Below are 72,089 nucleotides of genomic sequence, written 5' to 3'. Positions count from 1 at the left end.
TTAGCTGATAATAATATTTCATGCATAATACACACTGAGGAAAAAAAGACATATGATCAGAACAGCATCTGAGTTTTTCAGAGGATGAGAGAACTATTGATGTTGTAGTCGCAAACCTGTTCAAATACTTTCCTCAGGCCTTCCTCGAGATGAGAGGTGACAACCAGAGGCCAAGGTGAGCCAGAGCTCTCTATCCTGGCAGCTTTTGTCTGGGCGAACCCTTGCATATAGGGAATTTTTCAGGGGGAGTATCAATTTTGGCCTTGGGCACTTAGACTGATGGTTCTTTTCCATAGGAAGGAAAGCACAGAGCCTCAGTTCTTCAAGAACTGATGAGAATCAGCCCCCAGTATTTCAAGATCAGCTGGACCTGTCAGGTGGCCCCTGGGAGGCTAAACCGGCCAGATCTGTTCAATCTCCCCTTGCTTCCAGGTGGCCCTACAGTATCACAATGTTCTCCTTGTTTCTATTGCGTCACAATGACCTCATGCTTCCATGAGGCCCTGCAGGGTAAATATGGCCCTTTGGTTCCATGGGGCCACAGTGTCACAATGGTCTCCATGATTCCATGGGGCCTTGCAATTCCACAATGCTCTCCAAGGATCCACGGTGCCCTGCAGGATCACAACGGCCTGTTACCAGGCTTGCAAGGGTTCCTCACAGGTGAAGAGAGAGACGAGAATCTTGACTTCATGATCAGAAGGCTGGATTTATTAATTTATTATATATGTTACATTGAGATGATACTAAAAGGAATAGAGAGCAAAGTTCAGAAGCTGCTATGCTAAGGATAGAAAAAGGAATGAATCAACAACGAGGTCTCTCTGATCTGTCCCAGAGAGAGCTTGGCCCCTGATTGGCCCTTAATTGTAAACATGGAACATGGGTCAATCACAGGTGCACCTTTTACATTCCACAGCAGCAGATAACCATTGTTTACATTCTCTTTCTGGGGCCTCAGCTTTCCAGAAGAGGGAAAAATCCTAAAAAAAGGATTTTTCACAAAAGATATCTGTGACAATGGCCCTTTGGTTCCATGAGGCCCTGAAATGCAGCAATGGCCTCTTGGTTCTACAAAGCCCTGCTGCTTCACACTGGCCCCTTGGGACCATGCTGGCCAACAGAGCCACAGTGATGGCCTTGGTGCCACGAGGCCCCACATTGTCACAGTGGCACCTTCATTTCATATTTGAAATTTTGTATGTGGAATCCCAATTTCAGTCATTTTTGCCTGGAGAAGAAGGTCAGTTCTTTTCCACAGAAAGGAAAGCACAGAGCCCTTGTGTTTGGAAGGCAGGTGAGACCCGGCCCTCAGGAGGACAAGGGGTGCCAGACTCGTTGGTAATGGCAGCTTTTCTCTGGGAGCAATCCCCGGATATTGGGAATTTTGGAGAGGGACTCCTGTTTTGGCCGTAGATGCTTGAATGAGAAGGGCAGTTTTTTTCCATTTGAAAGTCAGCTCAGACCCCAGGGTTTCAGGGGTACATGAGAAGAGACGCTCAACATGCCGAGGGCAGTTGGACCAGTCAGGCTAAGCCAACCAGACCTGTTCCCTGTTCCTTTGGATTCATGGGGCCCTGCAGTGTCACAGCAGTGGTGTCATATTGCATCTGTGGTCCCATGAGGCCCAGATGTGTCACACTGGCCCCTGGTTTCCATGGGGCTCCACAGTGTCACAATGGTCCCTTGCTTCCATGAGGCCTTGCAGTGTCACAGGGGTCTCCTTGGTGCCGCAGTGTCACAATAGACTTCCATGGGGACTCACAATGTCAGAAGGGTCTCCTTGGTTCCATGAGGCCCTGCAGAGCCCCTTGATTCAACGACGCCTCCAAGTGTCATCATAGCCTCCAGGATTCCATGAGGCCTCTCAATGTCACAATGAACCATTGGTTCCATGGGGTCCTGCACTGTTCCATGGATCCTTAGTTCCATGGGGCCCTGGAGCATTACAATGGACTCCTTGGTTCCATAGTGCCACACAGTGTGACAACTGACCCTTGGCCTGCCAGACTCCAGAGTGTCACAATAATTCCTTGCTTCCATGAGGCCTTGCAGTGTCACAATGGTCTCCATGATTCCATAAGACCTTGCAGTGTCACCACAGACCATTGGTTTCATGGAGTCCCACAGTGTCACTATGGTCCCCTTGGCTCCACAAGGCCCTGAAGTGCCACAATGGCCCTTTGGTTCCACAAGGCCTCCAAGTGTAAAAATGGCCTCCATGGTTCCATGAGGCCCTGCTGTGTCACAATGGACCTTTGGTTCCATGATGCCCCAGAGTGTCACAATGGTAGACTTGGTCCCACGGTGTCAGAATGAACACTTCATCCCATGGACACCCACAGTGTTCCCTGCAGTCCCCTTGATTCCACCAGGCCCTGCCATGCTCTACAGGCCCCTTGGTTCCAGTGGATCCCAAAGTGTCAGAACAGTCTCTATTATTCCATAAGGCCCCACAATGTCCCTGTGCTCCCCTTGGTTCCACAGGGCCCTACAGTGGAACAATGGATTCTTGGTTCCATGAGGTTCCTCAGTCCCAATGGTCTCCTTGGATCCGCAGTGTCACAGTGGCCCCTTGGCTCCGTGTGGCCACGCTGTTTCACAATGGCTCATGGTTCCATGAGGCCACACAGTTTAACAAGGGACCCTTGGCTCCATGAGGCCTTGCTGTGTCATAATGGACTTCTGGTTCCATGAGCTCTCACACTGCCAGTAGCAGTCTCCTTGGTTCTGCAGTGTCACCATGGACCCTTTGTTCCATGAGGTTCCACAGTAGAACACGGTCACCTTGGTTCCATGAGGTTCTGCAATTTAACAACGGACCCATGGTTCCACCAGGCTGTGCTGTGTCAGAATGGCCCCTTCGTTCCAAAAGGTTTCTCGGGGTCAGAATGGTCTCCTTGGATCCGCACTATAACAACGGACCTTTGGTTCAATGTGGCCCCAATGTGCCAAAATGGATTTTGGTTCCATGGTGTTCTGCTGTGTCACAATGGACACTTTGTTCCATGAGTGTGCTCAGTGTAACAGTTGACTCCTTGTTCTGTGAGGCCTCCTCATCACCAAATCTCCAAAATACCAGAATAAGACCCATTAACACTAATTTGCTTTTTAAGAGGGGATCATTTATTCAGGCCTGAGGTCTAGTGAGGGATAACTTCTAACCTTATGTGGACATATTATTCTACCAGCATCAGTAAGTGTGTATTACAATTTACTCATTTCCATAAAACCCACCCCAAGTTCCCAGATTCAGTCCTTCAATTTTTTGTCGCTACATTTTTCAGCCAGATGTCTTTCTCTTCCAACCATCCTTGCTGGGAAAGCAGCCCCTGCATGCCTTGTTCCTGTGCTAAAAGTTCACAGGCACAGTAAAAATTAAATTAATCCTTTTGATATCAAGGCCAAGGCTTTGTGTGGCGAGGCAGAGGCAGGCAGAAGGCAGAGTTTGGTGCAAAGGAAGGGCCCCGCCAGGTGGGGCAGCCGGGGGATGCCGACAGCCTGCAGGGACAGAGGCGCAGGGCAGGGACACCGTGGGACAGCCTGGGCGGCACAGGGCACAGGGATGGGCAGCAGCTGCAAGACAGCCCTGCCAGAGCCAACCTGCGCAGCACTTTGGCCATGGCTGCTGGGCCTGGGCCTGAGGCCATGACGGGACAAGTGACCCTTGCAGGGCTGGGGCCTCATTGCCTCCTTGTCCCTGCTCAGCAGCCTGGCAGGGGCTGCCCCATGCTCCTGCCCTTGCCATTGCCCATCCCCACATGCCAGTGCCCATCCTGGGACGAGCCCTGAGCAAGGAGGGAGGGACAGGATCTGCCTGGCCAGGGCCTGGGGCTCAGGCCTTGGCCCTTTGCATTCCTCAAACACATCCAGGTGTGCTCAGCATCAGAGACACCTTTGCCTTGTTTGTCCCCAGCTATCATAACTGCTTCCAGTGTTCTGCTCTAACTGGAACCTGGGGACACTTTGTCAGTCTTGTGCCTCACAGGGATCTATTTAAAGTACAAGAATCTTCAGTGTTTCAATCTCACTTTGAGTTCTTGAAAACATTTTTGAGCCCTCTCTGAGGGACTGGGTCTGATGCAAAGAGCACCAAAGCCCCAGAGGGTCAATAAAGTCCCTGTGCTCTGTCTGTGCTGCTGAGCTGGGCCGGGCTCCTGGCCCAGAGGAAGCTCCTGGCAAGGGCAGCGCTGCAGAGAGACAGCTCTGGCCAGGAGCAGCTCCTGTGCACAGCCCAGCAGGGCTGGGGCACTGCCAGGGCCCCTCAGGGACACCAGCACGGCACAGACAGAGCTCACAGGGGCTCAGCCCTGGCAGGGGCTGTGGGATGGCCCAGAGGGGGCTGTGTCACAGCAGCATCTCTGTGGCTGTGTCATAGAGGCACAGAGCAGCTGGGATGTCAGCAAGGGGCTGTGTGACAGCACAGAGTAGGCTGTGAGATCATGGTATGACTGTGTGGCAATAAAGAGTGGGCTTTGAGGTCAAAGTGTGTGCTGTGACATTACAGAGTGGCAGTATCACATCACAGAGAGGCTTTTGTGGCATCACTGAGAGGATTATGACATGACAAAGTTGGCTGTGACATCATAGAGTAGGGTGTGAGGCCATAGAGCAGATCCTACCGTTATGGAGGGTGTATCTGTGATGTCAGAGAGTGGGTTGTGACATCACTGGGTAGCGGTGTAAAATCATAGAACAGGCTGTGACATCACAGAACAGACAGTGACATCACATTGTAATTTTTTGACATCAGCATCTTCTGTGTCATCACAGGATGCTGTGTGACATCACAGGGGCTGTGTGACATCACAGGGCCTGTGTGAGGTCACTGGGGAGGTCACTCTGCCCCGGCCCCCTCACCGCTCCCCCCAGAGCAGTCCAACCCTGCTCGTGCACAGCGGGGTCCCCTGTCCCTCCGGGTCCCCCTGCCCCCAGCCCCGCAGCCTCCCCCAGAGGATGTTCCACGAGATCGACCCCAGAGCCTGAATCGGGGATGGGGGGCCAGGCCCTGGGGGTGGGACAGGGGGACAGGGACCCCCCGGCAGTGTCTCTGTGTCCCCCAGGGCCAGAGCCTGGGCCAGGGCTCCTTCACCCTGTTATGAACGAGGGCTTGAGAGCGCTGAAAAAATCCCCAGCAAGGGAGCAGCAAAAACCAGATTTAATATTAAGGGACAGCAGCACAAAGTTCCTTGGCAAGAGTCACTCTGCTCCTGGCTGGACACTTCAGGCACATCAAGGAAACAAAGCAACAACAAAACCAAACAAAACCCAGGCAATCAAGCCAGAAATTAACCCAGAACTGTCCCTGTGTGTGTGTGTGTGTGAGACCACAAGGACAGTGAGGGCAAGGATAAATGGAATATGGCCTAATAGCTTAACAGGACTTAACTGATACCTTAGACTTCAGCATTAAGCAAAAGAACAGCACTTAACACTATTAAACCTAACTTACAATCAATGACTTAATGATGTAATAGTGGAATAACACTAAAAATTATTCAATTTCATTTATAATTTATATTAAATTTAACAACTTAGCAAAAGAACAACTCTTCGGAACATTTAACTTAGCTTGCCACTAATGACTTAACCTCACTTATAGCACTGACTGACTCAGCTATCCAAGGCCCTCCAACCCCTCCGAGAGCAGCATTTCTGCCACATTTCCCCAGCACAGGCACTCCTGTGTACACACAGACACAAAAAGCCAGTGCCAGGCACCTGTGAGAAATTCCCCTGAGGGCACGGAATGCTCCCTGAGGATCTTTGGTATCTCCCCAGCGGGCAAAGGGCTGAGCCTGGAGGAGTGGGGGGATCAGCCCAGGCTCCGTCGTTGTTGGGAATCCCCAAGTGCAGCAAATGGGAAAGTTCCCGGCTGGGAGAGGCCCCACTCAGAGGGAGTGGCTGTCCCAGGAGAGCTCCAAGGGCTCCTTTTGGAGCGCTGTTTGTAGGGCCCCAAGAGAGGGGCTTCAGTCCCAGCAATGGCTCATCCTGGCCGCACTTGGCACCAACAGCTTTCTTTGACACTGTGAGAACAGGGATGTTGTGCCATGGAGGGAACAAAAACAGTTCCCAGGGCTGCTCCTAAAGGAACCAGGAGCTGGTTGGGCAGCAGCAGTGCCTGGAGCAGACAGTGTTTGTGATGAGCTGCAGAGGGGCTGAGCCCAGGGGCTGCTGGCTAAGGCCGAGGGACAAGGAGCATTTCTCAGCTGGCAGGGCGGCCTGAGAAGGGGAGGGGGGAATGTAGAAGCACAGGGCCCATGGAACCAAGGGACCATTGTGACACTGTGGGGCCCTGTGAGACCAAGGGACCATTGTGACACTGTGGGGCCCTGTGAGACCAGGGGACCATTTTGACACTGTGGGGCCCTGTGAGACCACGGGACCTCTGTGACACTGTGGGACCTCATGGAATCATGGAGAGCATTGTGACATTGCTGAGCCTCATGGAACCACGGGGACTGTGCTGACACTGTGTGGCTCCATGAAATGTAGGATTCATTGTGACACTGAGAGGCGCCATCAAACCAAGGGTCCATTGTGGCACTGCAGGGAGTCCTCAAACTGTGGAGACCGTTATGACACTTTGGGGTGTCATGGAACCAAGGGACAATTGTGACACTGCAAGACTCCATGGAGCCAAGGGTCCAAACTGTGACATTGCAGGGCCTCATGGAACCGTGGAGATACCATTAGGACACTTCACAGCCTCATGGAATGAAGGAGACCATTGTGACACTGAGGGGCACCATGGAATCATGGAGACCATTGTGACACTTTGAGGCCCCATGGACTAACCAAAGCATTGTTTCACTGTGAGACCTGATGTCACAGCCTGTTCTATGATTTTACTGTGTGTCAGTGAGACCATTGTGACCCTGGAGGTCGCCACAGAACGAAGAGGACCATTTTGATACTGTGGGGCCTCATGAAACCAAGAGGTCTTTGTGACATTGCAGGGCTGCCTGGAACCAAAGGTCCAGTGTGACATTGCAGGCCCTCATATCATCAATGGTCCATTGTGACATTGCAGGCCTCGTGGAACAGAGGAGTCACGCGACATTGTGGGGTCTGGGGAACCATGGAGACCACTGTGACACTGCAAGTTCTCATGGAATCAGTGGAACCATTGTGAGACTTCAGGGCCTTGTGGAGCCCAGGGGACATTGTGACACTGCTGGACCCCATGGAAAAAAGACACCAATGTGTCATTGACATTTTTTCATAAAAATCCTTTCTTTGGGATTTTTCCTCTTCTGGGAAGCTGAGGCTCCAAAAGAAGAATGTAAACAATTGTTATCTGCTGCTGTGGAATGTAGCAGGTGCACCTATGATTGGCCCATGGTCCATGTTTACAATTAAGGGCCAATCAGGACAATTCACAGAGAGCTCTCTTGTTTATTGCTATTCCTATTCTTTTCTTAGCTTAGCAGCTTCTGAACTTTTCTCTCTATTCCTTTTAGTATAGTCATAATGTATTATATATCATGAATTAATAAATCCAGCCTTCTGATCATGAAGCCAAGATTCTCATCCATCTCTTCACCCCTGAGGAACACTTGCAAAGCCATGTAACAACATTGTCGCACTGCGGGGCCTCATGGATCCAAGGCACCATTGTGACACTATGGGGCCCCACAAAACCAAGGGATGATGGAACAGGTCTTGCTGGTTTGGCCTCCCAGGGGCCGCCTGACTGGTCCAGCTGACCTTGGAACATTAAGACTCTCTTGTCATCTGCTTCTGAAACACTGGTACTCCGTGCTTTCCTTCCCAATGGAAAAGAACTGTTCTTTTCCGCCAGGCACCCATGGCCTGAATTGGGATTTCACCTCCAAATTTCCCTATATCCAGAGATTGTTCCAATAGGAATATTGCCAGGACAAGTCTAGCTGCCAGTGGTTTCATGAGGGTCACTTCCCATCTGTCCCCAAAATACTGGGGAAGGCTCCATGCTTTCCTTCCTGTGGAAAGAACTGTCCTGCTTCTCCAGGTGCCCATGGCCAAGACTGGCCTTCCACCTCCAAAATTCCTTCAATTCAAAGAGTGCTCCCAGACAAAATCTGCCCTTATTGACAAGTCTGCCAGGCCTTGGCCTTGTGAGGCTCTCAGCTGCCTTCCAAACACTGGAGCCCTGTGTTTTCCTTCCTGTGGAATAGAACTGTCCTTCTCCTCCAGGCACCCAAGGACAGAATTGGGATTTCACCTCCAACATTCCCTGTTGTGAGAGACTGGAGGAGACTGTTGGCTCAAAACACTTTTGCACAGGGGAGGAAGGGGCAGGTCCAGCCTTGCCCTGCCCTGGAACTCCAATGCTGCTGTGCCCTGGAACCCCAATCCCCCCAGAGCCTCTATCCCAGCCCCGCAGTGGCTGCCAGTCCCTGGCACAGCACAGGCAATGCTCCACAGCCACCTCTGCAGCCCCAGCCCAGCTCCTGAGGGACCAAATGAGCCCAAGTCCCACCAGGGGGAAGGACGCAGGGAAACCAAGGGGTATTGAAGACTGACCACAAGGCAAGCACACATCTTGACCTTACCTCCTCTTGGAATTTCCATCTGAACACTCCTGGAATCCAGGAGTTGGTAGCAGTGTGGGTGCTTCTGTATATGTTTTTTGTTTTTCTCTTTCTGTGTATATTTCTTCTATTTCTGTTCTCTTGCAAATCTTGAGTAACTTAAAACTGCACAGGCTTAGAGTTTGTGAAGGTGAATGGTCCAATTTAAAGCTTTGATAAGTGGTTTTTTTTTTCATTGAATGTCATATTAAACCATTTGCCAAGTTTCCATAATTTTCTAATATAACTAGTAAAAGTTGTCTTGTTCTTTTGAGCTCCTGATGATCTCTTGTCAGAATTTCTGCACTGCGTCCAACTCAGAGGAAACAAACAATTGCAATTCCTTTTAAATCTCTCATTGAGAAAGTTTTTTAGTGGATGGAGTCAGGGCTTGTGTGTCCTGCTTGGCCCAGCCCAGGCAGGGCTTTCCCAGCCACATTCCACACTCCATTTCCCAGCTGGAGCCGCTGCTGCCTCTGAGTTGTGCTGCCCCAGCCCCAGGGACGCTCTCCTTGTCTGCCCATTCCCCCACGGTCTCTGGGCAGGGATGGCCTCAGTGGGGGCTGCTGACATCCTCAGCAACTTGGAGGCTGCTGCTGAATTTTCCTGCTGCAGAGGCTTGTTCAGCCTTCAGCTCTTCAGTTCAGGAATTCAGTGTCCCTGGGCTCATTGACATTCAGAACACCTTAACAACCAAAGCCTCTGGGAATAATTTGATTTCAGTTTCCAAATCTTGTGTGGTTAAAAAGAGAGCTTTCAGAAGTGTGTTCAACTAAATATGTTCTATTTAAAAATACTGTGAGAAAACATTTTGTAGGACCTGTTTAGTTTTGGGGTTTTTTTTCCCCTGTTAATAGCAATCTCCACTTGACATTGAAACCAAGTACCTCCTCATGCAGTTTGAAGATATAAAAAACAACACCACTCATGGCTGACAATCAATCAGACTCTGTCCCTATCCCCACCCCACCATTTCCCCCATCCAATCCCTGGCACTCAGAGCAGCCTTGTGCAAATCTGAGCTCCCTCCAGCCCAGGCTGCACCTGCAGCTTTCAGCTCCTTGGCTCCAACTCCCACCTGCTTTCCTTGGAGAAGGAGCTGCCCGAGACACAGAGGGATGTTCATTTCTTGCCAGCCAACAAAGCCAGGGGAAGGCACAGCTCCATCATATGCAGAAGTCATTCTTGTCCCTGGATCTATCCCACACCTGATCCCCACAGCCTCTCCTGTTTCCTTCATTCCTCCATTGCCAGGGACTTTCTGGTACTAGGGAGCTCTGCTCTGGCTATGGAGGAGGGTGGAAGTACCACCACTGGAGTGAGAAGCACAGCTCATCAGGTTTCTGTCCTTTGGGGGTCAGGAACTGATGAGACTCAGAGGCACAGAAAGTTTCTCTTCTTGGCCAACAGACCACAGTGGAACAGGACACAATTTAATAACAATCGCACTCTTCCGTGAGGTATGTGCAATGTCCCAGCAGCATCTGGTGAGTCCACCATTCGCACATGATTTCCATACTAAAATTAATTTCAGACAAACATGGTTCTGTGGTAGATATAAACACAATTAAATTCTTGTATCAGGATGCTTGTCCTGGAGTGGGTGCAGAGCAGCTCGAACAATTCCTGATTTGCAAAGCTGTCAGTGGTGGATGGAGAAGGGAAGTCAGGCTGCTCTTGGTGGTGAGGAAATGCTGAAACCAGCCTGACTCATTTCATCTCCTCCTGTCCTGGCTGATCTCCCCTCTTTCCCCTTCCACCCATTGGCTTTTGTCTACCACCAGACTCCCTGTCAAGAGCCTGGCTCTGTGTTCTCCATCCCCTCCTCGCTGGCACTGCCAGGCTGGCATGAGGAGCCCCTCAGCCTTCCCTGCTCCAGGCTGGACCAGCCCAGCTCCCTCAGCCTCTGCTCACAGCCCAAGGGCTCCAGCCCCACCTTGGAGGCCCTTCCCAGACCCTGCTCCAGCTGCCAGACATCTTTCCTGCCCTGGCCATCACAAACCAGGCCACAGTGACCTGGATAACCCACGTCCTTGATGTCCTGGTCACACAGCCTTGGCCCCTTGTCCCCATGTCAGGCTCTGGGGTGGATCCTGTGGAACATCCTTTGGTGGAGGCTGTGGCTCCTGGTGGGCCGGGGGGATCCTGGGGGACAGGGACCCTGCTGGGCATGGACAGAATTGGACTTGTTGGGAGAAACTGTGAGGGGGAGCTGGGGCAGAGTGACCAACCTAGTGAACTGACAGAGCACTGCTGGGATGTCACACAGCCCCTCTGGGATGTCACAGCCTGCTCTGAGATGTCACAGCCCAGTCTCTAATGTCACACCGCTGGTCACTGATGTCACAGCCAACTCTGTGATATCATAATCTGCTCTGTGATATTGGACCTCTGCCCTGTGTTTTCACAGCTGGCTCTGTGATGTCATAGAGGAAGTCTATGATGTCATAGCTTCTCCATGACCTCACCTACCCCACTCTGTGATGTAGTAGCCCACTCTGTGACCTCATGTAACCAGATGATAAATTGTCTCCGCCAGGTGAACTCACACCTGGAGCTTCTTCTCCACAACCCCAGGCCTATGGAAGCCACACAATGCCCATTGTGTGAGAAGGGGAACTGGAAGTTCAGCAGCCTCAGTGTCCTGCCAGCTCAGCCAGACCCACTGGAACATTGGGGTCCACGACCACCAGGGACCACCAGAGAGACCCCCAGTTTCTGGAAGAACACATGGATAAATGGGAGGGGAAATATGTTATTGGTTTTGGGGAAATTATTATCATACATATGTGTAGTCTAGGACAATCAATGAATATGTGTGCAAAATACAGAATATAAACAGAAACTTTCCTGCACTCAGCCTGCAGGGCTTTGGGAGGAGCTGCCCCCCATGCATCCAGCTGAATAAAGAATGCTGCTTCTTAATGCTACATTGGTGTTAAGGAGTTTTCTATTTTACTGAATTTTGGGTAACCCTCCCACTGGCAAGGAAAGCTCTGTCTGCTGCTGTTCACAAACAGAGAAGGGCTGGTGGCAGATGTGGGGCTCAGAGGCAGCCTGGGGCACAGTGATCATGAAATAATCAAGTGTTCAATGTTCTGTGAAAGAAGGAGGGACAGCAACAAAACTTCTGCACAGGAATTAGGAAGAGCAGACTTTGATCTATTTAGGATGCTGATGTGTGGAGTACTAAATTTGGTACTGATTTTTTTAGGGGACACAGGCCTTAAAAACCAAGGGATCCAGGAAGGATGGACACATTTCAAGAAAGTAATCTTAAGGGGGAAGGAGCAGCCTGTCCCAGTGTGGCAAAAGATGAGCTAGTGAGGAAAATTACTGGCCTGGCTGCCCATGGAGCTTTTGTGCAAACTCAGGGGGAAAAAGAGAGTGCATCAACTTTGGACAGAAGGTCAGGCAACTTAAGAAATGTTTAAGGATCTTGCTAGGTCATGCAGAAAGAAAAGCTGAGAGGTGAAAGATCAATTAGAGCTTAACCTGGCTACTTTTGTGCAAAATAGTAGTAAATGTTTCTACAAATAAATTTTTAGCAAAATATGGGATAAGGAGCACCTCTACTCTTTTTTTGACTCAGTGTAGAATATAGTAACTAAAGATAAGGAAAGGCTGAGATGTTTAATACCTTGTATGTCTCAATGTTCAATATTAGGGCAGGCTGTTCTCAGGACAAGTTCTCTCCTGAGCTGGTAGGTGGGCACAGGGAGCAGAACAGACCCTGTAATCCAGGAGGCAGCAGTTGGTGACCTGCTGAGCCACTCAGATTCTCACAGGTGTGTGGGATCAGATGGAATCCATCCTAGTGGGATGAGGGAGCTGGGGCATGAGCTCCCCAAGCTGCTCTCCATCATTTACCATCAGTGCTGGCTCAGCAGGGAGCTCCCAGAGGACTGGAGGTGCCAGTGTGAGCCCATCCCCAAGAAGGGCTGGAAGGAGGATCTGGGGAACTCCAGGCCTGTCAGCCTGACCTGGGTGCCCAGCAAGGTTATGGAACAGATCACCTTGAGTGCCATCACAGGGCACCCATGGGATGGCCAAGGGATCAGAGCCAGCCAGCGTGGATTTAGGGGTGGCAGGTCCTGCCTGGACAACCTGGTCTGCTTTTATGACCAGATGACCCACCTATGGATGCAGGAAATGCTGTGGATGTTGTGTGCCTGGACTTCAAAGCCTTTAAAACCATGAGCTACAGAATTCCCTGGAAAAGCTGCAGCCCATGGCTTGGACATGTTCACCCTTCCCAGGGTAAAGAGCTGGCTGGAGGCTGGGCCCAGAGAGTGGTGGGGATTGTGCTGCACCCAGCTGGTGTCCAGGCACTGGTGGTGTCCCCCAGGGATCTGTGCTGGGCCCAGTCCTGTTTAATATCTTCACTGATGATCTGGGTGAGGGGATCGAGTCCACCATTCACAAATTGCAGATGGCACCAAGCTGGGTGTGAGTGTGGATCTGCTGGAGGGCAGGACAAGAAGACACAGCCTTAAGCTGCACCAGGGGAGGTTCAGGCTGGGCAATAGGAAGAAGTTCTGCACAGAAAGGGTAAGTGGGAATTGGAATGGGCTGGCCAGGGGGGAGGTGGCAGAGTCACTGTCTCTCTCCAGTGGCACTTAGTGCCATGATCTGGGTGACAAGGGAGTATGAGGGTATTGGTTGGGCTTGATGATCCCAAAGGTCTTTTCCAGCCTATTTGATTCTGTCATTCTGTGATAATTGGGACGCTCTGGGGCCATTGTGACACTCAGGGCCTCATGGAACTAAGAGGACCATGGTGACACCGTGCAGGCCCACAGAACCAGGGGTCCACTGTGGTGCTCTGGGGCCAAATGGAGCCAGGGAGTGCGCCGTGACACTCGGGGTCCTCGTGGAACTACAGAGGCCATTGTGGCACTGCAGGGCCTTGTGTAACCAAGGGGTTTCACCATTTTGGCACTGCAAAATCAAGGAGACCATTGGGACACTCCACGGCCTTTCTGACACTGCGGGGGCCCAAGGAACCAAGGGGCTCCTGTGAAACTGCAGCACCAACGAGAACATTGTCACACTGTGTAGCCCCATGGAACCAAGGAGACCATTGCCATATTTGGGGCGCCATGGAACCAAGGACATCTTTGCAGATGTCACCAAACTGGGTGTGAGTGTTGATCTGCTAGAGGGTAGGAGGGCTCTGCACAGTGCCTGGGACAGGCTGGATCCAGGGCCCAAATCAAAAAGGTGGGGTTTAGGAAGACCAAGTGGTGTTTTCTGCACTTTGGCCACAACAACCCCTGCAGCGCTACAGGCTAGGGACAGAGTGACTGGAGAGCAGCCAGGCAGAAAGGGACATGCAGAGACTGATGGACAGCAGGCTGGGCATGAGGCAGCAGTGTGCCCAGGTGGGCAAGAAGGCCAATGGCTCCTGGCCTGGATGAGGAATGGTGTAGCCAGCAGGAGCAGGGCAGTGATTCTTCCCCTGTGCTCAGCACTGGTTGGGCAGTACCTCAAGTGCTGTGTCCAGTTGTGGGCCCCCTGGGGTTAGCAATTACAATAAATGTGAAGCAGAGGGTGCAAAGAAAGCAAATGTGAGGCAGAGGAAATGCTCAGGGCTGTTTGGGGGCAGCTGCCAGGCAACCCTGGCTCTGAGCAAAAGCGGCTGCAGTGGGATAGGAAACTCCCAGCTGATGGAAACAAACTTTCTGGCTGACTGCAGCGGCCAGCGCACTGGAGATAGATCAACCCCTGCTCTGCTGCTCCTTCCCGTTTGCCCGAGGGCCCTTGCAGAGCCCCAGCCATGCTGTTTGCCACCACCCGGCCCACGGCCAGCCTGGGGCTGCTCACGGAGCTTTTCTGTGCTGAGCATTGGCCTGGGTGTGTTCTTGAGAGAGCCTGGGCAAGGAGCCTGGAGCCCGCAGGCCCTGGGCTGAGGCGTCAGCGCTGCCCCAGCAGTGCCCCTGGCCTGTCCCTGCTGCAGCCCCGGCACTGCCACCCCCAGGGCTGTGCCCGGTCCCGAGAGCACTCAGGCCCTACAGCAACACCAGGGCCACCAGGGCAGCGGGGCAGGGCCACGACAGCAGCACTGGCAACACCAAGTGCTGCTGCTGCTGGGCACAGCTGCTGGGCCAGCACTGATCTGCCCCCAGCTATGCACACAGACATTGCTCCTGCAGCTCCAGAGAAGGCAACACAAAGGCATATCTGCAGAAAACTCTGCTGGGAGATCCTTTAGAGGCACCAGGGATACAGCCCCTCATTGACACAGTATGTGGCCACAGAGAAGGCAGAAAGAAACAAAATGAGAAATGGCAGAAGCCATGATATTTATCTGTGGACAATATGATGAAAGTAAAACAAAGTAAAAAACACCACAACCAAAGCCACAAAAAGTATCTAGGATGACTTTTATTACAAATTATTTGCAGAAAGGGGCCAGCATTTAAATGTTTTTAAAAGCATCCAGTCATCAGTGTCCACACTGCAGCCTTGAGCTCCTGGTTCCTCAGGCTGTAGATGAGGGGGTTCAGGGCTGGAGGCACCACTGAGTACAGAACTGACAGGGCCAGATCCAGGGATGGGGACGAGATGGAGAGGGGCTTCAGGTAGGCATATACTACTGTGCTGAGGAACAGGGAGAGCACAGCCAGGTGAGGGAGGCAGGTAGAAAAGGCTTTGTGCCGTCCCTGCTCAGAGGGGATCCTCAGCACAGCCCTGAAGATCTGCACATAGGAGAAAACAATGAACACAAAACAACCAAATACTAAGAAAATGGAAAACACAATGATTCCAAATTCCCTGATGTAGGAATTTGAGCAGGAGAGCTTGAGAATTGCGGGGATTTCACAGAAGAACTGGCCCAGGGCATTGCCATGGCACAGGGGCAAGGAAAATGTATTGGCTGTGTGCAGCAGTGAATAGAGAAAGCCACTGGCCCAGGCAGCTGCTGCCATGTGGGCACAAGCTCTTCTGCTCAAGAGGGTCCCGTAGTGCAGGGGTTTGCAGATGGACACGTAGCGGTCGTAGCACATGATGGTCAGGAGGGAAAATTCTGTTCCAAGGAAAAAGATAATCAGAAAGACCTGTGCAGCACATCCAGTGTAGGAGATGTTCCTGGTGTCCCAGAGGGAATTGTGCATGGCTTTGGGGACAATGGTGCAGATGGAGCCCAGGTCGCTGAGGGCCAGGTTGAGCAGGAAGAAGAACATGGGCGTGTGCAGGTGGTGGCCGCAGGCTACGGCGCTGATGATGAGGCTGTTGGCCAGGAGGGCAGCCAGGGAGATGCCCAGCAAGAGGCAGAAGTGCAGGAGCTGCAGCTGCCGCGTGTCTGCCAATGCCAGCAAGAGGAAGTGGCTGATGGAGCTGCTGTTGGACATTTGTGGTGTCATGGCATGGGGACCTGTTCATGGAGAAAAAGACAGGGAAGTGTTGGAGCAGATATTTGTAACCAAACTCAAAGCCATTTCCCATACACTCTTCTTTGGATCTCTCACAGACCCACTTATCTTTTTAAGAGTTTTGAGGTTTTCTTTTTAAGCTCTCTCTATGTTTCTGCAGGTATTCTAAGATATCAGAAACCCTCAACATTTCTGCTGTCCTCTGGTAGAACAGAGCTTCCCTGAGGCAGATAATGAGTAGAGAGGGGAGATGGTCTGTCATTCTGACCTGTTCAGAGTGTATCTGGGCTTCAAGCTCTCTCACATGGAAGTTGATCACCTTGTCATGCTCCCCCTTAAAATGTCACCAGGTACTGCTGAGAGCAGATGGATCCACCACAGCCCAGCTCCAGATTTGTAGCCAAGGACTCACGTTGCTCACTTCACCCATCCAACAGCATTTTCTGTGTCACAACACCTCTGCCTTTCCCCATCAATCTTAAAACTCAGAATTGCTCTAGGACAGGTTTGCACCCAGGATTGAAGGTCCCAGCTTGGACTGAAATCTCAGGGAGATTTCCAAGTGTCCTTATGATGGCACTGGATTGAGGGAGATGCAGCTCCTTCCCTGGCTGCACTGACAGCATTGCCCAGAGCCGGGCACTGGGGACAGCGGCACCCTGAGACAGCTGTGCCCCCTGCCAGAGCCCCCATGCCAGGCAGCTGCTCCCAGCCCTGTGCTCTGCAGAGGGAACTGGGCCCGGGGCTGCAGAGCTGCCCCACAGCTCTGCTGCAGCTCTGCCCGCACAGGAGGGGCTGCACGCCTTGGAGCCCCGGCCCTGAGGGCAGAGGCTGGGCTGGGGCACAGGAGGGAGGGGGCTTGTTCAGAGGGAAGGGCTGCACTGGAGGGGATCCTGTGGGCATCTCTAAACTCTCCCTGCCACAGCATTCCTGGGTTTTGTTTTGTCTCATTGCCTGATTTTCTCCTGCTTCCTGGAGATTTTCCTCCTGCAGGTGTTTCCCTGTTCCTGATCTCTCCCTGTCAGCACTCACAGACCCCAAATCTCTATGCTCTCTCCTTGGCCTGACAGAACCCTGCCTGTTTGCAGGGCACTGGCTGGGGCAGGTTCTGTCTGCAGCTTGGAGAAAGGACAGCTCAGACTGAGCCTGATGGGTCCAGCAAAGGTGATGCTGGTGCTGTCCATGGGCAGAGTGGCTGAAAGCACATTAGGGAACTCCTGTAACCTATTGATAACTAAAAGTAAGAGTTTCAGATGCCTCAGACACTTGTCAAAATTAATAATACAAATTATTAAGCAACCTTTAATATTTATCCCCCTCCCTGCCATTCTACCATAGTAGGAAACTGAATGCAAAATCTTTAGAAATTTCCTAATTTTTGTCGAAATCCTTGTCTCTGAAATATTCCATGACTGATCAGACCCCCTCAGTTTGACAGAGTTTCATGAGCATTTCATCTCCCCTGCACGAGAAATACTCAGAGTTGTACTCACAGAGTCTGTAAGCATTGGGATATTCCAGATTTAGGAGATCATTCCAGGACCTGCAGCTGCATTGTCCTGCAGCCAGAGGTTCCTGTGCCAAGGGCTGGCAGAGATTCTGCCCCAGGCACTTCTCAGGACCTTCCCAGCCCTGACTGATTGAAGCTCTCTGTGCCTCTGTGCTGTGCCCAGGGTGGCTGCAGGCAGTGTCCCAGCCCTGCTGGGCTGGCAGAAGAGCTGCTCATCAAGAGAAATGTGCTTTTGAAGCTCCTCTTGGTTACCAGGAGCTTCCTCTGTGCCAGCAGCCCAGCCCAGCTCATCAGCACAGACACAGCACAAGGACTTTAATGAGCCTCTGGGGTTTTGTGCTCAGTCCCTGAACATCAGTCCCTGAGAGGGAGCCGAAGAAACCTCTCCAGAGCTCCAAGGCAGAATCCAACTCCAAACTTTCTTGGATTTTTAATGGGTCCCACTGAGGGACACCACTGAGAAAGTGTCCCCAGGCCCCAGGCAGAGCCAAGAACTGGAGGCAGTGCTGACAGGTGGGGACAAAGAGAAGGCAAGTCTTGGTGCCCTGGGGCACAGCATCAGGGTCTGTGCCACCAAGGGCTGTGAGGAGACACCTTGTCCTGAGGCCCTGGGGCCTCCTGGCACAGCCCCAGCCAGGCTGGGCACTGTCAGCCCCTTGTCCTGCCCTCAGCATCCCCCCCTAGCCCACATCCCCGTGGCCTCAAGGATCTGCTGGAAGGAGTCGCTGGGGAGCCTTGGCCAGGAATGCCCCTGGGGCTCCTTAATGCTCCCTGCAGTGACTGCAGGTTTTTCAAAGGACTTTGGGTTTGGCTTTTGCCTTGGAGTCTCTGAGAGGTTTGTGGGATGATGGCCTCCAATTATCAGCTGTACTTTGTCCCTTGAGATTCTTAGTCACTAGCAACATTCAGTGGGGCTCATTAATGCTTCAAGGTACTTTAGTTATTTTAAGGTACTTGGTGATTTCCTTTTGATACAGACTCGGTGAGAGGTTTGTGCAATCATGGCCCAATTATCTGCTTTAACAAGTCCCTTGAGAGCTTTGTACTGACACTCAATGGGTCTCATTAATGCTTTGAGGTACTGAAGGTTTTTAAGGTACTTTGGATTTTCCTTTCTACACCTACTCTCTGAGAAAATTTTTCTGCAATCCTGGCCTCCAATTCTCTCTTCCAGGAGTCCATGAGGAGCCTGTGCTGCGATGGACCTCAGTGGGACCCATTCATGCCTTGAGACACTTTGGGGTTTTCTTCTGACTTTGACTCCTGGAAAGATTTGTGCAATCTCCTCTCAGACCCTGATGTTTAAGGGCTCATCTCCAAATGCACCATAGGGGTCATTAGGATCAAGCAAGTCCTGAAAAGCCATGACTCTGCCTTGATTTCCCTTTGGTCTTTTCCTATTCATCAGGAAGTTTTCCTTTTACAGTTATGGAGAAATATTTCAATGAGCTTCTAAGAAATGTGCAATCCTATTTTAAAGACTGTATTTTATTAATGTTCTCTTTTGAGAAGAGGTGATTGCAGCATGCTGTGCTTCATATTGATGTAGGGCCACTCCTAAGGAGGTCTGGCCAGGTCAGAGAAGTTGTACCTTTAAGCTGACCCAGTGTGGACAACCTTTCCTCACATTCCCTAACCCCTTGTGAGAAATCATTTTCACTTTCAAAAATTTAAATGGTTTATTAAGACCTTATCAAACTACAACCGAAGGGTCTTGATTTTCATATCCTTGATGTGAAATGAGTTCCCTGGTCTGAATTAATAATATTTGCCGTCCCATATTGGGGAATAATTGATTCCAGAAGTGTTTTACTCACAGCATTGGCACTGGCTTTCACACTGGGTACCAGCTCTACCCAATGAGTCATGTGATCTACTATCACTGGCAAAAACTTCCACCGTTGTACCTGGGGGAGCTCAGTAAAGTCTACTTGGATGTTTTGAAAGGGTCTTAAGGCTAGTTCTCAACCTCCTCTGGGTGTTTTCCTCATGATTTTCTTATTCATTTGTTGACATATCATACGCTGTTCAATTACTTGCTTAGCTATTCTGAAAATTCCTTTGCAGCCCTAATCCCTTAGAAATTGATCACTTAGCACTTGTGTACCCCAATGTGTTGTTCCATGTATGCCTTCTAGCATTTTCCTGGCAAGGTGTTTATTCAACATTTGCCTCCCATCTGCGAATCTCCACTTCCCTTCGTTATCTTTCTTGGCTCCTATTTTAAGGAGTTCTTCCTCTTCTGTCCCAGTGAATACAGGGATTTTTTGCATTTCTCTCATGGGTGCTTATACTGTTATTAGCTTTTCTGTCTCTGATTCAGTTGCATTTTAAGCTTCTAAATCAGCTAAATTGTTCCCTCATGCCCACTGAGTTGCTCCTTTTTATGTCCTTTAACATTTACCACTGCTACTTCCTCTGGTAATTGTAAGGTTTCTAACACTTTAATCAGTCCCTTTGCTTGGAATTTAATAGCCCCCTCTCTTCCCAAAATTTTCCAAAGATATGCAAACTATGCCAAAAGCATATTTTCAGTCTGTATCTATTGTTCCCTTTTCTGTGCTAATATTTCCAGAGCTCGTTTTAGGACATACAGCTCCCACGCTTGGGCTGACCAGTTGGAAGGTGACTTTCTCTTTTCTATGGCCACTAACCCTTCATGCACTATAGTGTACCCCGATATCCTGTGCCCCTTTATTACCCATGAAGATCCATCGAGGTACAATCATTTTCCACCTTGGAGTGGTTGATCGGTTAGGTTCTCTTCTACTCTAGTTTGATGGTTTATAACCTCTAGGCAATTATGTATTAGTTTCTCATCTATTTCTCCATACAAAAACTGGGCAGGGTTCAGTTGGTTACTCACAATTACCTCTAAACCATTTTGTATTAAGGTGTCTTCATACTTAAGCACTCGGGAGTCAGTGAGCGATTTCTCAGCCTTTTGGCTCAGGATACTCCTTACTGAGTTTGGGATATATATCTTCAATTTTCCCCCAAAAGTGTAATTTTTTGCTTTCTGCTATGAGTAGGGCAGTCACTGCCACAGCCTGAATGCAGCTCGGCCACCCCTGGCTGACAGGGTCTAGTAATTCTGATAAATTGGCCACTGGTTTCCTGGATCCTCCCCAGTCCTGGGCTAGTACTCCGTATGATACCCCTCCTTCTACATCTATAAACAGATAAAAAGGTTTGTCTATGCCAGGAAAACTCATTGCTGGTGCACTGACTAATTTTTACTTTAAAGCTTCAAACTTTTGTTCATCGTCTTTTCCCCACCTAATCTCTTCTTCAACTAACTTTTCATACAAGAACCAGATGGCCTGCATGTATTCTTCAATCCATAGCCTACAATATCCCAACAGGCCTAAAAACCTTCTGACTTCCCTCTTAGTTTTTGGCCATGGGAGTGAGACTACCCCCGTAATTCTCTCAGGGTTCAGCCCCCAGCTCCCTTGACAAATCACATGTCCTAGGAATTTTACTTCCTACTCTACAAGTTGGAGTTTACCTTTTGATACCCAAAGTCCTTGGTCCCTCAGAAAATTTAACAATACTATAGTGGATTCCCAAACTTCTTTTTCTTCCTGTCCTGAGAAAAGCAAATAATTTACACATTGGATGAGCTTTATCTCAGCTTTGATGGAGAAGGGTTGTATTACTTCTCCTAGGGTTTGACCAAAGAGGTTTGGGGATTCAGAAAACCCTTGGGATAACCCAGTCCACCGAAGCTGTTGCTTCCTCCCGGAATCAGGGTACTCCTATTCAAAGGTAAATATATCCCACTTTCCTCTGCCAACGGGTATGCCCAAAAAGCATCTTTTAGGTCTATCACACTGAACCACTGGTGTGCTGGGGGGGATATTACTCAGTAGTGTATAGGGGTTAGGCACTACTGGGTACCGATTACCAGTTCTTTTGTTCACTTCTCTCAAATCTTGGACGAGCCTGTAAGTCCCTTCTGACTTCTTTACTGGTAATATGGGTGTGTTATGGGGAGACATACATGGTTCTAAGGTCCTGTCTCAAGTAGGTCCTGGATCAGTGGTTGTAGTCCTTGTCTCTCCTCCAGGGAGAGTGGATATCGTCGTACCTGAACTGGATGGTTCTCATTAATTATTTTTATTACTATAGGTTTGATGTTTAATTTACCTCACTTTATTGGTTTTGCCCACACCATCTCATGAATTTTGTCCTCATCTTCTTCCCTTAATTGGAGAAGCTTAACCACCCTCTTTCCTTCCTCTGGGAGTACTCCAGTGTCAAACTGCACCTGTAAATCCCATCCTAAAAAAATTTCACTCTGCTTCTGGAACTAATAGAACATCCCCAATTCCTTTTTTGTTTTTATTTCTTCAAATAAAAAAAGATATCCTTTATAACTGTGGCTTTGAACCCTTTCCCTTCAGCATCTACTACTTGCACAGTATCTTGACCTTTTTTGCACCCCTTTGGGATTCTACCAACACAAATTCTTTCAGCCCCCATGTCTACTAGGAATTCAAATTCTTCCTCCTGGATATCTATTTTTAAAGTTATCAAGGGCTCCTGGTGGTATCCTGTCCCCAGGAGGTAGAGCCCCTGACACCCCTAGTCTTCCTCTTCTCCTTTTTGCTCAGTCTCATAGACCCTCAGCTCCTTTTCCCTCTGGGGGAAATTCTTTCTGATATGCCCACTCTCTTTACAGTAAAAGCAAACTGGTCGTAGGTTCCCCTGTTTCCCAAACTCTCCTTTTTTTGCCCAGTCCCAAGAGCTGCATCCCCCCTCCATCTATCTTCCTGTACTCAGAATCCTCCGGCCTTACCAGGGTTGTTCTTTACATGCTGGTTTCCTTCCCTAATGGCAGTTACCGTCATCTTGGCTTTTGCCTTGGCCTTCTCTGCATACCTTAAAAGATTCTCTAACCTCCTTTCTTGCCAACCATCTAACTTTTCTAACCTCTCCATATATCTGGCCAGGCATGAGTGACAAAATTTATCTCTAGTAAGATCAGTCCAGCCACTGTATCAGGGTCAACCCCTGAATATTGCCTCATATTTCTTCTCAATCATTCTAGCCACTCTGTCATGGTTTCTTCCTTCCTTTGCTGCTCATCAAAAGCTTTATGAGCATTTTAATTACATGGAGCTGCCTCTTTGCTACCTCTTATAATCAATGTTCTATATTCCTCCATGTCTTTCTTCCCCCCAGTGCTGTTGTAGTTCCAGGTGGGGTGCACTATGGGCATTTTCAGATCCCCAGGAGGTCCTTGCATATGCTCCCTTTCCCATATCCATATCTCAGCCACTCAGATCATGTTTGTGACGTCTTTCCTCTGATGTGAACTGTCTTTCCTCTGATGTGAACAACAAAATCATTATTGATTGCATCTCCTCCCATGTATAAATATTGGGCCCCAGAAACTGGTCCACTAATCAACTGTTCCACTAATTTAGTAATCCTTTCAATTATTTCTTGAACATTCTCACGTCAAAAGAACTGAGAGGCACAGTTACAAATCTAATTCCTCCCTGCACCTCACACAGTGGTACTTCCCTTAGAGGATACAATCCCACTGCTTGGTTCCCATACACTGATCTACTTTCCTCTCATTGTGCCACCCTGTTTGTGGTGTTTTGACTAGGTCCATCAGGGGGTAGGGGAAGTGCATCTGGGGCTATTGGAGGTGGAGGGGGTAAGTGTTCTAATGGGTTCCATTCTTTATTTTCTGATACCTTAAACATGTTCACCTTTGAGGGTGAACTCTCCCTCCCACAGCAGGCAGCGTAGTCACTCTCTTCCTGATTGAATGGTTTCTTAGTTCTTACATGGATGTTTAATGCCTGACACATCCATCCTTCATCTGACCCATACCTCAGCCAGTATACATGATTGCTCCTAATTTCCCTTCTGGTCCATTCTACCATGCACTAGTGAATCATTTTGAGCTCATCCTTATCTCTGGTATTTGGGTCATATTTCCACCGGGCTAGTTTCCTTCCCAGTGGGCCATCTGGGGGTATAACTATTGGTACCTCTTCAATTTCTACTCCTTCCCTTGGGGATTCTCTATTTGCCCACAGTCCCATCCTGACCGGCCAATCACAGGCCCTCCTCTGACAGAGCCCACCTTTCCAACCACAGGCCCTCCGGACAGAGCCTGCCTCTCTCAGAAGGGAAAAGGAAAGGGGGAGTGGGAAAAAAAGAAACAAGGAAAGAGAAGGAAAGGGAAGAGAGAGAAAAAAACCCAAAAACTGTACTTCTCTTCTGAAAAGTAAAAATAAAAAAACTCACGATCCAAGGGCTTCTGTATCACCGGATTGGTCCCTGCCCTTCCTCTCCTCCTTGGTTCAATGCTCTGGTCCCACGGTCGCACTCTGCTCCCTCTCCCGCCTGGCTCAGCTCGGCTATGACCTGCCCCTGGCCCAAATATCCTCGGCAGCTGCAGTCCCACCCCTGGCCCAACCTGGCTCAGCTTCGGCAGCTCCGCAGGCCCCAATTCAACTCAGCGGCTTCCATCCCTCTTCTGACCCAACTTGGTTTGGCTTCAGTGGCTTTGCCCACCCCAATTCAACTCGGAGGCTCAGCCTGCCCCAATTTGGCTAGGCGGCTGCAGTCCTGCCCCTGGCCTGACTCGGCTCAGCCTCAGCAGCTCAGCCTGCCCCGATTTTGTTCTTCTCAGCAGCCGGCACAGCCTGACCCCTCGGTTTGGCAGCTCCACCCTGACGTGACTTGGTCGCCGGACTGCCCCAATCCCCTTGGCTCAGCAGCACACAAACTGCTGCACCGGCTCCTGGGCGACCCCCTGCAGCAAACCCCTCGGCGGCCACCCCACTCCAGCCCAGCTCCAGTTGACCCTGTTAATTACAGCGCTGGCTGCGCCCCAGAGGCTGCCCCTGCTCTGAGCGATGCACGAGCCACCGCGACATGTGGAGCTCACCGGCTCCCTTGGTGTGTGCTGGTTGGGAATCCCACCCTGGGTCCCCGTCCTGGCACAAACAGGGTTTCCCTGATGGGTGAACCCAGCTCCCAAGTCCCCACAAACCCTTCAATCCTACATGTCCCACCGGCCATGGGGTCCTTGTCTATGGGATCCCTGCTCTCCTCCCCCGCCATGTGTTCCACTGTTCCTTTTTCCTCTCTACCTTTTTCCTCTCTACCTCCAATATCCTGACACTTCAAGGGACCAGGATGGATCCAGTATATTACTAATGTGAAGCTCACTTTCATACACTGGAATTACAGAGTCACAATCTGGCCAAAAATAGATATGTGGGTGGTGCTCACCCCCCTTCCCCTCTTTTCTTTATCCCAAAGTCTCCTGGTGTCTTTGGGCTTCCAACCTCCAACCATTGGTGGAACTGGGAGAGTCCGATAGACTCTGCCAAATCTGTGGTAGGGGGTGACCCTTTTGAAAACTCGTAAGGACACCAGGTGTATTTCCCAGACGAGTCCCCATTTGTGAGAAATGATGCTCACTTCCAAATATTTAAAAGGATTATTAAAACCCTATCAAAAAGTACAACAGAAGACTGAACACAGAAAATATTACGGCACAGGGAGCAAAGGATTTTTTTCAACCATGTGCTTGTCCACACAATGGATGTTTCGCCTTTTAACCCTTTAGCCCCTCTTGAAAGCTTGCTAATCAACTCTTTCTTCACTGTCCAGTGGTAGAAGTCATTTCCTTACATCTTGATTGGGGGTCAAGTGTTGCCATAGTAAAAAGCCAACCCTCCCAAATACCCCAACTACCAGGAAACAACAAAACAAGGGGGGAGTAAAACATAACTATAAAACTATGAAACTTGTCTTAGGATATCCATAATATGTGCCTTTTAATTGTGAGACTCAACCATCGCATTACTCATCTATATCACAATTATTTCAAAACTGCTTCCTGTTCCACCCTGACTGTCCCTGCAGAGGAACAGGCCATCTTTCATGCACTTCTGCAAGCTCAGGCTTCTCATTTCATGAGGAATTTGGCATGGAAATGGCCATATTAAGATGGAGAAAAGAAGAAGAAATGGATTAGAAATTCTTAGAAAAAATTACCCTTCTTACAGGCAAATTTCACCAAGTCATTCCCTGCATTTCTCCTTTCCAGATTCTTTCAGTCTTCTACTCTGGGAGATGCAGCTTGTTCTGCTGCTTATCATGAACTGATTGTTTTCATGCTCTTGATTTGTACCAGCACAAGAGATGTAGAATCATCTAAACTGAAAACAGAAAGAAACTGCCTCTGGCAACCAATTTTCATGTTCTAGATCACTTTCCAGGTGCCTATGGAGACGCGTGAATGATTATCACACAACTCTCCATTTCTGGCTGCAACTTCTGGAGATTCTTTCTCTGAATTCAGTCAGGGTTGCGTTCCCCAATGAGTCCTGGTACCACCTCCTGTTTTCCAAGGTTGGAACAGTCACAATGAAAACCTCACCAATGGCACAGCTCCCCAGTCCACCAGGAAAAGAAAGGACAAGTTGTCCAGTTCTCCAAACATTTGTCCTGCTTTGCTGCCACAGTCCTGCTGCAGTCACATTGTGGAAAGCCAAGATAAGCTGCAGGTGGTGGCACATCTTGACAGGAGCTTGACCTCATTCTCCAGGAAAGGTTGTTGGAAAGGGCAGACAGGACTGTGGAGAAGATTCCTGGAAAACTGAACCAGCTTTCCAGAAGTGAAATGAAAATGGAAAGAAACCATCTGAAATGTTTTTTATATTTATTTCTATGCTCCCCTTTTCCATCTTGCACTACTTCTCCATGCCATGAGTTCCAAATGGATCTCACCTCACAGATCGATGACATAGTGAGTTTTAGACACTCTAAAATACCATGAGTTGCACACAGTTTGCCTTCCCCTGTTTTTGTTGGAAAGCAATGCTGGAGCCATCAGTGCAGTGCTTGGGTCGGGCACGAATCCTGCAGGCAGGGAATGTGCCCCGGCAGTGTGTGACCCTCAGCAGGGACAATGCTCAGCAATCCTGCAGGCAGAGAATGTGCCCTGGCAGTGTGTGACCCTCAGCAGGGACAATGCTCAGCAATCCTGCAGACAGGGAATGTGCCCTGGCAGTGTGTGACCCTCAGCAGGGACAATGCTCAGCAGCGTTGCTGTGCTCGGTCCCCATGGAACCATGCCAGGAGCAGCTGCTGAGCTCAGAAGCCATCGCAGCCCCCGCCCTGCCCCAGAGCCCCTTGGCAGGGTGCGCTCCTGCCCTGGCTCTGTGTGCCAGGAGCCGGCAGCGCTGGGTGCAGGGAGCCCAGGGAGGGCACAGAAAGCTGGGTGAGAAATGCTGGGGCACAGCGAGATGGGCGAGTGCAGCTAGCCAGGGCAGAGGAGCAGCACGCACAGGGGGCACAGCCTGCAGGACAGATGGCCAGGGGGAGAAAACAACAAACTTCTCAGGAGGGTGGAGAATAAACTTTTAGTGGCAAACTTCAGAGAATGAGGTACTTGGGAAATTTGAAACAACATGGAATTACAGTAAATCACTTGACAAAGCACTGATTGAGCACACTCTAACCTGTCCAACTTCAAGTCATGCAGATTTTGAGAAGAGGAAGTCAGGAGGAGAGGGAGAGAGATCCACAATCAGCCTTGGATCCAGTGCCATCTCAGCTGCTGTGAGGTCTGGGGCCGTGGGACGTGTCAGTGTCACACCCGTGTCACAGCCTGACCTGCTCTGGTCCCTCTCTCAGGTGGGGTTTTCAGGGTGCCAGGGGCTTGGCAGCCACTTTGGAGTTGGGTCAGAGGCTGCAGTGGCTGGGGTGGAGCAGTGACCACCCCACCTATGCAGAACTCTCCCTGCCCCAAACACAGACTGGAGATGTCTGGGGCCGTTCATCATTTCTCTGCTCTCCAGCACCGAGGCAACGGACTCTGGATACGGCTCTGAGCTCATGCCCAAGGCAACCACCCCTGGCAATAGGGATCCATGGAGCCATTCCCAGGAAACCCCCAAGAGCTGGGGAGCGCCCAAAAACAGCCTCAGAAACATGAGATACCTCAAAATCTCTTCAGAAATGTGGATTATTAAAAAATTCACTCAGTAATGGGCTCCCCCTCCCTTCATCATTCCCAAACCTTGGCTGCCGCATTCCAGACCCCATCCCACCTCCCCAGTCCCAACCTCAACCCATCCCAACCCTTCCTGGACATCAGCACCCACTTCCCAAGCCATATTTCCCCCATTTTCCACTTCCGGAGCCCCATTCCACCCATCCTGCCCCACCTAATGCCCATCTCAACCCTCCTGATTTGAAGCCATCTTTGCTCAATCCCCTTCCAACCCCATTCCACACCAAAGAGTTGTGGAATCGAGGAATTTTGGAGTGGGATTGCGTAGTTTTCAGTGGCATTAAGGTGACAAATTGAACCCTCTTGTCCCTTTCAGTGCCAAGAAAGGGAGACAAGTACACCAAATACCCTCAAAACCCCCAAATTCGACCAATTATCTCCCTGAATCCCAGATTCCCCTGAAACACAAGTAAAAAGTGAGGCTTTAGATGCCTTTGATTAATTTATTGATTTTTACCACAATTTTCTCTGTTTTAAAGGGATGAAGATGAATCCAAAGAAAATGAGGGCCAAAATAAAAGGATAACCAGCACAGTGTCTTCCCAACGTGGATCACAGGGAATGTGGATCTCCAGGGCTCTGACCAACGTGGGTCTTCCCATGGGGGATGAAGCTGGAGCGGTGCACGAAGCTCTTCCTGCAGTTGGGGCATTTGCAAGGCTTCCCTTACTGGTGATTCGACTGGTTTTTGGTCAAGTGAGAGCTGCTGGTGAAGCTCTTCCCACACTGGGGGCACTCATAGGGCCTCTCCCCAGTGTGGATGCACAGGTGAACTGGGACCTGTGGCTGAAGCACTTCCCACACTCCCCACACTCTAGGGCCCATTCCCCACTGTGGATCATCTGGTGGCGGATCAGGGTCCTGCTGTGCCTGAAGCTCTTCCCACACTCCAAGCACTTGTGGAGCTTCTCCCTATCGTGAAGCTGCCCATTAACAACCAGCTCTGAGCTCTGGCTGAAGCTCAGCCCACTTTCCTGGCACAGGGTTGGTCTTTTCTCCTCAGAGCACACTGGGCTGGGTTTGCAGCCCCTCCTCCTGTGGGATCTCTGGGGATTTTCCTCCCCATTGGATTCCTGCACTGTGGAGTCCCTCAAAATGGCCTTTCCCATGAGATTCTGCCATGGAGAATTTTCTTCCACGGTCTCCATTCTCAGCTCCTTCTCTGGGGTAGGAAGGAGAAAGAGAGGATGGGATTTGCCTCTGTGCCAGAGGGAAGGGGAAGGAGATCCCCCCAGTGCATCCCCAACAGGACGGCATTGGCAGCAGGGTTGTCCTGCAGCGAGGGGATTTTCTGGGCTGGGAGATGAAGCAGGAGAGAGGGGGAAAAGGGCACTGACTTCCTCCTCACATGCCTGGGTGTCCTGGGGCTCCTTCCTCTTCCTTGAGGTGTCTCCCTCCATCTGGCCAAGTTTTAGGAATGGGATATTCTGTTTTGGGAGCAAAACAAGGGATGAGCACAATGACCTTTCTACTGGTTTGACGGCAAACCTGGGGAGAGTCTCAGCCAGAATTCCAATTCAATAACAAAATAAGGATCAAGGCAATGATACAGAAACACTGCCTTAAACTGACAGAGTCACGATAAAACCTGACACCCAGCTGGGCAGGGTGGTGGAAGCAGTCCCATTAAATGGTGGGTGCAGTCCTGTTGGAGTGATGAACGTGATTCTGTCAGAGCAGTTATCCTGTAGAAGGGTCTGGTCTTCCTCTGAAGGTCCAGTGGTGGTTATGGAGCTCTTGTCCTCTGGGAATCCAGTAGGCAAAGTGCTCCTGGTGCTTCAAGCCTCAGCTTATATCCAGGTAGGAATGCTTGGATCCTCCCCCTGGGCGGAGCATCCCACAATGGGATGATGGAATTTTATCAGTCCTGCAGTGACACTCAATGGCCCATTCACAGAAGATATCTCCCCTGGAGGGCGTTATCAGGGGTGAGTCATGGAAGCAATAAAGAACACTGCCCCACCTGTTTATAACAGTTGATGAAGATGGGGATTGCAAACATGCATTTGGTTACATCTTACATTGTAACCTGAAACAGTGGGGTAATCCCTGCCCAGGGGGTGAACACCACCCCCCTTACCCAAACTGGCTCAGGTGTAAAACCCCCACCCTGGGAAGGCCACACACACAGGGGAAAATTTCACACTTGACCCCCTCCAGGGGAGGTCTCTGTCCCTGTCACGCTTTTTCATCGGCTGGGCGACTTTGCCAAATGTTAGAATAATTTTTCTCTTTGTCCCTGTCACCTTTGTGACAGCTACACTGAGTTTCCCCCTCCTTTTCATATTCCGTATTGGGCCTAATTTCCACTTTTCTTTTATCAGAATGTGCCAGCAGCTGAGCTGGAGCTGTGCAGGACCAATGGAATTTGGATTTGCCATTGTTGCCCGATTGATAAATGACACAAAACTCAGATAAGTTTCAAGTTTTGTGCGGTGCTTTATTAAGGGCCCGGGGAGCCGGTGGACTAGCATTCCAAGTCCGAGCCCCCAATTTCACGTATGGGTGCTTCTCTTTTTATACATGCGATTCATAACAAGGTCTCCAAGAAACAGTTCCCCTTGCCTAGCCACAGACCCCTTATAATACATTCCTTAGTTCACAAACAAAATCATAAATCTTCTGCTCATCCTATTCTAAGAGCATTGTATGCTGCCTCCAGACAGGTTAGCATTCTTACTTTCCTACACTAGTTTAAATATTTATTAAATCCCTAAGACTACCTGCTAGGTTACACACAAAACCCAACACACACTTTCAACAGCTACAAAACTGCTTTTAACAAACCAATTCACACACAACTCACTATAATTAAGCATTTTGCTAAATTTCATTTCTTTTCCAACATTTCCCCCCTTTTGAGCATCCTTCAGTCCTGCTGCAAGGATGCTCAATCAACACTATTGACAGTAACATCTTCATAACGAGGTAGGGAGTGTTCTTCATTCTGCCGCCCGCGGGTCATCCCCTTCAGCAACCGGAGAGATCACTTCTTTTCCTTTTCGATCACACCTAAGAGGCATCTATATACAATCCATATAGTCACTAAAAATACTAAAAACATTAGTACATACTGTATAGTAGACGTAATCCAGCCAGACAGGTGAAGCCCCAAAGAATCAAATACTGCTCCTATCCAGTTATGCTGTGCTTCCTTTTCAATTTCCTTGGTTTTTGTTTCTACTTCTGCCAGTTGAGAAATATCTTTCTCAGCTTCAAGTGTAACATTTGGAATGTGTACACAGCAATGATCTATTCTCCTACTCAGGTAACCACAAACTCCATGTTCTTTTAACAGTAACAAATCCAATGCCATTCTGTTTTGTAGGGTCATTCTTGATGTAGCTTGCAATTGCAAATTTAGATCTTTAAATCCCTTCTTAGTAGCTGCTGCCAACCTTTCTGTCTGTCCTAACAAATTGTTGAGCATTTCCCTATTTCGATATGTCGCTACCAGAGCGAATAATGACTCTAATATCCATCCAAATTGTACTCCTGAGCCAAGCTCATGCCACTGCTCCTCTAGGGATTCTTCCCTCTCTCTGAGTCCTTTCCTTTGGATCAATCTATTCTCTTTCCAGTATGGACACAATGTGGGAACCCCTAGGGTGATTTGTGTTACTGATCCATCTAGACGTAAATGTGTGGTCCACTGTCCATGTCCCAACACCCAGACTAGATTTCCAGGGCTATGCCCAGTAGTATATCTGCAATCTATAAGTCCATCCATGGACTCTCTGCTAACCATGTGATCATACCCCCTACACTCGCATCCCCATTTTAATGCCATTTTCACTGGTACCAATCCAATTCAGTCTTCCGGTGTATCTCATGTAAAAACCTCAGTACAATTCCAATCCTCTTTCTGCGGTCTGAACTCTCGGGAAGATGTAGATGTGATAAGGGCCCTATAATGTGACTGATTCTTTACTCCTGACCATTGGATGCACCATTGTACTTCCCCGAGGTAATTATAGTGTTCCAAAACACTGGGTCCCCATAATGTCTTCCAACTATTCCAGGTGTCAAAATTCTGTGTGACATTCTGACAACTCATCTCATTTCAGTGGGATTTCGTTCTTATTCGTACTGTATTGCATGGCTCATCTATTGGGGTTGCAATTAAACACCTCCTGGTATTTTGAATCCAACCATAATGATTGGGTTTCTTTTCACATTCCTCTCTATTCATAGCCCGAATGGTCATACACAAATCCCTCCATACATCTACTGGTTTGGGAACTGACTGGCAGGACCATGAAACATTCTTGAATGTTTCAAGCATTTTGGTTACTCGTATTATTCCCCAGGGAATTGGTTCACCTGCCGCCTGTGGTAATGGCAGGCAAGCTGTTATTTTAGTCACGTTCTGCATGATCCCAAAACCTCTAATTAATCCTACCACAAAGTTTTCCTGCTCAGTATTTCATTCTATTGTATCATTAGCCTCCCATCTACTCCTTCTACTGTGTCTCTGTAAGGATAACATCATTCTGTCATGCCTCCACCATGCATTTACTATTCTAGGCTTAGTGACATTCGACCACCCACAACCTTTGCCTTCCTTCTCCCACCAACTGGTCCCATCCTCTATTCTGTCCCAGGTCAGTTCCCTATTTTGCTTCCACCATTTGACCCGAATGTTCTTTTGATATCTTGTTCTTACTAGGAAGGAACAATTTATTCTGAGAGGTGGCCCATCCCACATGTCCACTGCCATTGATACTGGATTAACCTTTATGTTTTCAGCACGATCCCCTGTCCATGGCAAAACCCTCATACTCACTCTTTTGTAATCAAAACTATCCCGTATTTTGACCAAACATGTATATTCCCCTGTATCGTTTGTGGTTACCTTGGTAAGATTCAGTACCATGTTTCCATGTTGTTTATCCTGATCCCAACCGACTCCTATCTTGCCTTGGCTTCTTTCAGCCCCCCATTGCCATACTGCAATAACTTCACCGGCCTCAACTTTCTGGCTGTCAAATATAACACAAGTTAATTGAACATCCATCCCTTCCATGACTGTAACCTTTGTTTCTTCAACCTGTACAAGAATAGACCCTTGAACGGGTACTAGTCTCATGATCACTAGCAGTAATATAATTAAGAAGGCGGCTTTGCGTGGAAGATCATCTGGGTTGGAGACACCGTTCCCATTGGAACGGTGCCTTCTTTACCCTGGTGTAATGGATCCAAGCATCCATCCCCTGGACCTTCACCACCGTGTAGGTCATCATCATCACCTGGTGGGGTCTGCTCTATGATTCCCGTAGCGGATCCGTGATCCACTTCTTGACGTACACCTGGTCCCCAGGCTGAATGTCGTGGACAGAATTCTCCAGTGTGAGCGGTCTATTCCACTGTAACGTATTTCTTAAAGAATTCAAGATCTTATTAAGTGACATACCATACTCTGCAATCGCCTGGTCCCCACTCACATGTACCTCCCCTTTTAATACAGTTGCATGATATGGTTTGCCATATAATATCTCATATGGACTTACGCCTACTTTTCCCTTGGTTTAATTCGAATCCTGAGTAGGGCCAAAGGCAAAGCTTGAGGCCAGTGCAGTTTAGCTTCCTGGCAAATCTTTTTGATTTGTCCTTTAAGGGTTTGATTCATCCTTTCCACCTGCCCACTAGACTGAGGTCTCCAGGGGGTATGCAAATTCCAGGTTATATCTAACAGTCGTGCTAATTCCTGCACTACCCCGGCTATAAAATGCGGACCCCTATCTGATGACAATCCTAAAAGTACTCCAAATCTTGGTATTATTTCTTTTAGCAAGGTTTTTACCACCTCCTTAGCCTGATTAGTTCTACATGGAAAAGCTTCCGGCCACCCTGAGAACGTACATACGTACACTAACAAGTATCTGTATCCCTGTGCCCTAGGCAATTCAGAAAAATCAACTTGCCAGTAATCTCCCGGTTGTGGCCCGACTTGCAACTTTCCCATTTGTATTTGTCTTCTAACTACTGGATTATTTTTCAAACATACCGGGCACATTGCATTAACTCTTTTTGCCATTGTTAACATCTGATTAGAGATTATCTCATTCTTCAAAAATTTTACCAATACTTTTGCCCCCCAATGACATTTATTATATTCTGATTCCAAAATAAATTTCATTATGCAAGTAGGTACCACTATTTGTCCCATTGGTGTAACATACCACCCAAGTTGATTCCTCTGTGCCCCTAGCAAGTTTTTTAGTTTTCCATCTTCTATTGAATATTTGGGCTCCTGATTCAGGTATGGGGTAGCTGGATTTGTTCTTACCAGTACCAATGCCATTTGAGTCCATACTTCCCGTGCCACTTGCTGTGCTGTAACATCAGCAAATCGATTTCCTTTGTAAACGTCTCCTTCCGTAGTCTGATGTCCTCTATCATGCATTACTGCAACTGCTTTGGCACTATGTACCGCATCCAGTAGCTGTAGCACTTCTTCCCAGTGCTTGATGTTGGTTCCCTGTGAATTCAAAAGCCCCCTTTCCTTCCATAATGCCCCATGTACATGAACCACACCAAAGGCATATTTAGAATCTGTCCAGATATTAACCCTTTTGTCCTTGCTCAAATACAGGGCTCTGGTGAGTCCAATCACCTCTGCCTTCTGGGCCGAAGTTCCAGGTAACAAAGCCTTTGCCTCTATTACCTGATCCAATGTTACCACTGCATACCCGGCATAGCGAGTCCCATTCTCGACAAAACTGGATCCATCAGTGTATAGTTCCCATTCAGGTTCTTCCAATGGTTCATCCTTTAGGTCGGGTCTGCTGGCATATACTTGTTCAATTACCTCTATGCAATCGTGCACCAGTCCCCCAGCTTCCTGGTCACTGTGTAAAAACTCTGCTGGATTAACATGATTAGTAGTCCTTATTTCAATATCATCCTGTTCTCTCAGGATAGCCTGGTATTGCAACATTCGACTGGATGATAGCCAGTGACCCCCCTTTTGCTCCAAAACGGCCATGACCATATGGGGAACAAACACTTTCATTTTTGCCCCCAAAGTCAATTTCTGGGCCTCTTGAATAAGAATTATTGTTACTGCCACGGCTCGTTAACACGAGGGCCACCCGGAACTTACCGAATCCAGTTGTTTAGAGAAGTATCCCACTGGCCTCTTCCAGGATCCCACCTTCTGGGTGAGGACCCCCAATGTCAGTTTTTGCCTCTCATTCACGTACAACTGGAATTCCTTGGTCAGGTCAGGGAGTCCTAGAGCTGGGGCCTCTTTTAGTGCCTGCTTCAATTCCTAGAAGGCCTTCTTTTGCTGGGTCGTCCACTCCAAACGATGCTGCTTCAAGGCCTCATACAGTAGCTTGGCTAGGAGACCGAAATTCATGATCCACAGTCGACACCATCCCACCATTCCTAGAAAAGATCTCAATTCCTGATGGTTACGAGGCAAAGGAATAGCACATATTGCCTCTATTCGGTTACTCCCAAACGTCTCTGCCCTTGTGTGATCTCACAACCGAGATAAATAACGCTATTTCTGCGTAATTGAGTTTTTCCTTAGAAACCCAATACCCTGCTTGGCCAAGCATGTTGAGTAATTTAATTGTTAATTCCACACACATTTCCCTTTCCTTAGTAGCCAGAAAAATGTCGTCCACGTACTGCAGGACTACATACAAGGATGGGAATATTGTTACCTGGGTTATCTTCCATTCCTCCAGCTCCTTGGCCAATTGGTTTCCAAAAATAGTAGGGGAGTTTTTAAATCCCTGTGGGAGTCTCGTCCACGTAAGCTGCTTCTTTCTCCCAAAATCAGGACTCTCCCACTTGAAGGCAAAATATTTCCTACTCTCTACTGCCAGTGGGATGCAGAAGAAGGCATCTTTAAGGTCAGTCACTGAGAACCATTTAAACTCCTCCGATACAGATGTTAACAAGGTGTAAGGATTAGCAACAACTGCATGTATGTCTTTCACTATTTCATTAATAGCCCTCAAGTCCTGTACCAAACAGTACTTACCATTAGGTTTCTTCACTGGAAAAATGGGAGTATTATACTCCGATTCACATTCCTGTAATATTCCTTGAACCAAAAATTGTTTAATTAATGGGGCTACTCCCCTCCTTGCCTCAAGCTTCAAGGGGTATTGCATTACCCTCACTGGTTGGGCCCCTTCCTTTAGTTTCACCTTTACTGGCTGCGCAGCTTTAGATTTTCCGGGGACCCCTGACTCCCATACCCAGGGTGCTACAGCCTGCTCAATTTCTTCTGGAATAGGAGAGGCATCCACTTCCTTGATCACAAAAATGCCTCCTATTTGTTCTTCAGGTATTTCCAATTTCATCTTTCCCCCTTCAAATATTTCTCGTCAGCGTTGATTCTGATAGTTTCCCAAAACTAGTGCTTGAGCGACTTCTGCTGGTCCTCCCGTGAATCCTCCCACAGGAGCGTTCACCATTGGACCTGTCCTTAATCCTATGTTCCCCACGCCAATACTTCTTCTAACTGGGCATTCATTTTTCCAGTGTCCCAATTGTCGGCAAAACGCACACTGGTTTGGATCCAACCTCCCCATGTTAGGTGCAAACCCAAATCCTCCCCAACCTCTTGCCAACCCTATTTGTCCGCGATTAGCTCCTCCCCGACCTCGACCCCTAATGGGTCTTCCTCTTGCCCCTGTCTGTTGCATTACAGCCAGAATACTAGCTTGTTGTCTTTTTGCAATTTCTTTTTCCCTGTTGTTGTATACCTTCCACGCTACCTCCAGCATTTTATCCAAACTCCTAGTATCTTCTCCTTCCAGCTTTTGTAACTTTTTCCTAATATCCTCTTGTGATTGCCCCATAAACAACAATGCCAATTGAAGTTTTCCTGATTGATCCTCTACATCTAAATTAGTAAACTTCCGAGCCATGTCTTTTAATTGTTCTAAAAAGGCAGACAGAGACTCATTCTTGTCCTGCTTGACCGAATACAACTTAGACCAGTTCATAGTCTTAGGTATTCCTGTCCTAATTCCTTCCACCAACAATTCCTGATATCGTTTTACAGCTCTTATTCCTCCCATAGAGTTTGGGTCCCACTTAGGTTCTTCACTTGGTACCAATTCATCAACTGTCTCATTTAGTTGTCTCAACCGAATTTCCTCACGAGCCTTTTCTCTAGTGGCTCTAATAACCATTTCCTTTTCAGTGGCATCTATTATAGCATCTAATAATACCTGTAAATCATTCCAGTCTGGATTCTGAGTCTTTATTACCATTTTAACCACCCTTGCCACCCTTTCAGGATTCTCCCGATAACTCTTCGCTGATTGCTTCTATATTACCAAATCCCCGGGGGAGAAAGGCACCTTTATAAGTATCCTTTCTCCCTGTGGTCCCATAGCTTCCCTTAACGGCGCAATTAACTGTGGCCCCTTCTGCCCCTTCCTTCCCTTGCGAGTCTGCCCTGCTAACGGAGTTCTTTTAACACTCTCATTCTTTTCACCATCACCACCATCACTATCACTCTCACTAGATCCCGTTTTTATAGCTATATCCGCAGGGGGAGCAGGGGGCACATTAGGAGCAACCGAAACCCTCGGAGGTGCTATACAATAAGACAAATCTTCCTCGACTGAAGGATACAAATTACACTCCTTTCTTTCTTTACATCCCACACACTCCCTTTCATCATTCACTTCTAAAACCAAGATACCACATTCCTTTTGCCATTCTTCTTTCCGATATAAAACATAAAACAAATCCAAATATGGTATTTCACCCCATTTTTCATTTCTCCTTAAAAATTGCATCAAAGATTCCATTATCCCCAATTCCAGTGTACCATTCACCGGCCATCCCGCTTCCCCAATCTCATATTCAGGCCACCAATGATTACAATAATCTATCATTTTACTTTTATCCAATTCTTAATAATACCCCTCACTTTTCCACTGTTTCAATATACAACCTAATGGTGTATTTCCAGGTATTTTACCATTGGCTTGCACTAAGGTTTTAAAAGTTTTAAAAGACATCATATTACAACCTTCAATTCCACCTTTAATCCCAATAAACCAATATACCTTAAACCAATATACCTTCTCGCCGTCCTTCCCTAAAACAAACAGGAGGCGAGTTCCGGTCCTGCATCCTTAGATGTCTTATGGCCGGAGCCTAGGCTTTTTTACCAACCACCAAATCCAAATCCAATTATCACCTTTTTCCAATAGAAAGCACCTTCGGGCTTACCTTGGCAGTTGTCCAACAGGCGCAGGGGTTGGGCACGACCGATGACTCCCCGAGAAGTGCTCGGTGCCGGCTTGGAGTGGATGGGGATGCGAACCGCCCCAGCAGCCCTCGGAGTCCTGCCGCAGTCGCCAGAAAACTGTTGCCCGATTGATAAATGACACAAAACTCGCATAAGTTTTGTGGGTGCTTTATTGAGGGCCCGGGGAGCTTGGAGGACTCACGTCCCAAAGTCCGAGCCCCCAAAATTCATGTATGGGTGCTTCCCTCTTATACATGCGATTCACAACAAAGTCTCTAAGAAACTGTTCCCCATTCCCCTTGCCTATTCTCCAAGAAACAGTTCCCCGTTCCCCTTGCCTGGTCACAGACCCTTGTGATACATTCCTTGGTTCACAAACAAGATCATTAATCCTCTGCTTATCTTATTCTAAGAGCATTGCATGCTGCCTCCAGACAGGTTAGCATTCTTACTTTCCTGCACTAGTTTAATTATTTATTAAATCCCTAAGATTACCTGCTAGGTTACACACAAAACCCAACACACTTTCAACGGCTACAAAACTACTTTTTAACAAACCAGTTCACACACAACTCACTATAATTAAATATTTTGCTAAATTTCATTTATTTTCCAACAATAATAGTCTCTGGGTTCCATGAAGCCCCGCAGGGTCACCGTGGCCCCTTGGTTGCATGGGCTCCAGTGGTGCCACAATGATCCCCTTGGTTCCACGAGATCCTCAGAGTGTCCCAGGGATCTTCCTTCTTTCCCAAGGAAAGAACCCAGCCCCAGGGTTCTGTTGAAGCGGCATCCACCAGAGGCCAAGGCCAGCCAGACTTGACAGATTTACCTGGTACTGACAGGTAAATGACAGATTTACCTGGGAGCAAGCCTTGGTATAGGGAATTTTGGAGGTGGAATCCCAATTTCAGACATGGACACCTGGAGGAGAAGGACGGTTCTTTTACATAGGAAGGAAAGCACGGAACACCGATATTTGAGGGGTGAATGAATGGTGGCCATCAGAGGCCTAAGTCAGCCAGACCTCTCTGTTCTAGTTGCTTTTGTATAAAAGCAACCCTTGGATATAGGGAATTTGCGAGGTGAAATCCCAATTTTGGCCATTTCTTTGTAGATAAGAACGACAGTTCTTTTTCATAGGAAGGAAAGCATGGAGCCCAAGTGTTTCAAAGGCAAAAGAGGGGACAGGTGGCTCCTGTCCTGGCTCCCAAGCCAGCCAGGCCTGATTGTCATGGCAACTTTTTTCATGGAGGGTCCTTGGATATCAGAGGAGAAATCTCACTTTTGAACTTGGACTCCTTGAGAAGAAGGATGGTTCTTTTCCATAAGAAGGAAAGCATAGAGCCACAGTGTTTTGAGGCAGGTGAGGGACAGCTCCCAAGTGGCATGGCAGCTAGACCTCTCTGGCTTTCATTTGGGAGCAATCCTTGGATGTACAGAGTTTTGGAGGTAGAATTCCAGGTTTGGCTATGGGCACCGGGTCAGGATGGAGGGTTTTTACCAATAGGAAAGAAAAATACCAAGTCTAAGTGTTTTTGAAGAAGATGAGAGGTGGTCACCCTTAGGCCAACACAGCCAGACCTGTCTGTCCTGGCACCTTTTATCTAGGGACTCTCCTTGGACATAGGGCATTTTGGAGGTGGAACATCAATTTTGGCCGTGGGTGCCTGGACAGAAAAAGAGTTCTTTTCATTAGGAAGGAAAGCACAGAGCCCCAGTGTTTCAGGGGCAGTTGAGTGCCAGCCCTCAGGAAGACAAGGCCAGCTAGATTTGTCAGTCCTGGCAGCTTTTGTCTAGGAGCTATCCTTGGATATTGGGAATTCTGGAGGCAGATTCTCAATTTTGGCCATGAGCACCTGGTCGAGATAAATGTTATTTTCCCCTAAGCAAGAAAAGTACATGGTCCCAGGGTTTCAAAGGCAGATGAGAGGTGGCCCCTGGGTGGCCAAGGCAGGCAGACCTGTCTCTTCTGGCAGATTTCCTCTGAGAACAATCTGTGTATATATGGAAATTTGGAGGAGGAATTCAAGTTTGGCCATGCTCCCCTGGAGGAGAAGGACAGTTCTCTCCCATAGGAAGGAAAGCCAAGAGGCCCAGTGCTTCAGGGGCTGATGAGAAGCAGCCCTCAACATGCCAAGGTCAGTCAGACCTGTCAGGTGATTGCTAGGAGGCCCAGCCAGCCAGACCTGTTCCATGTTCTCTTGGTTTCATGGGAGCCCACAGCGTCACAATGGTCTCCTTGGTTCCATGAGGCCCTGGAGTGTCACAATGTTCCCCTTGATTCTGTAGTGTCACAATGGCCCTGTGCTCCCATGAGGCCTTGCAATGTCACAATGGCTTCATGGTTCCACAAAGCTCTGATGTGTCACTACAGCCCCTCGGCTCCTTGCGCCCTCGCTGTGTCACAGGGGCTCCTCTGTGACACTACGGGATGCACAAGGTCACCATGGACCCTTGGTTCCTTGGGGCCCCCAAGTTTCACAATGGTCTCCTTGATTCCATGAGGCACCACAGTGTCACCATGGCCCCTTGGTTTCATGAGATTCCATAGTGTCACCGTGGTGTCCTTGGACATGCATTGTCACAACTGACCCTTGGTTCCATGAGGTTCCGTAGTGTCACCGTGGTCGCTGTCAGAGGCTGGATGAGATCGATGTCCCAAGACACCTTGAGATGCTCGAAATGCCCATGTGGGGCCAGGTCCGGGTCAGGTTTGTGGTGGAACAGAGCCCCGCCCCCAGCCCTGGTCTGGCAGAGCTGTCAATCACACAGCAGGGGCTGTGCTAACCCAGCTCTGATTAGCCCAGATGTTAATCAATCAATCACACACTAGCAGCTGGTGCCTACCCTGGCTCTGATTGGACAAGCAACTGGCAGTCCCACCCCAAGGGCAGGCACATGAAGGCCCAGGGGGTTAACAGCTGGAGCACGAGGCCAGCCCATGGTCTGGATCCTGCCTTCTCCTGGGGTTTCTCTGTTGGTAATGCTGGAACTCCAGCAGTTGGTACCTATGTGCGTCTCTTTCTATGGATCTTCTGTCTTTCTGTTGTTCTCTATTTCTTCTCCTTCTAATCCTACTTACCTGGAGCATTTCAGGGTAACTTCACATGTCAAGGATTAAAGGGTTTTAGGTTAAATGTGTGGGAATCCAAGGCACAGGGAATATTTCTCTGTCTGCTCTGAAGGGGTCCTGACCCCCAGAAAAACACTGCCTTTAACCATCCCCCATGGAGAGGACTTCCAGGACTTTGAGACAGATTAGAATTTACCAAAGTCCAAAATAGATTAGAGGGTAGTATAGCATGTGCCTTGGGTGAGAAATTTAGGTCTTGGGATTTTTAATATGATGTAGATAGGAAGCAAGATGGAGGAATTTGGATGTAGTCCCTTTCATCTTCTTCATCTACTCCATGTTCTGCAGTGTTGGTGGCACAGGGTCATTGGTCAAGGAAAGCACAGTGTAGAGGTTATGTGGACAGTCAAGGGATGCGTAATTGGTAGATAAGTAGAAATAATATACATTTTAAGAGTTAATTGGTGAGACAACTTTAAAAGACCTTGAAACCGTACATTTTAGAGCCATTTTGAGGTGTTTATCCAGCATGCTTAGCCTGGTATGCACAGCATGCAAAACTTTAGAGAAGATAACAATAAACAAGAAGCTGAAGACCAAAAAAGTCCCATGCATCTCCTTTAACCTGGCACAGAACTGCTACAGGAGGGTTTCCCACATCCAGAGAACGCCCACAAAGGCCGAATGTAAAACAAACATCAATACTGGCACCTTCACAATATTTATAATAGGTTGTTTTTTCCATAAAGTTGTTTAATGAAGAATGTTGTCTTAATTAGCCAATCACGTGAAATGTGTTGATTAAATGACCAATGAGGTCCATGTGTAGCAAACTAAGGTATAAAAGAAGAGGATTGTAAAAAGGGTGGCTTTTAGCCCTTAGCCTTCTGATCTGAGTCTGTGTCATCTCTGATTCAACAATGACATTTGGGGATCTATGGAGGCTATTGGGAATCCTTTCTGCACCCTGTGACCCAACAGGAGCTTCTCTAATAAACTTTGCCTGAAGCTCCCACTGTGCCGATGACAGAAACCCCTGTGAGTGTCTGGGACATCCCGGCTCTTTGGCAGCCTGGGGACTCCTGGGATGTCCCCATGGAGCCCCTGTGAGTGCCTGTGACAGATCGGTGCCTTTGCAGCCCAAGGTCCCCTGGGATGTCACCATGGAATGGCTGTGACTGCCTCTGAGCACACAGATCTTTACCATCCCCAGAAAGCCCTGGGAGGTCTCCATGGAGCCCCTGTCTCTGCCTATGACATTCCAGCTCTGGAACAGCCTGGAGACTCTTGGAAAGTCCCCAGGGAACCCCTGTGATGGCCTGTGACAAATCTGACCCTTAGCAGGCAACCACCACCAGGACCCTGTTGCTATGGTCAGTTTCCATGGCAACCGTCATCAGCCCCCTGTTGTTATGGTCAATTTCCATGGCAACCATCACCAGCTCCCTGTTGCTATGGTCAGTCCCTTGGCAGCTCCATGGATACCCCACGCCAGGGGTGGTTGCCATGGACACCAGCTCAGGCCTGCAGCCTGAGCCCGTTGCCATGGCAACCATTGGCAGCCCCATCCCCAGGCTCATGGGATCCCAGAACCACGGAACTGGCTGAGCTGGGAGGGACCCATCATGATCCTCCAGTCCAACTGCTGGCCCTGCACAGGACACCCCAACAATGTCAGCCTGGGCCTGGCAGCACTGTCCAAACGCTGCTGGAGCTCAGAGAGCCCTGGAGCTGGGACCCTTCCCTGGGGAGCCTGGGCAGGGCCCCAGCAGCCTCTGGGCAAAAACCTTTTCCTGACATCCAACCGGAGCCTGCCCCGACTCAGCTGCAGCCGTTCCCTCCACTCCTGTCCCTGGGCACCAGAGGGAAGAGTATCCCACAGCCCCAGCCAGGGACCCGCTCCCAAGGCTGTTGCCATGGCCACCAGGGCTGGGACCAGCTGGGATGCTCGGTTTCCACGGGCCGGGGTTCAGGAATGGGATTCCCCAATTTCCTGCTCCTGCTAAAACTGCTCTGCCCTCACTGCCCTCCTGCCTCCCATGGAAGCACAAAAGGCAAAGATCCTGGGCTGGGATAAGAACAATTTATTGCGAACAGCAAAAAGATAAGAAACATACAGAACAGAAACAATATTGATAAGAGAAGGGAGAAATAAAACTTTACAGGGAAAACTAAAACACAACTTACTGGGTCTCCCTGGCCACAATTTCCCCCTGCCTGGAAAGGGCACTCCTCTCCTCAGGGAAAGAGACACAAAGAGTTCCATTCCTGCCCCTGGCAATAACCTGAGGTTGGAGTGAATGTAATGACAAGGCCATGGCCAGACCCTCATGTTCTTCAATCCCACATCATATCAAGGGCAGGGGCAGGACGACAGGCAGGTGTCTTCCCAGCATGGATCACAGGGAAAATGGATCACAAAGGCTCTTCTCAATGTGGGTTCTCCCATGGGTAATGAAGATAGAGCAGTGCATGAAGCTGTTCCTGCAGCTGGGGCATTTGCAGGGCCTCCCTTACTGGTGGCTCTGTTGGTGTCTTGTCAAGTGAGAGCTCTGGGTGAAGCTCTTCCCACACTGGGGACACTTGAAGGGCCTCTCCCCAGTGTGGATGCGCCGGTGCCTGATGAGGGTGAAGTTGTGCTTGAAGCCCTTCCCACAGTCTGGACAGCAAAATGGCCTCTCATCTGTATGAATCCGCTCATGCAGGAGGAGATGGGAGCTGGTGTGAAACCTCTTCCCACATGTGGCGCACTGGTAGGGCCCCTCCCATGTGTGGATGTGCTGGTGCCTGATGAGGTGGGAGCTGTGGTTGAAGCCCTTCCCACAGTCAGGACAGCAGAAGGGCCTCTCCTCCGAGTGAATCTGTGGGTGCTGGAGGAGCCTGGAGCTGGTGTGAAACCTCTTCTGACACTGGGGACACTCATAGGGCCTCTCCCCAGTGTGGATGCCTTGGTGGGTCACAAGGGTGGATCTGTAGCTGAAGCCCTTCCCACATTCCCCACACTCGTAGGCCCATTCCCCGGTGTGGATCATGTGGTGGCTGACCAGGTGCTTGCTCTGTTTGAAGCTCTTCCCACACTGCAAGCACTTGTGGGGCTTCTCCCTATCACGAAGCTGCTCATGAACCACCATCTGTGAGCTCTGCCTAAAGCTCTGTCCCCCTTCCTAGCTCTGGGTGGTTCTTTCTTCCCAGAGAATCCTGGGCTGGCTCTGGAGACCCCCTCCTGTGGGATCTCTGTGGCATTTCCTCCATGTTGGATTCCTCTGCACTAGAGTCACTCAAAATGGCCTCTTTCACAAGGTTCTGATGTGGAGATTTTTCCTCCCTGGTCTCCATCCTCAGCTCCTTACCTGGGGAAGGAAGGAGAAAGCGAGGATGGGATTTGCCTCCGTGCCAGAGGGAAGGGGAAGGAGATCCCCCCAGTGCATCACTGGCAGGATGGCATTGGCACCAGGGTTGTCCTGCAGCTGGGGGCCGACCTGGGCTGGGAGATGGAGCAGGAGAGAAGGGGAAAGGAGCACTGATTTCCTCTTCATCTGCCTGGGTGCCCCAGGGCATCTTCCTCTTCCTCGCAGCTTTCTCCTCCATCAGGTGAAGGTTTGGGAATGGGAAATTTTGTTTTGGGAGGAAAACAAGGGATGAGCACATTGAGTTTTGTACTGGTTTGACGGCAAACATGAGGGAAAGTCTAAGTCAGAATTACAATTTAATAAGAAAATTAGGACCAAGGCAATGATACAGAAACACTGCCTTAAACTGACAGAGTCACGATATAACCTGACACCCTTGGTTGGTCAGGGTGGTGGTAGCAGTCCCATTAAATGGTGGGTGAAGTCCTGTTGGAGTGATGAACGTGGTTCTGTCAAAGCAGTGATCCTGTAGAAGGGTCTGGTCTTCCTCTGGACCTTCCTCAGGTCCAGTGGTGGTTATGGAGCTCTTGTCCTCTGGGAATCCAGTAGGCAAAGTGCTCCTGGTGCTTCAAGCCTCAGCTTATATCCAGGTAGGAATGCTTGGATCCTCCCCCTGGGCGGAGCATCCCACAATGGGATGATGGAATTTTATCAGTCCTGCAGTGACACTCAATGGCCCATTCACAGAAGATATCTCCCCTGGAGGGCGTTATCAGGGGTGAGTCATGGAAGCAATAAAGAACACTGCCCCACCTGTTTATAACAGTTGATGAAGATGGGGATTGCAAACATGCATTTGGTTACATCTTACATTGCAACCTGAAACAGTGGGGTAATCCCTGCTCTTGGGGTGAACACCACCCCTCTTACCCAAACTGGCTCAGGTGTAAAACCCCTACCATGGGATGGCAACACACACACAGGGGACAATGTCACACTTGCCCTGCTCCAGGGGAGGTCTCTGTCCCTGTCACTCCCTCTCTCTCCCCACCTTTTCTCTTTTTTCGATCTCTCTCTCTACCTCACATTTACTGTTTAATAAAATCTACTTTGGATTTGGTCTCGTTAGCACCTTAATTGGGGCAGAGGCATCTATCTACCATTTTTCTTAACCATATTGCAACAATATTTTGGCGCAGTGAGTTCAGGCACTGTTGTTTGACCCCAAGTGCCTTTGAGTACAGCATGGTTCCTTCCACTGAGGAGGTTGTGGTTCTTTCTGAAAGAACTCTGGGAAACATGGACACAGCTTCCTTTGAGTGACTTATGGGAGAACTGATGAGGAAAATGGCCATTGTGGGTGGCCAGTGTAAAGTAAATGTTTTGTTTTCCTTCCAGAACACAGTTTGTTAAAATCACTGGAGGAAAGGGAGCAGTTTGTTAAAATCACTGGAGGAAAGGGAGCAAATGTTACCAGAGAGACTGACAAGGTTCATTCACACTGCGGTGAGGAACACAAGGCTGCTGAAAGTCCTATAAGATGCCCAGCCCAAGTTGCTAAATTCCCAAATAACTCCAGCCAGGGGCCTCTGGGAGGATTTTTTTTTTTTGAGAGTGTTCAGAGCTGGCAGATCTTTTGAGCCCCAGATATCTCCGGGCACCCTAAGAGGAGCTTTTTCAGGGACAGAGGACCTGTGATCACCCATCGGGAAGGTCCTGGGGGTACAAAATAGGGATGGCCCGGTACCGACGGGACGGGACATTGATTTTGGGGATCCCCGTGAGAGCCGGGGCTGTAGAACGGGGGACGCCCGGGGTGGGGAGAGGGGAAGGGGCGATACCGGAGCTGGGGGACCTCTGGCAGCCCGGAGATGAGGCGGGGAAAGGACCCCCTGACCCTGACAGGGGCGTGTCCTGGGGTGGCTTCATGGTGCTCATACCCCCATCGGTCTGTTTAGCCCAGAAATTAGTTCTGCACCTTTAAGGCTGGTTCTGAGAGCGAAGGGGAGGAAGAAGAAGCTGCAGTTTGTTTTCAGGAACTGCACTCACTCCTCTACATTCCATTTGCTGGATGGAGAGACAGCAGGACAGAGCTCTCCTTTGCTTTTAGTTAGTTTTTAGGTCTCTGAGGCAGAGAAGTTCCCTGTGGACTGTGGGTTTTCTTTTTCTTTGGAGCTGTTTAAATCTGCTCTTGACTGAACACCAGAGAGCACCGGCAGCTTGCACCTTTGGCCCACCTGGCCGGGCCTGGGCCGTGACATTTCCAGTGCTGGAGGGGCCGATAAGAGACTGATAAGAGGCTGAGTGAGCCGAGCTACAGACCAAGGAGTCTTTATGAGTTTCTCATCTCTTTTGGAGTAGCAGGAGGTAGTATTGCTTAATATTGTTCAAATTTTTTGCTGGTGAATGCTTTGCCTGTTAAATAAAGGGTTTTATTAACTATTCTCCAAGAATTTTCCCAAACTGGCCGAGGGTTGGGCTGCTGAATCTGCATTGTAGAGGAAACTCTTTTTGGAGATTTTCAACCAAATTTGCCCTAAACCAGGACAGGCTGGTGGAAAGAAGGGGGAACCCCAAGTGGCTGGATTGAGGGGAGGCTGGAGAGGGGGACCCTGCGACTCCAAAAACTCCCAAAATCCAAAAGCAGGACCCTGGAGAGGGGGGATCCCCAGCAGCCCTGAGATGGGGGACCACCAGAACCCAAGAGGGATGAAACTGGACATGGGACACTCCTGGTAGCCTTTTTTTATTCACTCTTGATTTTGGGACATCAGGTGACTTCTAGAGATTGACTTGGGCAAGAGGAATCCCAGACTGAAGGCATTCACACCTTGTTTTTCCCAAACAAGGTTTTTCCCCAGACTATCTCATAGAGACATCCCCCCTGTCTCACTCTGGGTGAGCTCAGTCCCAAACTTGACCCAGATCCTGGTCTCAATCTCATTCCACATTTAGACATCCTCACAGTTCTGTATTTTATCTCATACCAGTCTCAGACTTGTCTAGCCCCAGACCCAGTCCCAATCCCAGCCTTAAAGCCAATCCCACTTTTAGCCTTAACCCCAATCCCAGCTCTAATCCAAATCGCAGCTCCAACTCCAACCCAAGCCCCAGTTGCAGCCCCTTCCTAAATCCTCAGCCCCAAACCAAATCCCAGCTTCCGCCCTTCTGGGGCTTTGGGGTGTCTCTGTCCCTCTGACCCCGATAATGTTTGGGTGCAGTCACACGAGGGCGGAGAGGGACAGAGACCCCCCAGCCTCCCCAGATGTGAGAAGGTCGGAGAGCCCCCCCAGCCCCGAGCACCCTCAGCGGTGAGAGGGACAGGGACACAGAGCCCCTGGTCCCCAGCCCTGCACAGGCATTTCCTGAGGCCAGAGGGATGGAGACCCCCTGAGAATCCCTCAGGATGAGGGGACAGAGAGCCCCGAGCATCCCCTGGGCTGAGAGGGACAGAGACTGCCCCAAGCACCCCCTGGCACAGGAGTGAGAGGGAAGGAGACCCCCCAGGCATTTCCTGGGGTGAGAATGATGGAGACCCCCAGGGGAATGGCCTGGGGAGAGAGGGACAGGGACACCCCCTGGGGAATGGCCTGGGGTGACAGGGACAGGGACACCCCCTGGGGAATGGCCTGGGGTAACAGGGACAGGGACCCTCCCCAGCCCCTCCCAAGCATCCCCCAGTGTGAGAGGCACAGAGCATCCCCTGGGCACCGGACAAAATAAACTTTGCAGAAATCGAACTTAACTCTGCATAAAATACTTTGATGAATATTTGCTTTTCCCACAAGTCACGTGATGAAAACGCAAACAAATCCCAAAATTTTATAAACTGACAATAGAAGATATTTTGTGGCAAATCCAAATTCCATTGGTCCCGCACAGCGCCAGCTCAGCTGCTGGCACATTCTGATAAAAGAAAAGTGGAAATTAGGCCCAATACAGAATATGAAAAGGAAGGGGAAGCTCTGTGTAGCTGTCACAAAGGTGACAGGGACAAAGAGAAAAATTATTCTAACGTTTGGCAAAGTCGCCCAGCCTGTGTAAAAGCATGACCGGGACAGAGACCTCCCCTGGAGGGGGCCAAGTGTGACATTTTCCCCTGTGTGTGTGGCCTTCCCAGGGAGAGGGTTTTACACCTGAGCCAGTTTGGGTAAAGGGGGTGGTGTTCAGCCACCCAAGCAGGGATTACCCCACTGTTTCAGGTTGTAATGTAAGATGTAACCAAATGCATGTTTTCAATCCCCATCTTCATCAACTGCTATAAACAGGTGGGGCAGTGTTCTTTATTGCTTCCATGACTCACCCCTGATAACGCCCTCCAGGGGAGACATCTTCTGTGAATGGGCCATTGATTGTCACTGCAGGACTGATAAAATTCCATCATCCCATTGTGATATGCTCTGCCCAGAGGGAGGATCCAAGCATTTCTACCTGGATATATTCTGAGGCTTTTAACACCAGGAGCACCTTGCCTGCTAGATAGTAATTCTGGTTTAGACCCTCCCCTGGTTTGCCTTCTAACCAGTACAAAATTTAGTGTACTCATCTCTTGTTTTCCTCCCAAAACAAAATTTCCCATTCCCAAACCTTCACTGATGGAAGAGGAAGCTGTGAGGAAGAGGAAGATGCCGCAGGACACCCAGGCAGGTGAGGAGGAAGTCAGTGCCCCTTTCCCCCTCTCTCCTGCTCCATCTCCTAGCCCAGCATGGCCCCTGGCTGCAGGACAACCCTGCTGCCAATGCCATCCTGCCAGCGATGAACTGGGGGGATCTCCTACCCCTTCCCTCTGGTACGGAGGCAAATCCCACCCTCTCCTTGTCCTTCCTCCTCCAGAAAAGCAGCTGAGCATGGTGAACAGGGAGGATAAAGCCCCATGGCAGAACCTCGTAGAAGAGGCTGTTTTGAGCGGCTCCATAGCACAGGAATGTGGTGTGGAGGAAAAGCCCCAGAGATCTCACAGGAGGAGGGGCTCTAAACCCAGCCCAGGGGGCTCTGAAGAGGAAAGACCCACCTTGAGCCAGGAAGGTAGACAGAGCTTCAACCAGACCTCAAAGCTGGTGGTCCATGAGCAGCTTCATGATGGGGAGAAGGCCCACAAGTGCTTGGAGTGTGGGAAGAGCTTCAGGCAGAGCAGCACCCTGATCCGCCACCAGTGCATCCACACTGGGGAGAGGCCCTACGAGTGTCCTGAGTATCAGAAGAGGTTTCAGGCCAGCTCCCATCTCCACTGCCACCAGCAAAATCACACAGAGGAGAGGCCCTTCCGCTGCCATGAGTGCGTGAAAGGCTTCAAGAAAAAATCCACCCTTACCACCCATCAGCACATCCATACTGGGGAGAGGCCCTAAGACTGCCCCACATCAGGAGAAGAGCTTCTCCATGAGCTCGGACTTGACCAGACATCAATGGAGTCATCAGTAAGGAAGTTCTGTGAGTGCCCCAACTGCAGGAAGAGCTTCATGCCCAGCTCCAGCTTCTTTCCCCATTGGAAGTCACATGTTGGGAAGAGCCCTGGTGATCCATGTTCCCTGTGATCCATGCTGGGAAGACAGCTGTCCCTTTTCCTGCCCCTGCCAATGACATGATGTGGCAGTGAAAACATGAGGATGTTCCCATGGTCCTGTCATTACATCCACTCCCACCTCAGGTCATTGCCAGGGGCTGGAAAGGGGCTCTCTCTCTCTCCCCAGAGGAGACGGGTGTCCTTTCCAGGCAGGGGGAAATACGTGGCCAGGAAGATCCTGCTGTGGATGTTGTAGTTTTCCCTGGAAATACCTTTTCTTATCTCTTCTGTTATCAATATTGTTTCTGTTCCATTTTTTCCTTATCTCGTTGCTGTTCCCAATAAATTGTTCTTATCCCAGCCCAGGATCTTTGCCTTTTGTGCTTTCCATGGGAGGCGGGAGGGCAGCGAGGGCAGCGCAGTTTTAGCAGGAGCAGGAAATTGGGGAATCCCATTCCTGAACCCCGGCCCGTGGAAACCGAGCATCCCAGCTGGTCCCAGCCCTGGTGGCCATGGCAACAGCCTTGGGAGCAGGTCCCTGGCTGGGGCTGTGGGAACCTCTTCCCTCTGGTGCCCAGGGACAGGAGTGGAGGGAACGGCTGCAGCTGAGTCAGGGCAGGCTCCGGTTGGATGTCAGGAAAAGGTTTTTGCCCAGAGGCTGCTGGGGCCCTGCCCAGGCTCCCCAGGGAAGGGTCCCAGCTCCAGGGCTCTCTGAGCTCCAGCAGCGTTTGGACAGCGCTGCCAGGCCCAGGCTGGCATTGTTGGGGTGTCCTGTGCAGGGCCAGCAGTTGGACTGGAGGATCATGATGGGTCCCTCCCAGCTCAGCCAGTTCTGTGGTTCTGGGATCCCATGAGCCTGGGGATGGGGTGGCCAATGGTTGCCATGGCAACGGGCTCAGGCTGCAGGCCTGAGCTGGTGTCCATGGCAACCACCCCTGGTGTGGGGTCTCCATGGGGCTGCCAAGGGACTGACCATAGCAACAGGTGGCTGATGACGGTGGCCATGGAAACTGACCATAGCAACAGGGTCCTGGTGATGATTGCCATGGAAACTGACCATAGCAACAGGGTTCTGGTGATGGTTGCCCGCTAAGGGTCAGATTTGTCACAGGCCATCACAGGGGTTCCCTGGGGACTTTCCAAGAGTCTCCAAGCTGTTCCAGAGCTGGAATGTCACAGGCAGAGACAGGGGCTCCATGGACACCTTCCAGGCATTCCTGGGGACTGTAAAGGGCCATGTGTTCAGAGGCAGTCACAGCCATTCCATGGTGACATCCCAGGGGACCTTGGGCGGCAAAGGCACCGATCTGTCACAGGCATTCACTGGGGCTCTACGGTGACATCCCAGGAGTCCCCTGCCTGCCAAAGAGCTGGGGTGTCCCAGACACTCACAAGCGTTCCTGTCATGGGCACAGTGAGACCTTCAGGCAAAATTTATTAGGGAAACTCCTGTTGGGTCACAGGGTGCAGAAAGGATTCCCAATAGCCCCCATAGATGCCCAAACGTCACCATTGAATCAGAGATGACACAGACTCAGATCAGAAGGCTAAGGGCTAAAAGCCACCTGTTTTTTCAATCCTCTTCTTTTATACCTTGGTTTGCTGCAGGTGGACCTCACTGGTCCTTTAATCAACACATTTCACATGATTGGCCAATTAAGACAACACCCTTCAGTAAACAATTTTATGGAAAAAAGCCAACTTATTCCAAACATTGTCAGCCAAGTGTTTCCGCAAAAATCCACTCAGATAACACCATTTATTGATGTTCGTTTTATGTTGGGCCTTTCTTGGGGATCCTTGGATGGGGGAATCCCTCCTGTAGCAGTTCTATGCCAGGTAAAAAGAGATGCACAGGACTTTTTCAGTCTTCAGCTTCTTGTTTATTGTTATCTCATCTAAAGTTTTGCATTGCTGTCCACACCAGGCTCAGTGCACTGGAAAAGCACTGTAAAATGGCCCCAAAATGTGCAGTTTCAAGCTCTTTTAACATTGTCTCATCCAATAAACACTTGAAAGGTGCATTATTTCTACTTATCTCCCAATAACTCATCCCTTGACTGTCCACATAACCTCTGCACTGTGCTTTCCATGACCAATCACCCTGTGCTACCAACAGTGCAGAAAATAGAGCAGATGAAGAAGACAGGGACTACACCCAAATTCCTCCGTCTTGTTTCCTATCTATACCATACTAACAACCCCAAAAACCAAAATTTCTCACCCAAGGAACATACTATAGTACTCTCTATTACCTATTTCACACTTTGGTAAATTCTAATCTATCTCAAAGTCTTGGAAATCCTCTCCATGGGGGAAGTTGAAAGGCAGTGTTTCTCTGGGGGTCAGGACCCCTTCAGAGCAGACAGAGAAATATTCCCTGTGCCTTGGATTCCCACACATTTAACCTAAAACCCTTTAATCCTTGACATGTGAAGTTACCCTGAAATGCTCCAGGTAAGTAGGATTAGAAGGAGAAGAAATAGAGAACAACAGAAAGACAGAAGATCCATAGAAAGAGACGCACATAGGTACCAACTGCTGGAGTTCCAGCATTACCAACAGAGAAACCCCAGGAGAAGGCAGGATCCAGACCATGGGCTGGCCTCGTGCTGCTGCTGTTAACCCCCTGGGCCTTCATGGGCCTGGGGTGGGACTGCCAGTTGCTTGTCCAATCAGAGCCAGGGTAGGCACCAGCTGCTAGTGTGTGATTGATTGATTAACATCTGGGCTAATCAGAGCTGGGTTAGCACAGCCCCTGCTGTGTGATTGACAGCTCTGCCAGACCAGGGCTGGGGGCGGGGCTCTGTTCCACCACAAACCTGACCCGGACCTGGCCCCACATGGGCATTCCGAGCATCCTAAGGTGTCTTGGGACATCGATCTCATCCAGCCTCTGACAGCGACCACGGTGACACTACGGAACCTCATGGAACCAAGGGTCAGTTGTGACAATGCATGTCCAAGGACACCACGGTGACACTATGGAATCTCATGAAACCAAGGGGCCATGGTGACACTGTGGTGCCTCATGGAATCAAGGAGACCATTGTGAAACTTGGGGGCCCCAAGGAACCAAGGGTCCATGGTGACCTTGTGCATCCCGTAGTGTCACAGAGGAGCCACTGTGACACAGCGAGGGCGCAAGGAGCCGAGGGGCTGTAGTGACACATCAGAGCTTTGTGGAACCATGAAGCCATTGTGACATTGCAAGGCCTCATGGGAGCACAGGGCCATTGTGACACTACAGAATCAAGGGGAACATTGTGACACTCCAGGGCCTCATGGAACCAAGGAGACCATTGTGACACTCTGGCGTCCCATGAAACCAAGAGAACATGGAACAGGTCTGGCTGGCTGGGCCTCCTAGCAATCACCTGACAGGTCTGACTGACCTTGGCATGTTGAGGGCTGCTTCTCATCAGCCCCTGAAGCACTGGGCCTCTTGGCTTTCCTTCCTATGGGAGAGAAATGTCCTTCTCCTTCAGGGGAGCATGGCCAAACTTGAATTCCTCCTCCAAATTTCCATATATACACAGATTGTTCTCAGAGGAAATCTGCCAGAAGAGACAGGTCTGCCTGCCTTGGCCACCCAGGGGCCACCTCTCATCTGCCTTTGAAACCCTGGGACCATGTACTTTTCTTGCTTAGGGGAAAATAACATCTATCTCGACCAGGTGCTCATGGCCAAAATTGAGAATCTGCCTCCAGAATTCCCAATATCCAAGGATAGCTCCCAGACAAAAGCTGCCAGGACTGACAAATCTAGCTGGCCTTGTCTTCCTGAGGGCTGGCACTCAACTGCCCCTGAAACACTGGGGCTCTGTGCTTTCCTTCCTAATGAAAAGAACTCTTTTTCTGTCCAGGCACCCATAGCCAAAATTGATGTTCCACCTCCAAAATGCCCTATGTCCAAGGAGAGTCCCTAGATAAAAGGTGCCAGGACAGACAGGTCTGGCTGTGTTGGCCTAAGGGTGGCCACCTTTCATCTTCTTCAAAAACACTTAGACTTGGTATTTTTCTTTCCTATTGGTAAAAAACATCCATCCTGGCCCGGTGCCCATAGCCAAACCTGGAATTCTACCTCCAAAACTCCGTACATCAAAGTATTGCTCCCAAATGAAAGCCAGACAGGTCTAGCTGCCATGCCACTTGGGAGCTGTCCCTCACCTGCTTCAAAACACTGTGGCTTGATGCTTTCCTTCCTATGGAAAAGAACCATCCTTCTTCTCAAGGAGTCCAAGTTCAAAAGTGAGATTTCTCCTCTGATATCCAAGGACCCTCCATGAAAAAAGTTGCCATGACAATCAGGCCTGGCTGGCTTGGGAGCCAGGACAGGAGCCACCTGTCCCCTCTTTTGCCTTTGAAACACTTGGGCTCCATGCTTTCCTTCCTATGAAAAAGAACTGTCGTTCTTATCTACAAAGAAATGGCCAAAATTGGGATTTCACCTCGCAAATTCCCTATATCCAAGGGTTGCTTTTATACAAAAGCAACTAGAACAGAGAGGTCTGGCTGACTTAGGCCTCTGATGGCCACCATTCATTCGCCCCTCAAATATCGGTGTTCCGTGCTTTCCTTCCTATGTAAAAGAACCGTCCTTCTCCTCCAGGTGTCCATGTCTGAAATTGGGATTCCACCTCCAAAATTCCCTATACCAACGGTTGCTCCCAGGTAAATCTGTCAGTACCATCAAGTCTGGCTGGCCTTGGCCTCTGGTGGATGCCCCTGCAACACTGGGGCTGGGTTCTTTCCTTGGGAAAGAAGGAAGATCCCTGGGACACTATGGGGACCTCATGGAACCAAGGGGATCCTTGTGGCACAACTGGAGCCCATGGAACTAAGGGGCCATGGCTACACAGAAAGTCTCCATGGACCCAGAGACCATTATGACTCTGTGGGGCCTGATGGAACCATGGAGACCATTGTGACCCTTCAGGGCCTCGTGTCACCAAGGGGGCATTATGACACCTCAGGTCCTCATGGAAGCAAGGGACCACTGGGACACTGTGGGGCCCCATGGGAACCAAGGGAACATGGAGCAGGTCTGGCTGTAAGCACTGAGCCCGGCCGGGGTCACGGAACCATCTGCAGGCCCCGGGTGAGATATGAACTCTTTCAGTGCTTCCATCCTCCCTCGAGTGAGAGAAAAGGACAAAGTGAAGGCACACAGAGGAGCAACATGAAGACACCGAGGTCAGTGAAGAGGAAGTTGAGTCCCAGATGGGAGGGATGAGGAGATGTCCTGATCTTGGGGCTGAAATCCTCTTGTAAAGCTATGAAGAAGGATGTAGCTAATACATCAGACTCTCTTTTTCCCTGTATCGCATTGAAAAGTATGGGGACATGACTTGTTCAGCAAAGGCCTCCATGCTAAAGTAGCAAATGTCAAAGTAGCTGTGATCCCATGAGAAGTTTGAACATGGAAAAAGGGAAGCGTGATGAGATCCTGTGCCTTCACAGGGAGAAGAAAAAGATGTCCTCAGAGATGAAGATTATTTCAGAAATACATGAGGAGAACCTTTGCTCTTACACAGCTCATCTTTTAACTAATACCCCATAAGCTGACATGGCCCATAAACACAACTGTAAAAGTGCTTTGAACAACTGGGAGGGATGTCACAATTGCAGATTTTTCTGGGCAGTTGCTATTCATGGAAATTGAGAGCGACAAGAGAAGTGTCTCTTCTGGAAAAGTCTCCATAGCATGAAAGAGAGACTCCTCTCCCTAAGAGAACTCAAGAAGGACTATGCTAGTTGAGGTAAACTGACTGAAAATTCTAGGTTTGTCTTTGTATTGTCAGTAAGAAAGAAAAGGTTGTAGGGAGACGAGAAGTGTTCTGAAAGTTGTGTTCTTATTACTCTTTCTTTTAGTTGCTATTAATGAACTTTTCCTTATACCCTCTTAAAATTTTGAGCCTGCTTTGCTGTTCTCCTAATCTTATCACACAGGAGGAAATGAGTAAGTATATTCTAGTGAGTGCACCGGTAATCAGCCAACACCTAAGCCACCACAATAATTGCTGCATTCTCCAAGAAATCTCAAATTGGTGAACAAAAATCACTACAGAAATATTTCTGATGAACTGCACTAGAGCAGAGAAAAATCAAGGCAGAGCCATGGTTTGTCAGGACTTGTTTGATCCTAATGAGCCCCGTGGTGCATTTGGAGCTGAGCCCTGGAACCTCAGGATCTGAGAGGAGATTGCAGAAACATTTCTAGGAGTCAAAGTCAGAAGAAAACCCCAAAGTGTCTCAAATCATGGATGCATCCCACTGAGGTCCATCTGCTACACAGGCTCCTCATGGACTCCTTGGAGGAGAGATCTGGAGGCCAGGATGGCACAAAAACTTCTCAGAGACTCAGTGTGGAAAGGAAAATCCAGAGTACCTTAAAAATCTTGAGTACCTCAAAGTATTAATGAGCCGTCAGTGCAAAGCTCTCAAGGGACTTGTTAAAGCAGATAATTGGGGCCATGATTGCAGAAACCTCTCACAGAGTCTGTATCAAAAGGGAAACACCAAGTACCTTAAAATAACTGAAGTACCTTGAAGCATTAATGAGCCCACTGAATGTTGTTACTGACAAAGCCTCTCCAGGGACTAAATACAGCAGATAATTGGAGGCCATGATTGCACAAATCTCTCAGAGACTCCAAGGCAAAAGCCAAACCCAAAGTCGTTTGAAAAACCTGCAGTCCCTACAGGAAGAATTAAGGAGCCCCCAAGGGCATTCCTGAGCGAGGCTCCCCAGGGACTCCTTCCAGCAGATCCTTGAGGCCACGGGGATGTGGGCTAGGGGGGATGTTGAGGGCGGGACCAGGGGCTGACAGTGCCCAGCCTGGCTGGGGCTGTGCCAGGAGGCCCCAGGGCCTCAGGGCAAGGTGTCTCCTCACAGCCCTTGGTGGCACAGATCCTGCTGTGCCCCAGGGCACCAAGACTTGCCTTCTCTTTGTCCCCACCTGTCAGCACTGCCTCCAGTTCTCTGCTCTGCCTGGGGACACTTTCTCAGTTGTGTTCCTCAGTGGGACCCATTAAAAGTCCAAGAAACTTTGGAGTTGGATTCTGACTTGGAGTTCTGGAGAGGTTTCTTCAGCTCCCTCTCAGGGACTGATGTTCATGGCCTGAGCACAATGCCCCAGAGGTTCATTAAAGTCCTTGTGCTCTGTCTGTGCAGATGAACTGGGCTGGGCTCGTGGCACAGAGGCAGCTCCTGGTAACCAAGAGGAGCTTCAAAAGCACATTTCTCTTGATGAGCAGCTCTTCTGCCAGCCCAGCAGGGCTGGGACACTGCCTGCTGCCATCCTGGGCACAGCATAGAGGCACAGAGAGCTTCAATCAGTCAGGGCTGGGAAGGTGCTGAGAAGTGCCTGGGGCACAATCACAGCCAGTCCTTTGCACAGGAACCCAGGAACCTCTGACTGCAGGACAATGCAGCTGCAGTTCCTGAAGCCATCTCCTAAAAGCTGGAACCTCCCACTGCCTACAGACTCTGTGAGTACAACTCTGGGTGTTTCTGGTGCAAAGGAGGAGAAATGCTCATGAAGCTCTGACATGCTGAGGGGTTCTAATAAGTCATAGAATATTTCCAAGACAAGCTTTTTAATAAAAGTGAGGAAATTTACTAAGAGTTCAAGTATTCAGTTTCCTATTATTGGAGAATGTCAGGAAGGGAGGGTTAAATATTAAATATAATAATAATCATTATATTCTTCAAGTCCCTGAGATATCCAAACTGTTGGTTTAGCGATCAATACATTCACAGGAGTTCCCTAATGTGCTTTCAGTCACTCTGCCCATGGACAGCACCAGCGTCACCTTTGCTGGACCCATCCGGCTCAGTCTGAGCTGTTCTTTCTACAAGCTGCAAACAGAACCTGCCACAGCCAGTGCCCTGCAAACAGGCAGGGTTCTGTCAGGCCAAGGAGAGTGCACAGAGATTTGGGGTCTGTGAGTGCTGGCATGGAGAGAACAGGCACAGGGAAACACCTGCAGGAGGAAAACCTCCAGGAGGCAGCGAGAAGATCGGGCAATGAGAGAAAACAAAACCCAGGAATGCTGTGGCAGGGAGAGTTTAGAGATGCCCACAGGATCCCCTCCAGTGCAGCCCCTCCCTCTGAAAAAGCCCCCTCCCTCCTGTGCCCCAGCCAAGCCTCTGCCCTCAGGGCCGGGGCTCCAAGGCGTGCAGCCCCTCCTGTGCAGGCAGAGCTGCAGCAAAGCTGTGGGGCAGCTCTGCAGCACCAGGCCCAGTTCCCTCTGCCGAGCACAGGGCTGGGAGCAGCTGCCCGGCCCTGGGGGCTCTGGCAGGAGGCACAGCTGGCTCAGGGTGACGCTGTCCCCTGTGCCCGGCTCTGGGCAATGCTGTCAGTGCAGCCAGGGAAGGAGCTGCATCTTCCTTCACCAATGCAGACATAAGGACACTTGGAAGTGTCCCTGAGATTTCAGACCAAGCTGGGACCTTCAATCCAGGGTGCAAACCTGTCCTAGAGCATTTCTGAGTTATAAGATTGATGGGGAAAGGCAGAGGTGTTGTGACACAGAAAATGCTGCTGGGGTGGTGAAATGAGCAAAGTGAGTCCTTGGCTACAAATGTGGAGCTGGGCTGTGGTGGATGCATCTGCTCCCAGCAGTAGGTGGTGGCATTTTAAGGGAAGCATAAGAAGGTGGTCACCTTACATCTGAGAAAGTTTAAAGCCCAAAGAAACTCTGAACAGGTCAAAATTACAGACCATCTCTCCTCAGTCTGCATTCATCATCTTGATGCAGGGAACTCACTCTGTTCTCCCTGAGGGCCTCAGACATGCTTATGTTTTTATATCCGAAACAACCAGCAGAGACATGGGGGGAGCTTATAAAGAAAACCTCAGAACTCCTAAACATTAAAGACCATGTCTGTGTGCTCATACCGAGGAGGATGTATGGGAAATGGCCTTGATTTTTTTTACAGGTACCTCCCCTAAGTCTTTACTGTCCTTTCTCCATGAACAGGTCCCCATGTCCCCAGCAAATGTCCAACAGCAGCTCCATCAGGCACTTCCTCCTGCTGGCATTGGCAGACACGCGGCAGCTGCAGCTCCTGCACTTCTGCCTCTTGCTGGGCATCTCCCTGGCTGCCCTCCTGGGCAACGGCCTCATCATCAGCGCCGTAGCCTGCGGCCACCACCTGCACACGCCCATGTTTTTCTTCCTGCTCAACCTGGCCCTCAGCGACTTGGGCTCCATCTGCACCACTGTCCCCAAAGCCATGCACAATTCCCTCTGGGACACCAGGGACATCTCCTACACTGGATGTGCTGCTCAGCTCTTTTTCTTTATGTTCTTCATTGGAGCAGAATTTTATCTGCTGACCATCATGTGCTACGACCGCTACGTGTCCATCTGCAAACCCCTGCACTACGGGACCCTCCTGGGCAGCAGAGCTTGTGCCCACATGGCAGCAGCTGCCTGGGCCAGTGCCTTTCTCACTGCTCTCATGCACACAGCCAATACATTTTCCCTGCCCCTGTGCCGTGGCAATGCCCTGGGCCAGTTCTTCTGTGAAATCCCACAGATCCTCAAGCTTTCCTGCTCCAAATCCCAACTCAGGGAAGTGGGACATCTTGCTGTGAGTGCCTGTTCGGTATTTGGCTGTTTTGTGTTCATTGTTTTCTCCTATGTGCAGATCTTCAGGGCTGTGCTGAGGATCCCCTCTGAGCAGGGACGGCACAAAGCCTTTTCCACCTGCCTCCCTCACCTGGGTGTGCTATCCGTGTTTATCAGCACTAGCACATTTGCCCATTTGAAGCCTCCCAACATTTCCTCCCCATCCCTGGATCTGGCCCTGTCAGTTCTGTACTCGGTGGTGCCTCCAGCCCTGAACCCCCTCATCTACAGCCTGAGGAACCAGGAGCTCAAGGCTGCAGTGTGGACACTGATGACTGCATGCTTTCATAAACATTAAAATTCTGGGCAATATCTGCAAATAATGTAATCAAAGTCATCTTTGCTACTTCTTTTTGGCTAAACTGTGGAGGTTATTTTCCTTTGTTTTATGTTTAAATATAGTCCAGAAAAAATGTCATTGTTTGTGCCATTTCCCATTTTTTTTTCTCTCCAAATTTCCTGTGGCCAGAGACTGTGTCAATGAGGGGCTGAACTCTGGGTGACTTTAAAGGAAATAAAGGACTTCCCAGTAGAGTTTTCTGAAGAGATGCCCTTCTGTTCCTTCTCTGGAGCTGCAGCAGCAATGTCTGTGTGCAGAGCTGGGGCAAATCAGTGCTGGCACAGCAGCTGTACCCAGCAGCAGCAGCACTTGGTGTTACCAGTGCTGCTGCCGTGGCCTTGCCCTGCTGCCCTGGTGGCCCTGGTGTTGCTGCAGGGCCTGAGTGCTCTCGGGGCGTGGCACAGTCCTGGGGGTAGCAGCACCGGGGCTGCAGCAGGGACACGCCATGGCCACTGATGGGGCAGCACTGACGCCTCAGCCCAGGGCCTGGGGGCTCCAGGCTCCTTGCCCAGACTCTCTCAAGAACACACCCAGGCCAATGCTCAGCACAGAAAAGCCCTGTGAGCAGCCCCAGGCTGGCCATGGGCAGGCTGGGGGAAAACAGCATGGCTGGGGCTCTGCATGGGCCCTGGGGCAGACGGGAAGGAGCAGCAGAGCAGGGGCTGATCCATCCCCAGTGCGCTGCACAGCCCAGGGCAGTGTCCCAGAGCGTCCTGATGGAGCTGCCAACAACATCCCCCCTCTGCAGCCCTGGCCTCTCCCCCAGCTCACTCAGGTGCCCCATCCTTGCAGGCACAGACACGACAGCACTGGCTCAGCAGCCCGTGTTTGCATTGCACACACCAGGGGGAGCACCCCCATGCTGTTGATGTGGGGACATGAACCTGAGAGAGCACAAATGCCATCAACCCCTGGGGCCACCAAGGGCTTGGGGACTCCAGGGAAACCTGTCAGGTTTGTCGTGGCCTCTGCAGTCAGCCAGAAAATTTGTTCCCATCAGCTGGGAGTTTCCTGTCCCACTGCAGACACTGTTGCTCAGAGCCAGGGCTGCCTGGCAGCCACCCCCAAACTGCCCTGAGCATTTCCTCTGCTTCACCTTTGCTTTCTTTACTCTTCCTGATACAAATTTCTTCTAATTCCCCACCCCAGGGGACCCAGAACTAGTCACAGCACTTGAGGTGCTGCCCAAGCAGTGCCCAGCACAGGGGATGAATCCCTGCCCTGCTCCTGCTGGCCACACCATTCCTGATCCAGGCCAGGAGCCATTGGCCTTCTTGTCCACCTGGGCACACTGCTGCCTCATGCCCAGTCTCGTGTCCATCAGTGCTCCCAGGCCCCTTTTTGCCTGGCTGCTCTCCAGCTGCTCTGTCCCCAGCCTGTAGTGCTGCAGGTGTTGCTGTGGCCAAAGTGCAGGACCCGGCACTTGGAATTGTTAAACCTCAACTTGTTGGATCACACATCCCTTTTAAACCACACCTGGATCCAGCCTGTCCAGGGCCCTGTGCAGAGACCTCCTACCTCCATCCTCCATCAGATCGAAATTCACACCCAATTTGTATCATCAGCAGATTTGCTGATGTTGGACACAATCCCCTCATCCAGATCATCAATGCAGACATGAAATCCACGCTGGCCGGCTCTGAGCCCTCGGCCATCCCATGGGTGCCCTGTCATGGCACCCAAGGTGATCTGTTCCATAACCTTGCTGGGCACCCAGGGCAGGCTGACAGGCCTGGAGTTCTCCAGATCCTCCTTCCAGCCCTTCTTAAGGATGGGCTCACATGGGCACCTCCAGTCCTCTGGGAGCTCCCTGCTGAGCCAGCACTGATGGTAAATGATGGAGAGCAGCTTGGGGAGCTCATCCACCAGCTCCCTCATCCCCCTGGGATGGATCCCATCTGATCCCACACACCTGTGAGCATCTGAGTGGCTCAACAGGTCACCAACTGCTTCCTCCTGGATTACAGTGGCTGTTCTGGTCCCTGTGCCCATCTACCAGCTCAGCAGAACACTTGTCCTGAGAACAGCCTGCCGTAATATCAAAAATTGAGAGAAAGAAGATGTTAAGTAGCTCTGACTTCTCCTTATCTTTAGTTACTATATTCCCCACTGCATCCAGTAAAGAGTAGAGGTTCTCCTTATCCTATGTTTTGCTATTAATTTAATTGTGGAACACTGTCTATTTTTTTTTCATGGAAATGGTCAGGGTTAACTCTAATTGAGCTTTCACCTCTTGACTTTTTTTCTGCAGGACTTCACAACATTCTTAAACATTTCCTAAGCTACTTGACCTTCTGTCCAAAGTTGATGCACCTCTTGTTACCCTTGAGTTCCCACAAAATCTCCACGGCCAGCCAGGCCAGTCATTTTCCTCACTAGCTCATCTTTTGCCACACTGGGACAGGCTGCTCCTTCCCCCTTAAGATTACTTCCTTGAAATGTGTCCATCCTTCCTGGACCCCTTTGTTTTTAAGGGATGTTTTCCTTAAAAAAAATCAGTGCCTGATTCAGTACTCCCCAAATCTGCATCCTAAATAGGCCAAAGTCTGCCCTTCCTAATTCCAGTGTAGAAGTTTTGTTGCTGTCCCTCCTTCTTTCCCAGAACATTGAAAACTTGATTATTTCATGGTCACTGTGCTCCAGGCAACCTCCGAGCCCCACATCTGCCACCAGCCCTTCTCTGTTTGTGAACAGCAGGACACAGAGCTTTCTTGGCATTGGGAGGGCTACGGAAAACTTGGTGAAACAGAAAACTCCTTAACCCCAGTGTAGCATTAAGAAGCAGCATTCTTAATTCAGCTGGATGCATGGGAGAGAGTTCCTCCCAAAGCCCTGCATGCTGACCACAGGAAAGTTTCTGACTATTTCTGTATTTTGCACACATATTCATTGATTGTCCTGGACTAAACATATATATGATAATCATTTTCCCAAAATCATTAGCATATTTCCCCTCCTCTTAACCCATGTGTTCTTCTGTCCTTGGGGTCTCTCTGTTGGTCCCTGGTGGTCGTGGACCCCAATGTTCAAGTAGGGCCTGGCTGAGCTGGCAGGACACTGAGGCTGGTGAACTTCCAGTTCCCCTTCTCACACAATGGGCATTGTGTGGCCTCCATAGGCTTGGGGTTTTGGAGAACAAGGTCCAGGTGTCAGCTCAGCTGGTGGAGACAATTTATGATCTTGTAACATGAGGTGACAGAGTGGGCTATGACATCACAGAGTGGGATAGGTGAGATTATCGAGAACTATGACATGATAGACTGCCTCTGTGACATCACAGAGCAGACTGTGATATCACAGGGCAGAGATCTGGCATCACAGAGCAGAATATTACATCACAGAGTTGGCTGTGACATCAGAGATCAGTTGTGTGACATTAGAGAATGGGCTGTGACATCACACGGCAGGCTGTGACATCCCAGAGGGGCTGTGTGACATCCCAGCAGGGCTGTGTCAGGTCACTGGGTTGGTCAGTCTGCCCCAGCTCCCTCTCACAGTTTCTCCGAACAAGTCCAATGCTGTTCATTCCCAGCAGGGTCCCTGTCCCCCGGGATCCCCCCGGCCCACCTGGAGCCACAGCCTCCACCAAGGGATGTTCCACAGGATCCACCCCAGAGCCTTGTTGTGGTGTGCTGTAATGTCCCATTTTGGCCTTCCAGGTGATTTCCCCAAGTGTACCTATACCTCTCTCCCTTCCCCCTTGCCCCCATGCTGAGTGAGTCCTGTCAATCAGGCTTAACATTCCAGCAAGGCGTCGTGTGGTTGGTCAAGTTCAAAGGATGCCCCTATGCCCAGAGGTCATTGGCCTTTCTGGGTGTCATCTTCCCCTGAGACCCTGCCCCTCTCACCTGGTTGGTGGCTCACCTGTACCTCCCCTCCCCCTGTCCCTGAGCTTAAAAGGTGAATCAGAGCATGCAGCTGGTTTTTCTGTTGGAGCAGTTGCTCACGTTCAGACCTCTGTAACCATGGAATAAACCTCTGGACATTAAACCCTCCAGCAGAATCCTCTCCTTTTTCTCTTCACCATCGCCTGAAGCTATTCCTCCTGAGGTAAACGGGGTTCCTAACAAGCCTGGACTTGTTCAGTGCCCAGCTGCAACCATCAGCAAGCCAAGGTATCTCTGGGGTGATACACTGCAGTTGCTGCCTTTGGCCCAGCAGCGAGGGTCAGACTGGCCCAGGCACTATCTAACTGGTAATATTGGGAGCCTTTTTTTCTATATTTGGTGTCCTTGAGGCGGGCAAAGCGACTCTGCAGCCTGAGACGGACCCGCAGCACCTCGGAGAAGCTTCTGGCAGCTGTGCATCCAGCTGAAAGGGGCTTTGGTTGCGTCGTCCTCAGCTAGAGACTTTGGGAATATTCACAGAAGAAGTTTCGTGGACTGTTCGGTGCCTCTGGAAAGCCCAGCTCCTTTCTGGTGAGCAGATTTTCCAGAGGGAGGACAGGGTAGCCTCTCTCGCCCACAGAGAGGTCCTGTTCCGGTGAAGAGACCTGCCTGTACCCAGCCAGCTACAGCTTCCATTTCGGGTGAGTATCTCTGCTCTCGGTAGGGCAGGAGCTCAAAAACAGACTCTGCCATGAGTTCTGTTCCTTTTTGCCTTTGCATTTTTGGCTGCGCAGCCCCACAGACGGGAATTCAATGAGTTCTCGCTTTTAGCTTTCTGCCGCGTTTTGCTGTCTTTTGGAATTCGCGTGGGAGCTCTCTGCCCTTCCTCTTGGCTCTGCGGGCTCGGCTCTCTCCACGTGGCCGGGAGATCCCCCTCTCTCTCTCTGTGCGGGGGAGGGGGGTCTCTCGTCTCTCTTGCCGCGGGGGACTCTCTTTCTCAGCTCTGTGCGGGGGACCAGGGGGGTTTACTGCACACGTGGCACAGGGGCCCCCGGTTTCAGCTTGCCACGTGGCGTGGCTGCTCTCTCTGCTCCGCGGGGGGGGCTGCATTCCACGGCAGGCGAGGCTTTGTTTCTGCCTTGGCTCGGCAGGGCGTGCCCTGCTGCTGCTGCCCGGGAATTTTAAAAGCAGTATATACTGCTGCATTGTGAAGCTTTTGTCTGTTCGTTATCGCTTTCCATCTGTGGTGTTTTTTTGAAATCGATAGCTGATTTTAGCTTTTTTTTTGGTCAGGCGGGATTTAGTACTTTGCTTTTTGCATCTAACATGGGTTTGAAACTCAGCATTGTACAAAAACGAGTGTTTTATAATATTGTTAGCATTTTAGACAGTGGTAATGTGAAGTTTTCAAAGGGAAAATTGAAACAGTTTATAAGATGGCTTTTCCTCCACTTCCCACAAATCTCCCCTGAAGAAATCCACAATATTCAATTCTGGGATAAAGTTGGGAATGAATTGATAACCTTAGGACAATCTGGCGAAAATGCACCCTCAGCTAAATTTGTGTTTTGGAGTTTACAAATTCGAACAGCATTGTTCAAACAAATGGAAATGGAGAAAAAGCCAAATGTAAAGCCATGTACGCCTCCTCTCCCTGTTTCTCCCTCTCCTAGCTCTAAAACCCCTAAACCTCTTTCCCCAAAACTTGGTATTTTAAAGAGAGCACACTCATTGGGAAGTCGACGCCCAAACTGTGTTGAAATGCCTGAGTTGCCCTGTCCACAAGGCCCTGGCCAGGCTGCGTGGAACCTTTCCCAATCCCCTATGTCCCCTCCTCTGAAACCCACAGCACGTGTCAGCTTTCCAGAGAGCAGTGATGCCCAAAATGGCCCCCAGTCCCTAGGGGGTCCACAAGATGGTGGATGCCACGTGGCATCTTCCCCAACCTGGTCTTCTTCTTCCCAAAATCCTCTTAAGCATCCTGAAACTCCAGCCCCATCCCCCTCTCCTCCTGTTCCTCGTGACACCTTCCGCCCTCCCCCGCCCTTTCCTACAATACCCTCAGCTCCACCCCTCTACTCCTCCCAGGGGGCGTCTGCTGACGTGATGTCACTAGGCGTCCCCGCCCCCTGCCTACCCCTTGACCCCGCCCCTTGTTCCCACGGTGTCCCCACCTCCTGCTTGCCCCCTGACCCCGCCCCCTGTTCCCACGGTTTCCCCGCCCCCTGCCGGCCCCCTGTCCCCGCCCCCTGTACCCATTTTGTCCCCGCCCCCTCCCCGAGTTCCCACAGTGGGGACACACCCACTGCCATTCCTCAAACCTGTCTCTGTGATCCCAATGCTTCTGTTTCAAGGGATACAGAGCAGGGAACAGCAGATTCAATGCATAGTCCCATGTTGTCACTGGCTCCTGTCACCTTTCAGCCTGCAGCTCAGGGGGGAGCAGCTCCAACTGCTAATTGGAGTTCTTTTGGACGGCAATTGATTAAAGAGATCTGTAAGTCTCATAAAGAATATGGTCCACACAGTCCATATTTCCGTGGCCTTTTAAATTCTGAATTGAGTAGGACTGTAGTGATTCCACATGATTTAAAACAGCTTTTTTCCTGTCTCATGACCTCCACGGAATTCAAATTATGGGAATCAGCATGGAAACAACTGTAAAAGATGCTCTCCCAGGCTTGCATGCTGATCCAAACACAGCCAAAGACAACAGTGGTAATCCTATCATCATTGAGCACCTCTGTTGTGCGGGCCAATGGTCTTCTCCCTCAATCCAAGCTACTGCAATTCCTGCAGAAACACTCGAGAAAGTAAAAGAAGCAGCTGATAAAGCATTCTTTTCCCTACAACCTGAGGGGCCTTTTAAGCCCTATAGTAAAATTAAACAGCTACCATCAGAGCCTTTTTTGAACTTTGTAGAAAGGTTAACTAGAGCTTTTGAAATACAAGTTATAAAAGAGAATGCTAGGGAAGCAATTTTAGAGGAAATGGCATTTACAAATGCAAATGAACAGTGTCAAGCGGCAATCCTGAGCCTTCCTATAGAACCTTCTCCAACCTTAAAAGATATGCTCCTAGTGTGTAACAGGAAAGTGCCTTTGACGAGTGTGGCTGAAGACACCAGACCAAGGCTGCTGCCAAGACCACCTCAGCGTGTCGCCGTTGCCAACCCTGCGCCTTTCCCCTCAGCACGTCAGTACCCTGGGCAGCAGCGGACACCAGCAATGGTTGAGCCCACAAATCCATGCCTGCTTTGTAACAACCTAGGGCACTGGAGTAACCAGTGCTCCCTGAAAAGGGAATTTGATGAATTCAGAAATGGCAGGGGAGGAGAACTACAAGTCCTCCCTGGGGGTCAACAACAACAAAAAAACTGAAAAGAAAGCGCCGGTCTGCCAGGCGCGCAGACACAAAAAGAGCAGGCCAATGGAATAAGGGTAGCAAAACAAATCAAGCACGCGATAATATTAATGTTTGTGTAAGTGAAGCAGGTGCTTCAAAGACTGTGTATGATTTAGTGATCCTGTGTTAACCATGTCTTCTGTCAATGAGCCTTACAGGTTGCAGCTGACAGAGTCACTCCACCTGAAGGACACTGACTTGCATTTTGTGTCTGTAAATCCTGAACAGAAGGATGCTTGGAACCTAATTCGTTGTAAGTACATCATCATTGGGGACACCAAACACACACCACAAGAGATCGAAATTGCTCCAGGAATGACAACATCAGATCCTGAGCAATTAGTTCTCGGTTTGCATTGTTTCCATCCACCCCTGTTTCTTCCCAAGGGACAAATTGTTGCATCTCCAGCTATCTGCCAGTGGTATGTCTCTTCCCTGCTTTCCCCAGTGCGTGCAGCTGCAGAAAAGGCCATCATCTATCATTATATGGATGATATCCTTGTGTGTGCCCCCAGTGATGATTTACTCACACATGCGCTTGACCTAACGATCGATGCATTGATTGTTGCAGGGTTCGAGCTCCAGGAAAAGAAAATTCAAAAGACTGATAATGGGCCTGCTTACAAATCCAAGGAATTCGGGAGCTTCCTGCAGCAATGGAGAGCAGAGCACAAAACTGACATCCCCTACTCCCCTACAGGTCAAGCCATTGTAGAAAGAGCTCACCGTGATATTAAAAGGGTCCTGGACCAGCAACAACATGTTCTGAAGGTGGAACCTCCCCACATCCGGTTATCCAGGGCGCTATTTACAATCAATTTTCTGAATTGTTCTTTTGACAGCCTGAACCCACCCATCCTACGCCACTTTGGGGGGAGCAATCATAGGTTAATGAAAGAAAAACCTCCAGTTTTAGTAAAGGACCCTGAGACTTTGAAAATGGTGGGACCTTACAAATTAGTTACTTGGGGACGTGGATACACCTGTGTGTCCACCCCCTCTGGTTTAAGGTGAGTTCCTTCCAAATGGGTAAAGCCCTATGTTCCCAAGGTCTCAGAGAAATCTACAGAAGCACCCCAGGTTGCTCATGCTGCCTGGAGAAGGAAACGCCGTATGATTTCTCTGGAGGAAATTCTCCTATCTCCTATAGGAAAGCCTCCTATCTGGAATAGTTTGTAATAAATGTTTGTTTCAGGTTTTTGTACCAGTTTAGATCCCACTGTTCGTGTGTAGCCTCGAGACGCCATGAGACTGAGCCTGCTTCTCGTCCTACTCGTGATCATCCCACCTGTGACCTCCTGCATAGTCCCTCTGCCCAAACCACATATGGACTACCTTGACAAAGGCTCTCGGACATCAACAGAGAAACTGACAACTGGCTGAATGGACTGTTCAAAGGCTGGGGACTCTCGGGCTGGTTGGGATCTGTTCTGAAAACTGTGTTTTTAGTGCTGTTTATCTTAGTTATAGTTAATGTAGTTATTAGCATTGTTTTTGGACTAATCAAACGCATGGTTCTCCAGTTAATTTCAAGCTCATCTCCCCCTCCTGAAGTCTACCATTTAGAAGCCCTCAGTACTCCAATGGATGACCTGGAGGCTTCAGTGGAAAACACTGACCCTCCTGTAGAGGAAGAACTGATTTACCAACCATGGTTTGGCAATCATTCTGCACCACAAATACAGTCCTCTTCTTTTTAAACAAAACTAGGGGGAGATGTTGTGATGTGCTGTAATGTCCCATTTTGGCCTTCCAGGTCATCCCCCCAGGTGTGCCTATACGTCTCTCCCTTCCCCCTTGCCCCCATGCTGAGTGAGTCCTGTCAATCAGGCTTAACATTCCAGCAAGGTGTCCTGTGGTTGGTCAAGTTCAAAGGATGCCCCTATGCCCAGAGGTCATTGGCCTTTCTGGGTGTCATCTTCCCCTGAGACCCTGCCCCTCTCACCTGGTTGGTGGCTCACCTGTACCTCCCCTCCCCCTGTCCCTGAGCTTAAAAGGTGAATCAGAGCATGCGGCTGGTTTTTCTGTTGGAGCAGTTGCTCACGTTCAGACCTCTGTAACCATGGAATAAACCTCTGGACATTAAATCCTCCAGCAGAATCCTCTCCTTTTTCTCTTCACCATCGCTTGAAGCTATTCTTCCTGAGGTAAACGGGGTTCTTAACAAGCCTGGACTTGTTCAGTGCCCAGCTGCAGCCACCAGCAAGCCAAGGTATCTCTGGGGTGATACACCGCAGTTGCTGCCTTTGGCCCAGCAGCGAGGGTCAGACTGGCCCAGGCACAATCTAACTGGGAATATTGGGAGCCTTTTTCCAATAACCAGTGACACAGCACAGTGACACAGCACAGTGCTCCCACTGACACCAGTAACACATCCCAGCACTCCCAGTGACACCAGTGACACCAGTAACACATCCCAGTACTCCCAGTGACACCAGTGACACATCCCAGCGCTCCCAGTAACTCATCCCAGCGCTCCCAGTGACACCAGTAACACAGCACAGTGCTCCCAGTGACACCAGTACAGTCTGTCCAAATGCTCCCAGTGACACCAGTAACACGGCACAGTCCATTCCAGTCCTCCCAGTAACTCCAGTAACATGGCACAGCCCATCCCAGTGCTCCCAGTAAAACCAGTACGGCCCTCCAGCAAGCCCAAAACCCCCAGTAAGCCCAACCCTTGACTCCCAGTGACACATCCCAGTGCTCCCAGTGACACCAGTAACACATCCCAGTGCTCCCAGTGACACCAGTGACACATCCCAGTGCTCCCAGTAACACCAGTGACACAGCACAGTGACACATCCCAGTGCTCCCACTGACACCAGTGACACCAGTAACACATCCCAGTGCTCCCACTGACACCAGTGACACATCCCAGCGCTCCCAGTAACACCAGTGACACATCCCAGTGCTCCCAGTAACACCAGTGACACATCCCAGTGCTCCCAGTAACACCAGTGACACACATCCCATGACTTCCAGTAACACATCCCAGTGCTCCCAGTGACACCAGTGACACAGCACAGTGCTCCCACTGACACCAGTGACACCAGTAACACATCCCAGTGCTCCCACTGACACCAGTGACACATCCCAGCGCTCCCAGTGACACCAGTGACACATCCCAGTGCTCCCAGTAACACCAGTGACACACATCCCATGACTTCCAGTAACACATCCCAGTGCTCCCAGTGACACCAGTGACACAGCACAGTGCTCCCACTGACACCAGTGACACCAGTAACACATCCCAGTGCTCCCAGTGACACCAGTAACACAGCACAGTGCTCCCAGTGACACCAGTGACAGATCCCAGTGCTCCCAGTGACACCAGTTCGGCTCATCCCAGTGCTCCCAGTGACACCAGTAACACACATCCCAGTGCTCCCAGTGACACCAGTGACACATCCCAGCGCTCCCAGTAACACCAGTGACACATCCCAGCGCTCCCAGTGACACCAGTAACACATCCCAGTGCTCCCAGTGACACCATTGACACATCCCAGTGCTCCCAGTAACACCAGTAACACATCCCAGTGCTCCCAGTGACACCATTGACACATCCCAGCGCTCCCAGTAACACCAGTAACACAGCACAGTGCTCCCAGTGCTCCGGCGCTGCCCCTGCCAGTGCTCCCAGCGCTCCCAGTGCGGGCATGCCCGTGACTCACAGCGCCGGCAGCGGCAACAACAGCGGGGGGAACTGGGGGGGACTGGGGGGAACTGGGGGGGACTGGGAGGGACTGGGGGGAACTGGGGGGAACTGGGAGGGACTGGGAGGGACTGGGGGGGACTGGGAGGGACTGGGGGGGACTGGGAGGGACTGGGGGGAACTGGGAGGGACTGGGATGGACTGGGAGGGACTGGGATGGACTGGGATGGGACTGGGGGGAACTGGGGGGACAGGAGGGGGCGGGGAGGGACCCCCAATGTCCCCCCCTTGTCCCTGTCCCGTGTCCGGCCCCCGTCCCTGTCCGTGTCCCCATTGTCCCCAATGTCCCCCCCTTTTTTCCCCTCCCCCTTTTGTCCCCTCCGCGCCCCCCCCGCCCATCGCGTGTCCCGGCCCCCGCCGAGGAATTTCGGGAGTTTGGGAATTTGGGAATTTTGGAATTTTCTCCATCAACAGCGATGAGATCATGGAGGGGGGGGAGGGGCGGAGGGGCCCCGCCGGGGGGGGGGTCCAGCCCCGAATTGTTCCGTTGGTTTGATTGATTGATTGATTGGTGGAGTGATTTTATTGATTGATGGATTGATTACTTTGATTGATGGATTGATTTTATTGATTGATTGACTGGTTTGATTGATTGATTGATTGGTTTGATTGCTGGATTGATTTGATTGATTGATTGATTGGCTAAATGATGGATTGATTTGATTGATTGATTGGGTGATTGATGGATTGATTTGATTGATTGATAGACTGGTTTGATTGATTGATTGATTGATTGATTGGTTTGATTGATAGATTGATTTGATTGATTGATTGATTGGCTGATTGATGGATTGATTTGATTGATTAATTGATTGGGTGATTGATGAATTGATTTGATTGATTGATTGATTGATTGGTTGATTGATGGAGTGATTTTATTGTTCGATTGATTGATTGATTGATTTGATTGATGGATTGATTTTTTTGATTGATTGATTGATTGGTTTGATTGTTGGATTGATTTTATTGCTTGATTGATTGATTGGTTTGATTGATGGATTGATTTTATTGATTGATTGTTTGGTTTGATTGATGGTTTGATTTTATTGATTGATTGATTGATTTAATTGTTGGATTGATTTTATTGATTGGTTTTATTGATGGATTGATTTTATTGCTCGATTTAATTTATCGATTAATTTAAATTATTGATTGATTTATTTTATTGATTTATTTCATTGTTTGATTTATTTATTTCGATTGATTTTATTGCTCGATTGATTTTATTGTGTGGATTGATTTTATTGCTCAATTTAATTTATTGACTTATTTATTTTATTGTTTGATTTATTTAATGGATTTATTTTATTGTTTGATTTATTTTATTGTTCGATTGATTTTATTGTTAGATTGACTTTATTGTTCGATTCAATTTATCGATTGATTTTATTGTTTGATTGATTTTATTGTTCGATTCAATTTATCGATTAATTTAAATTAGTGTTCGATTGATTTTATTGATTTATTTTAGTGTTTGATTTGTTTATTTCAATTGA

Source organism: Melospiza melodia, unplaced genomic scaffold (genome assembly GCF_035770615.1).
Source record: "Melospiza melodia melodia isolate bMelMel2 unplaced genomic scaffold, bMelMel2.pri scaffold_18, whole genome shotgun sequence".
In the NCBI taxonomy this organism is placed as follows: domain Eukaryota; kingdom Metazoa; phylum Chordata; class Aves; order Passeriformes; family Passerellidae; genus Melospiza; species Melospiza melodia.
This window is presented reverse-complemented; position numbering follows the sequence as displayed.